The sequence below is a fragment of the Pinus tabuliformis genome, chromosome 3_1 (assembly GCF_031772625.1).
Source record: "Pinus tabuliformis cultivar Carrire ecotype Pingquan chromosome 3_1, CPIR1, whole genome shotgun sequence".
Classification (NCBI taxonomy): Eukaryota; Viridiplantae; Streptophyta; class Pinopsida; order Pinales; family Pinaceae; genus Pinus; species Pinus tabuliformis.
Window position 1 is genome coordinate 727208920 of NC_142301.1, and position 72089 is coordinate 727281008.

The 72089-nt window shown below is 34.4% G+C and overlaps 3 protein-coding genes and 1 pseudogene across 3 annotated transcripts; 2 read left to right on the forward strand and 2 right to left on the reverse strand.

The window, feature by feature from the left end:
* Nucleotides 1–7808: 7808 nt before the first annotated feature.
* LOC149189343 (uncharacterized) lies at nt 7809–8857 on the forward strand (annotated as a pseudogene).
* A 10580-nt stretch (nt 8858–19437) lies between these two features.
* On the forward strand, nt 19438–19960 carry LOC149189344 (UDP-glycosyltransferase 72B1-like). The gene is made up of 2 exons (XM_089410194.1): nt 19438–19489; nt 19614–19960. The coding sequence occupies exons 1-2, from the start codon at nt 19438–19440 to the stop codon at nt 19958–19960; spliced, it is 399 nt and encodes a 132-aa protein (XP_089266320.1).
* A 26052-nt stretch (nt 19961–46012) lies between these two features.
* Nucleotides 46013–48994, reverse strand: LOC149189345 (oligopeptide transporter 7-like). Its single transcript, XM_089410196.1, has 5 exons — nt 48948–48994; nt 47854–48306; nt 47508–47766; nt 46776–46958; nt 46013–46666 (listed from the first exon to the last, which is right to left on the reverse strand). Exons 1-5 carry the CDS (start codon nt 48992–48994, stop codon nt 46049–46051), a joined length of 1560 nt encoding a protein of 519 aa, XP_089266322.1. The 3' UTR covers nt 46013–46048.
* Nucleotides 48995–49014: 20 nt separating this feature from the next.
* Nucleotides 49015–50588, reverse strand: LOC149189346 (oligopeptide transporter 7-like). Its single transcript, XM_089413194.1, has 2 exons — nt 50222–50588; nt 49015–50126 (listed from the first exon to the last, which is right to left on the reverse strand). The coding sequence occupies exons 1-2, from the start codon at nt 50256–50258 to the stop codon at nt 49534–49536; spliced, it is 630 nt and encodes a 209-aa protein (XP_089269320.1). The 5' UTR covers nt 50259–50588; the 3' UTR covers nt 49015–49533.
* Nucleotides 50589–72089: the final 21501 nt, after the last annotated feature.

The following is a 72089-nucleotide window of genomic DNA, read 5'->3' on the forward strand; positions in this document are numbered from 1 at the left end:
GTAGAATCTTTCCAGGGAGGAACGATAAAGCTCCCAGGGATGGGATAGAAATGAGAAGAGAAGAGAGGATTTCGTGTGGTAGTAGACTTATGAGGGGACCTACATAATGGGGGAAGCTCGAATAACTATGCAAAGAAATACAATCCCCTTCAGACCAAAGGGGAATGAGAAAATGGCCACCTAGATCATGTCAGCACCTAAGTAGCCAACAAACACAAGATAATAGTGAAGAGTAAATTTAAGGCTAATAGAAGAGACATGTTGGTTTATTGGGGCCTGACCCAGGTTCAAAAGTGCTTTAGCCAAACAAATCCCACACCACTGGCCCTTTCGGCAGCAATTCGCGGAGCACGGACTGAATTCTCACTCGAGGTAGTATGGGAGGGTGCTAGAACCAGATTTCCACACCTAGGGATGTCTTGATGGGTTCTGGAGGGGTCACGAACCGATCTGCGCACTCGCGTTACTCTACACCGTTGTCTGGCCCTCGTGTAGCTCGGTGATGAGGTACTTCCTAGGTCCCTTATTATTACTGCGGTTATTATAGATCTGATCTGATTCTTAGAGTCTTATTCAAGCATTCAATAGTTATAACCAGCACGTGCAACCATAAATCTTAAAGATATGCATAAAACCATAACATAATAATAAACATACAGATCTGCGACCAGATGCACAATAATTCAAAAACGCTTATCTTTATTAATCTTCTGTTTCAGTACAATCCAATTCCGCCCTGCACACTCAGTTGCAGGGGTCCGCGCACACAGCTGCGGACTCTACCAGGCCTCTGCGCACACAGCTACAGAGCCTTCTCTAACCACTATCAACCCTGACTCGGACTTACAGACTCAGATCAATTATTGCCTTCATAAACCCATAATACTTAGATCAGAACCAAAAAAATGCCTTCTACCTAGTCCGCAGACCAGGGGCAGGCTGACTCGCTTTCTATTATCTTACATTATTTTGGGGGGGACAACCCTTTGACTTGACCCATTACAATTCGCGCTTTGCACACTTCTCGAAACTTTTACCACATCAATACCCAAAATTTTGGGCTTTAAGCTCCAAAACCGTTACGTGGGGGATCCGCTACCCAACAAGACAACATAGTCAAATCTAAGTAGTTAGGAACTAGAACAATTTATATGAGGAGAGCTAGCTCTGACAAATAGAGGTAGTTGGTAGAAAAAACCACTTGGAAACCCTTCCCCAAGGCTTCTCCTGATTACAAAAATCAATCCCTGCCAATAGCTTGAAATGGAAAAGTCCAGTGTCCCAAAGGAAAATGCCATCTCATGTAGGCTTTTCTAGCCTAAAACCCTGAAGTTTGAGCCTGAATAGACAAAGACCTAAAATAGGAAGTCTTCCTCATGCATCTATTTAAATAGTTAATCAATTTATGAAGGGACAAATATAATTCCTTTTCCACAAGTAGAGGGTCATAAATTCTGCCCCATTCTCCGAGTCTATAGAACATCCATGTACTTAACATTGTTGGACCAGAGGTAATTATGTGAAGGATTGAACTACAATTTTATGTGAGTGACTTCCACTAGACCATCAGCTAAAACTTGCGTAATGAGGTGCCAAAATGAACTAGTCACGTAGGGAGGCTAAGTCTACACAGAGGCTAAGAGGATCCATTGACATGCATTGGAGACCATCGAGAATTTACGACCACATGTGAATTGTAGCTTGTACTGGGCGTTAGATGGTGGAGTGGGGATTTCCCTTGCGTCATTTGCAATTTTCATACACCATGCCATTATGGGGATGTGCTGCGATGTCCCTTGGGCATGTGGTATGGTGAGATGGCGACAAAACATGCCCCACCTTTTCTTGTTCCTGACACACCATCTCAAGAATTTGTAATATGTTAAAAATGAAAAACTTATAAAAATATTATTTAAAATTTTTTATTAGTATTTTAAATATATATATATATATTAAATTTTTAAAAATATACAAGAAATCTAACTCAACTTATAAATTAGAAAGTCAAATTTTTCTTTTTCATTATAAGAAGAATCAATTTTAATGATCAAAATTGAACCCTTTGTAGTTCTTCCAAGGAGTTCAAACTTGTTTTAGAAGGGTAATTCAAAAGACACCATTCAAAAGAATGTAAATATTTTAAATCACTTATAAGCTATCAAAAACAACAAATATCATAAAAATGTCAAAAGAAGGGATTTTAAATAACCTATCAGTGTATTCACCTCCAATGTTTGATTGGTGAATTTTCTAAGTTGTACAAGGAATGAAATAAAAGGTAGGAATGGAAATGAAACACACACACACAAAGATATACAACAAAAAAAGTAGTATTATGGTGAAAAACCCAACTTCTATTATTCAATGAAATAAAAAAATAATGTAGAACACAAATTGGCTAGAATGGTGGTAGCTATCCTTGAAGAGAGAGAGATGGTGATTACACACATTCACAAAGGTTATTACAAAATGCCAAAATAATGGCCTTTTAACATAAAGAAAGAACCCTTTAGTTCTAAAAACCCTAACCTAGAAAATAAAGCCCCAAAAGTTTTGCCTACCACAAATTTGATTTATAAATTATCATGGATATTTCACTAGGTAGTTCCTCACAATAGATCTAATAATGTTGTACCTAGAAATTTGAAATTTACACTATGAGGGTTTATTTATCTCTATATTTGTGGATCTGTAAATTGACACTTATTTTGTATGCATGCAAATCATTATTATGTAGAAAATAGAAAACAACGAAATAAAAACTCACAAACCACAATTGACAAAAGATATGACTTGGGAAACCCTTTTGGGGGAAAACCCAATTAGAAGGTGAGGCCAATATGTTCTCTTTCTCTAAATATGAAATGTATTCAAGTATGAAGAAGTAAGCTCTGTGGCCTGTGGGCTACGACAATGCATAAATCCTCTTTATGGTCTCTCCTCCTATCTGTCTCAACTACTTTGTTCGTCTATGGAACAATTGCACTCAAAAAGAATGGAACCCCTTTTCTTCCTAGTGGCCTAGTTATAACATAATCTAATAATGTATACTAGTGGTTAGGTTTGAGTCCTTCAACTCATAACTAGAGATACAATATGGACTCCTCTAGATCATTCTTCATCATGATCATGTGGCTAGTCCCTTTTCCATGAGTAATGGGGTTTGACGTGGCATCCTCTCGAATTATGGTCATCAATTTCAATAGGTCAACTTTCAGGAGGCACAACTTTCTTATAAGAGCTCTGATTGGGAAAATTATTTTACTATTGGAAATGTGTCAATGTTTATATTATGAAAAGTAGGTTGAAAATAATTTTAAGAAAAAAAAGGTGTTAATATAGGGCCTCAAAATGGATCCTGAAGTTTTTAACCCAAATTTTTTCAAATTGGGACCACGGGTAAAATTGGTCTTGTGAGTTGATTCCTCCACTTTTTCCACTCTAAAAGAATCGATATGGATGAAAAATAATAAAATGATCCAATCCATATCACACCTTGAAATTTCAGAAGGCTTTTGGTCTCAAAAATATTTTACTGAATGAGGTCAGGAAAATTTTTCTACACCTTGAACTCTTGTGTGTACCATTTAGATTTTCTTGGAAGCTGTCATTTCAACCCAATATTTCAAAGTTCATGTTGCTCATGTATATTATTTCTAGACATTTTTTGTAAAATTGTATCCTCTATCAACTCTAATTAAGAAGTTGGTGCTAAATCCTCTAGAAAAGGTATGACCTATTCCTCTTTCTGATCTGGCATGGAAGGCTCATAGGGTTTTAGATTCTCCACTTTCACCACTGAGTAAATGCACGTGTATGGGGGTATACTAAGTCTATAGGTGTTATTTATCACCTTTTTTAGTATCTCAAAGGGATCATACAACAAAGCCTCAATTTTCTTACCAGGACCGTGTAACCTCTCCTTGTTCAATTGTAACCATACTTTGTATCCCACCTTGAACACTTAATTTTCTATGTGCTAATCATGCGTAGCCTTATATTTTTCCTATGACTTCTATAGTGTCTCCTTTACCTATATATGGATTTGTCGAATCTTCTCAAAAAGAAAAAATCAACCATCGAGGCGTCCCTTGTAAGATCCTCTCTCACTTCTCCTTGGTGCTCATATGCCATGTCCAAAGGTGAAGGTGGAAAATATCCAAAGCAAGTTTCAGATGGGGACTTACCTATAGATGTGTGGACTACTCTGTTATAAGAGTGTTGTATATATACCATATTTTCATCCCAATTATTCAAATACTTTTGATAGTAACCCCTCAAACTTTGCACCAAAGTCTTGTTAACTACTTATGTTTGCCCATCTGTCTATGCATGGAATTTGTAGACATTTTTAACTTTGTGTCAATCTTCTCCCACAATGTAATCCAAAATGTGCTAAGAAATTTGGTGTCATTTTCTAAAATGATGCTCCTTAGTATCCCAAAGTGCACCCAGATTTGTCCAAAGAGCAAGTTTTCTACTTCTAGCCCACTAGTGGTCTTTTTATAGGGCATCAGAACACACATATTATTGAACCTATCAACTATCACGAACATGTATTCATGTCCAAACAATGTAAACTTTGAAACGGGAACTGTAAACTCAAAACGAGAACTCTGGCCAAAAAATCCTGAAAAAACATCAAAAACAGTGCTAAAAATGAAAAGTGTGTATACTGGAACGATGATTTTATTTTTAAGGGGTCAATTTTGAACATGTTTTAAAAATGGCAGTGACTACGAAATTTATATGAAATTTTCGTGCAAAATATAGCTTCAAAACGAAAAAGTGATGATACTAGAACGATGATTTTTTTTTTTAGGGTCAATTTTCAAACTTTTTAAAAAATGCTAGTAAAACCAAATTTTTATGTGCCAAACAAAGTTGTTTATGAGGAAAAAAACACATTAATGTTTTTGGTAGAATATCATTTTTCTTTCCTAAGTATAAATTCAACATGTTTTCAACCATTACATGCCATGGTTATTACACCTAAACATAGATGGACAAATTTACCATATCACATCAAGCACATTTTTCTGATTATCCTTATTTTAATTTTGAGCATGACAAATTCATAGGAGGCTAGGATTTCGCTAAAAAGAGGAACTGGAGTCAGATTACAGTGAATCTCCTCTAATGACCCTCGCTAAACTGATCACCCTCTCCATAAAACATGTTCACAAAAAGTTCACAAGGAATCCTAGAAGCAAGTTTCATTTGTGCTAAAGCAACTCAGTTACACCTCAAGAACCTTATTACTCCCTCCTAAATGTGTTCCTGAGAAATGAAGGTAGGATAACTTCATTTGCTATCAATAAATCCCAAACCTAGATGCCAGAGGATTTTCTCTCAAGAATGAAATAATTGGAAAAAACAAGCAAGTTCCCAAAAGATAACTCTAGTATCAATCACAATCCTAATAATGTATCATCAGTGAAATCATGCCCCACATGTAGGGAGAATACGATGAGATACCTACGACCACTCGATTTACTTTGATTAGAGTATCTAAGGCCATAATAATAATCTATTTTAATTTATTTCCAAACCTTTAAAGGAAGGTCACTGTCACTGTCATCTTATGAACCACAATAATAACTTTGATGGCGTTTTAAATATAGTTACATGGTATTTTGTGTTTGTCTTATTTTGTTGTAGGTGACTCATGAGGAGCACATGGACGCTAATACCACAATGGGAAACACAACCAAAATGAGCAAACTAAGTTTGGACCTCCGTTAACATAAATTACCATTGAGAAACGATTACATTTATCAAATTCACTACGAATATCTTAACAACAGCGTAAAAACATCTCCCTTGGCAACAATTCTAAAAAGTCAATTAGGTCAAGAATTTACACCCAATATAAGGAGACACCCCTATTAATATGGTTATTGAGTGCATTGCTTCCCCCACTATTATCAATTAGATGTTACCCATCCTCATATCTAAATAAAAGAAAAGGGAGAAATAAAATAAATGAAAAGCACCCCAATGGGGAAAGTAACGAGGGATATAAAAACCTTTTATGGGGCTATGAACATCTAGTTGGTAGTAAATGCTTATTATTTTATTGTGGTGATTACATTGTAGACATAGAAACTCATTAATATTGGAAGAATACTTTTAGAAATCCTTGAGTCATATTTAAGGAGTCAATGATAACCCTAATGACTTCACAACACACCCTATTACCAACTATCTTATATCTGACATTGACTTCACAACACACCCTATTACCAACTATCTTATATCCAACATTTAGTCATTAATTTGATCTTATATCTATCATTTAGTCATTAATTTGATTATTTTCTTATTATTCAGTTATATAGTTATATCATATTATGTTTGATCCTAAATCAAATATTTATGAGAGTGAGGAAAATCGGTAGTAAAAGATATTTTACTTAGTTTTTTAAATTGACGACAGGATTATCCATTAATTCAATGTAAAAGATATATTACTTAGTTTTTTAAATTGACTTCCACTTAATATTCATTCGCAGTTTCCGTAAAGAAAAACTTGGCAGAAGTACCTATAACAAGTGGTGAATTGTGAGAAGAATATGTACAAGATCTGTGGGAGTCTTATCTTGCTGAATGGACACACTGTAAGATGTATCACACCTCATCTCTTTTCTCATTGATCGTCATTGTCAGTGTTAACATGAAAACAACATACAAACAATTATATCCACAAACAATCAAATGGCCGGTCACATACTGCCATGTCATTTCCTGAATATTATTACTGTGATACCATTTCTGCCTCAACTTTATGCTTAAAAATTCCATGGCATTTCCCCAATATTATAGATATGATACCATTTCTGCCTCAATTTTAAAGACACACACTACAAAATATCCATCTCAGTGACCCTTTCTCACAGATCTTTCGCAGTATGAAAAATATGGGATTCATAAAGTGAAGGCACTTGCTACTAAGTACCCACAGGATTATGGGAAATATCTTTTCCTCTGAAAATATCAGAAGATTGAAAGCGAACCTCATGTCAATTCAGAAGTGATAGGTTTTATATTATTTATTTGATAGAGACTAAGGTTATAGGTGATTGGTAAATTATTATTTATGGGATAATTTATCTATTAAATATAAATATTTAAAATTTGGAAGATGGTAAATAATTTTTGTGATAATTTAGTTGGAGGATGTTTTTTAAAATTGTTTTGACTTTGTCATGAGTTTAATATTTTAGTTTGAAAATCAGAAACATGCCATAAAAGTAAAAGCATGTAGGTTACCACCATTGATAAAAATAATTGTAGATAACATATTTTCATTGTGATAAATAATAGTATGTAGAGAAGCTATAAATGGCTCATATTTCACAATTATTCAGAATTATATTGTATGTACAGAAGCTGAATAGAAGCTATATATAATTATATTGTATGTACAGAAGCTGAATAGAAGCTATATATAATTATATTGTATGCACAGAAGCTGAATAGAATCTATATATAGCCCATGGTTATATTTCACAATTATATTGTATGTACGGAAGCTGAATTGAAACCATAGGAGCAGAATTATATTGTATGTACAAAAGCTATAAATGGCTCATATTTCACAATTATTCAGAATTATATTGTATGTACAGAAGCTGAATAGAAGCTATATATAATTATATTGTATGTACAGAAGCTGAATAGAAGCTATATATAGCCCATGGTTATATTTCACAATTATATTGTATGTACATGATTTTCATCGAATATAATAATAATGAGTTAATTATATTAATGAAACTTCAATTAATAATTTCGCTCCAGAGTAGATGGAGGACACCGATTTTTTGGACTTTGAAATGGAGGACTTGACGCCCCCAAGGCTCTGCACAAGGCTCCGGACCGAAAAAAAAGTGCAATTCTCATTGGTTTGGATGAGCTTCTTCATGACCATTATCAAGAGAAGATTAAAATTGTTGAAAGAGAGTCGAAAAAAGCAAGGATTTACTCATCTGATAGCTCAGATGAGGATGATGATAAACGAGGAAAGAAGAAAGAGGAGAAATTGTCTGAGTTTGTTAGTGAGTGTGAAAGGCAGGTGCATAATATTGCTGCAACAGTTGAGGTTGCATCATGGGGTGAAAGAATATTTGGTTCTCAGAAATCCTCTCCAAAACTGGTTGTTCCAACAGTTGATGTGTGTCCCCTATTGCAAAAACTTTCAAAAAACAGCGAGCTCAGATTAATGACAGGCTTGAGTGCTGAAAATGGAGAGTCTTTCATGGTAGAGCTTTTAAGAAGTGGTTGGCTTCTCAACTTGATTTTATCTCGTAGTCACTGTGATGATTTTACTGTATGTTGGGCCTTCAATTTAATGGCACACACGTCAAATGAAAATGTGGAGATGTCTGCTTGTGATTTCTTATGCAGCATCATTCTTTCAGGAACTGAGGGTTCATCAAGCTTTTGTACTCTTGATTGGGTTCCTACCTATGATCAAATTAAAGAAACTGTTCAAATATACGGATATTTGGAAGATTGTATGGGAGATGAGCGGATGCTCTCACAAGATAAAGATGATTTTTCCTACGATGGGCCGCCAGAGAATATTCGGTCTTGGGTCAAATTTGTGGCTGCTTGCTGCCGAGCAAGGAAGTCGAGGTCTATTTTAACAGCCTCTGAAGCAGAGAATTTGGCAGTCATGGTAACACGGTTCTTTTTAGATCGTAAACTTCTTTGTCTTTCTGGCATTTTGCAAGAATGCCTGGCATCCATTGTGAATTTCTTCACAGATGAAGAATGGGTTTCCATCTCAGACATAATTGCTTTCTCTCTTTCATGCAGCCTTCCTGAGATGAACTTTAATTGCTTGAAATGAAACTTCAATTAATAAGGGCTGCAGCTCTGGTATGCATCCATAACTTCAATTCTGAAAATTGAGGGACCCAGAGTGTTCCCCCTCAGAAGCCTTGAAATTGATTTGAAAACCAGTTGGTACTCCAACTCTATTGCTTGTCGAATAACTGCGTGCCAGCATAATTCGTTGCATTGACAAATTTATACTCTCGGCAGTCCTGTTACTCAGCTTTGGGGACGCATTTCCAGGTTACACTGGCTAGGGCATGCAGACACTTGCGTGACCTGGGGGTGGTTTATGAATATGTTGTTCTCCTGATAATGAAAAACGATTTTATTAGTCACTCAGCTGGAAGAACTGTCCACACCACTGATTTGATTTGACCTTGTAAAAAACCATTTTTATATAACTAAAATAACCTAGCAAATTCAGTAAAACCATTTGAAAAGCTTTGGGTTTTGAAATTCTGAGAATCGCCGGGTGGTGGGTCGATTCTCAGAATCGACCTGCCACCACCACTGGTGGCGGGGTGGTGGTGGTGGCGGGGTGGTGGCGGGTCGATTCTCAGAATCGACCCACCACCCGGCGATTCTCAGAATCGCCCCCATCTGCTACGAATTGCCCCATCTGCTATTTTAATTATTTTGTTAACTTTATAAAAACAATGCCGAATTTTGAAACACATGGTATTGAACTCATATGTAATGTTTTAGATTCCCAAGGAAATGGGCTTTCACAAATCTGCGATGTTTTCTTATCACTAAAGAGTGCAGGTATGAAAAGATCCTTGTTGTGCTCACCGCTTTATTAGCTAAAGTATTTTTGTATATGTGGGGGTTTATAGTCATATCTCTAGTAATCGTTTTGGTAGACTAAGTCATCGAAAAATTCCCATGGAACAACAGTCCAACCCTTTGAAGGGGGTGTTCTCCATTTAAATTTATTAAAATGTCAAACTTCCACACAATATCGCAATTTTAAGTCATATTCAATTTTCTAAAATAAATTAAAAAACTATAACATATCATTATAGTTAAATAAAATTTAATAAAAACAAATATAATTACCAAAATTGAAAAGAAAAATCTTCATTTCATTGAAACACCCTGAAATCATCTTATGATATCATGGAATCCATCATATTTTGAATGGTAACCTGAGAGAGGGAAATTGTAATTTGAAAATCATGCTCCTAATATCACTTTGTTTTAAATCTAAAAAAATACCAGTATATATGACACAAATGTGTAATCAATCACATTATCTTCACCATAAATATTTGGCTAAGATGTCAATAAAATTCCTTCTTAATAATGTATTTAATCTTATTTTGTATTGACAAATTCAAAGCTTTTCAAATGGTTTTACTGAATTTGCTAGGTTATTTTAGTTATATAAAAATGATTTTTTACACGGTTAAATCAAATTAGCGATGTGGAAAATTCTCCCCGCTGAGTGACTAATAAAATTGGTATAAAATGTTTTAAAGTGATTTCATGTTTGTGAAAATATTGAATTTTGATAAAAATGAATGTTGAGTAGAATGATAAATACATTTTATTTTATAAAAGTGACATGGGCGTTGAGGAGGTGACATAAGGTTTATAATATGTTTATTGATTTTGGCATCATCATGAATAATAAGGTAGAAGTGCTTGTGGTTTTATAGGACCTTCTTGTGCCCAAACAAAAAGGAGTTTGTAAAGTCACAAGTTTTGACAATTCTATTAAGCTTAGAATTATAACCTATCCAAATCTCTTATTCATGATGCATAGGAGTTTGTAAAGTCACAAGTTTTGACAATTCTATTAAGCTTAGAATTATAACCTATCCAAATCTCTTATTCATGATGCATAGATTAGGCATCTATGCCAGGTTTGCAAGCAGTTATAAAAATCTGCAATATGTTTAGTATTTATGACTTTTCTTTTTCACCCATGGATCTGCCACATCTATTTGTTTTCTTCCCATCCTGTTTTTCATTGGGTATGACGCAATATTTTCCAATCATTGTGTATGACACAATATTTGCCAATCTTCCATTGTCAGATATTTTTTGATGCTAAATAATCTTGGCAAGCTAAAAAGAGTGGTTATTGGTGTGTATTGTGAAAGAAAAAGAGACAATCTAACACGGTTTACCTCTTCTCCATGTTCTAGATGAACACATAGGTTTCTTTCTCTTTTCCAAAATAATGAACTCTGAATAAGATAGAAATGTAGGTGTCTTTTTCTTTTGCTAAAATAATTAACATATGATGAGATAGAAATAAATAAAGAATTATGAATCGGGATCACAAATTTCAAGATTTGAGTATACTCAAATGTTCATTTTTACATTCTCTTGTATGTTTGTTTTGATTAGGTCTATTGAATCAAATTGGTTTTCAATAGGTTTGTTTTGAGTACGTGAGGTTTCTAGTGTCTTATTAATTCAAGTGGAAGAGATCTTTCTTACATATCATTAGATTATGAAGTGACATTGGACATAATTAAGCTTTGGGCCATACTCTTTTAGAAACAACAACCCAAACTAAATGATTAGTTATTACACCTTTTTATTTAGTTGATCTAAACTAGAAGATTACAAAAAAAATTCCTTTCATTGCTCCTCATAAACCAAGATAGATTGATTCATCCCTCCTTTTTAATGTACAAAGAGGAGTGCTTGATTTTTACTCAAAAAGATGGGGTGTTGATGTATCTATATATGGATGCTTAGGTTTTTATATTAAAAATTTTCTCCAGTGCTTGATTTGTAGTCAAAGAGATGTGGTGATAATGTATCTAGATATGGGTGTTGAGTTTTTTATATTGAAATTTTCTCTTTGTTTCAATTAGAATTAGAAGGGTTTTTTCTTTTTGTTTTCCTCATAATAAACTATTGTTCTCAATTGAAATTGGATCATTTGTATTAATGTTTCTTTTCAATGTAAGTTTGAGGTGCAAGTTACTTATTTTATTTTTAGACTATGATATTTAACACATAGTGACCTATGCTTAATAAACTAAAATTAGGAAGGTTTAATAACTTGCTTAGTTTTTTTTTTATGGTTTTGGTGTAGCTTGTTTGTAGAGAGACTAGATATTTGTCCACTAGGCAATAACGTTCTCTTGCTTCTTTGAAATCTTATTTATTGGTTCTATGTGCTTGCATTACCATCTTTTCATAAATGGTATTTGAAATAGTTATTCAAGAAAATTTTTAAACATTTCAGCCTTTCATTCAACAAAGAATTAATGCTTTTCAATTTCTTCCAGATGCAATGCAAGAAATTGGGTTGAAGAAAGGGGACTTTAGTGAATCACGTGTGGCAAAAAAGGTAAAGAAACCCCGCCCACCATTACATGGAATGTTTGGAAAGACATACATTGGGAGATTCGCAGACATCAAAGATCCATTAGAAGAGGAAAGTGAGCAAAAGGAAGCAGAAAATATTGTGGAAGAAGACAATGATGAAACTCTAGAGGACGAAGAGTTTGGATTATGTGACATTGTTGATTAAATTTAAGTTATGCTTGGAAATAAAGCTTTGCAATGTTTTGACTTTGACATTTTATGAAAAGAATAAACACTCAATTAAGGTTGTTATGCATTCAATATTTCTAAGATGTGATTTTCACATTAATTTTTAAGTTAATCATTATTTTTTGAAAAAAAAGTTATTATTATTATTTTTTTCACATGAAATTCATAAAAAAAACTATTATTTAACCATTTTTAGTTAAAATTTTCGTGTAAAAATTGTGATTTTGACATGTCAATTCTACCAAAAAATTATCAAAACGTATAGTTTTTTAGCTATATTTATGTTAAAAATGGTTATTTTTATGTTCATTGTTAAAAAAATATTGTTTTTTAGAAACAATTATTTCATGTGGATTGAAAAATTAATTAAGGATGTATAAATATGTAGAATATCGAAAATTCTAAATATCGACCTCCTAATTTAAAAATGCAAAACAATAAAAACCTCATTAAAAAAAAGTTAAAATTAAAATAAAAAACAAGAAAACGTGAAGAAAACGACCACTTCAAAAATGATCAAATTTACAAAATAATTATTTACATTTTATACATTAGAAAATTTAAAGCCAAAAAACAGGGCTTTTAAAAAAAAGGGGTGATGCAGAATACTCACTTTTTTAAATCAACATGACAATCACTACCATTCTAAAACGTAATGTACATAAAAAAATTAAAGTGCCAAAAACTATGCTCTAAAAAAAACATGTTCGTTCTGCATCACCCCTTTTCAAAATCAGGTCACTTTTTTGCTATTTCTACGAAACGGGTAACAGTATCAGTTCCCGTTTCAAAGTTTACATTGTTTCCATTCCAGGTTGTGTTAAACCTCCCACAATGTCCATGGAAATGCTTTCCCAAGGATTAGTGGGTACAACTAATGGATGATAGGGACCCTGTTTCCTATTACTACACTTGTCGGTACAACAAATAATGCATTCTATTATGATGCTAACTACATGTTCTTGCATCTTGGGCCAATACACATAACTCTACAAGTTGGCCATTATCTTACCTACACCAAAATTCCCTCCAATCTTGGAGGTGTGAGCCTCTCTAATCAACTGTAATCACTCACCTTTAGGAACACGTAACTTATCCAACCTATAGATTAACCTTTCCTAGAGATGTTAGTCAATGATTCTATAACCATATTGCACATGAATCCAACTTTGCAACTATTGAAACACCTCCTTGAAGTCCCCATCCTCTATATATGCCTCTATGTATGCATCATGAGTGAATGGCTCCATGTGCATCATAGTTCCCAAAGTTGAGATCTTTGATGTGGGTGGCCTTGAAAGAATTTCGACCAACTTGTTTATGTTTCCTTTCTTATATTTAATCATTATATGAAACTAGTGTGGACTACCTTATGCAACTCCTAACTCAAAATAACAAGAAACCTCCAAAAATAAGTTTGAAAGTCAAAGGATAAGGTTGGTAGGTAAGCAGATAAGGTAAGAGACATAATGTGAAATAGTGATTAGGGAACATATGGATAAGGTAATGCATAATAAAGGAGAATAAATCACCATGTCACTTCCCAAAAAGTTCCTAGTTGCTACCACATGTTATCTTAGGTGTCACTCCTTGTTAAATTAGACTTACTAAAAAAAGAAAAATTTTAAAAATAGAAGATGGTCCCAAATGGTAGGGAAGGTCTAGTAGTGAGGGAAAATTAATCTTTTGAGGCCCTAATATTGTATGGAATGGGGTCAAATATCCTAAGTGGGATCTTGAGGAGGTATTGAGTGTGCATGTATCCCAACACCAAGTTCGGTGTAGGTGAAAGGAAATATCATTAAGTTGATTTGTTGCAACAAGAAGTGCCATACCTTTGTACCAATAAAACGTGAAGCCCTTTAATCCTTCTTCCATTCACAAATAATAGAGGATATAATTGTTATTATACATTTGGATTTCACAATATTTTTTAAATATATTTTATATTTGAACTTTTTATACTACAACTCAACTTGAATCTAGATTAAGGAATTAAAAGGCCCAACCAAAAAATCAATGATTGATTCTCTGGTTGGCCTTCCAATAAACCCAAATCTACAATTGGATGAACAATAGCCATTTTTTGTCATTTCTTTCAATTTATTTATACTTAACATGTCCATCACCTCTTTAAACACCTAACACATGGCACATAAAAAGTGAAATAAACCTACAAATTTCTACACTCTCACCCTTGAGGATTGTTCTTTCTTCATGAGAGTTATCATGGAATCCCTACTAATTTTATATTTTATTTGTATTCGAAGAGTAAAACTCACTAACTCACTAGCTTTCAAATGTAACGTGATCACTATTAATTCCCAACATACATTTTTCTAGCAATTGTATGTCACTTGCATTAACTCACGTAGGCTTCACTCAATGAACTATGACATATCACGTGCATTCGTGGCATACTAAATAATATCCCTAATTTAACTACATATTGGAAAATACCTCTAAAAGTCACATTTTTTAACCCCCTACTAATATGAACCCAATACACCCTCCTGATTTAAAAAACACCCTACTTTCACTAGATGTTGTAGATATCCATTTTAATATTTTTCATACCCCTTTATATTTTTTCTGTAACAACCCTGGTGAAAATTCCACGTAATAAAAGTTAATAAAGGCAAAAACAATAACCATGATTGATGGGACACTTATTCCAAGTTGAATGTTGGGAAAAAACATCCTAGTGTGGGTGTTCATCAGTTTAGTATGACTAAAGGAAATTAGTAAAGGCAGTGGCTAAGGCTTTGGAAAGGAAAAATGACATTTTTGGCACATTTACTTATGAAAATAATGGAAATTAGGAGAAAATGAAGGTGAAAAGTCATAGGTTGCATGTGAGGAGGAAAATGAAGGAAAATAATGAAAAATGAAGAAAATAGAGGCATAATTGATAAAAAAGGCTTCTAAGGATCAGTTTGTAAACTTTTGTCAGTTCAGTTTTGGAGCTCTCACATCATTCTCTCTCTCTCTCTCTCTCTCTCTCTATCTATCTCTCTTGGACACTTAGAGTTTTATTGAAACATTTTGGCATTGGATCAAGAAAGGCAAAGAAGGCAAGAGGAAGCAGAGATCAAGTAAGGAAGAGTAGGATCAAGCAACTATAGCAGTATTCTTTGCATTTAATTTTTCATGTGTATTTTCCTTGCTAGATTTGGCACGCATGGTATTGCATGTGGTTCTTTTGCTGTTATGGCATGGGTTTTGCTAGGTGTGATAGTGTTTTCAGCCTAGCCTTGCCATTTCTGAATAACCATGGTGTGATGGGGTTCTCATGTTTTGGTATAGTTGGATCATTGGATGGATTTGAATCTGAGTGAGGTGGATCTCATAATGATAGAGCACATGGCCTAGTGGTCTCTAAACTGAACTGTGGATCACAGTAAAGCCACTGGCTTAGTAACCCCTAAGCCAAACTGTGGGTTATGGTAAAGCCAAGATTGTATTGCCTCGGTGGGCCTAGGAATCCTTGCCAGTGAATGGTAGGATATATGATAAAGCCAAGAGGTGGTTTGCTCTCTATTGGGCCTAGTAATCCCGAGTTGGGATATGCGGTAAAGCTTGGAGAGTGGGTCTCGGTTTAGGGCCTAGTGATCTGGTGTGGATTGTGGTAAACCTTGAGAGACTAGGAGACAGGAAAATTCCTCACGGTGTAGGTGGAGAAATCTGGTGGCATCCATGCTTGTTTGGCCTAGTGATCAAGTGGAGATCATGGTAAATCATGTTATTACATGTTCATTGTGTTGACCTAGTGATACAGAATGGATTATGGTAAATTCTAGTTTCTATTGATGAGGGTGAGGTGGTTTAACCTCTGTATTCCCTAGTTGGTTCTTTTGGTTTGAGTCCCACATTCATGCTTGGAATATGGCATGGTGGTGAATGGTTGAAGAAATATTTGGCCTAGCCATTCTATGGTCGGGTGGAACGTGGTAGTCCCATTCTAGGTTTGGATTTTGCATCATCAATATGAGGTCATTTCTCCTTGTATTTCTATGAGTATTATACTGGTTTATATGTGGATCATATGGTTGTGATTTCCTTGGTATTTCTGTTCCTATTATGCTAGTTATGTATGTGTTTTATGGTAGTGGCTATGAATGGCTTTCATCATGTTTTTACTTGTAAATGAATGAAAAATGTATCTACGAGCTAATAGATGATAATGCAACAAATGATATAAGGGAAGAATGCTTCATAGTGATTCTCAGATAAGTATGAGACCCCTATGCTTAAATCTGTTATTTACACTAGTAGATTAGATATTCGTGATATGTTTGACAAAACGTCTGTCATGGCTAGCAAGGGTCCAGTTAAGGGCTTGTTCAATTATTTACATTTGCATCATTGTTTCCTTGTTATCTCTCTGTTCTGAAGGTGTCATTCAACTCTAGGCAGTGACCTGGGATCTGGGCCTGAAAAAGTGGCTTAAATCCTAGGGACGCTGGCACAACACTGGGAAAACTAGTCCCTGGACGTTGGCATGCCTTGGGATGAGAGCTTCCAGAGCCTCCTGGATGCTCTCAAGTCCATATCATGGGAGCGTCTGAGGGTCAAGTGGTCTAAAACCTCAATGGGACCCAGGGGCTAGCTATCTAAGTGGTTGGGATGGTTCCTGGGAGTCCCGTAGCTGATGTGGAAGGTCTGTATGTTGTGTTTTTGTCGATTCCACTTCCTTAAGGTCACCTAGAAGGTTGAATCTAATCATAGTAGTCTCTTGCCACATGTTTACCTCGGTTGGCCAGTTACTTGGGTAGATGTGGGAGGAAGGTGTTACATTTTCATTAACTTTGAGCTCCATTTTTTATACCTGCCAATATAAAAACCATTTACCACCTAATATATGTTCAATATATTAGGTCATTTTTTCCTCAATATATATTCCCAAATATGAATGCACGTGTATGATATTGCTCCCCCGGTGAAGCCCACATGCATTAATTTGAACGTTTAAGACTTAACCAAAAACATGAACACATGGCACGTAAAAAGCACAATGATCCCTAAAAAAAACTTTTGTTATTTTATTATTGTTTCCAGTAACACTAACATGAGTTGATGATACTTTGCAAATATTTTGAGAATACCCCATAGAGTTCTTTCCTCCTACCTCATGTGTAGCCGAAGATCAATGATACTTATCCTTTGTAGCATTAATCCTTGGATTTTTTTTGAAACACGATGAGATTCTTAAGAAAGCTATGGAGAAAGTACATGATTTTATTATCATCAAACTTAAACTTTAGGGATATGCTCTAACACCGCACTCTTTCATGCATTATTGTGTGGTTTGAGAGATAAAGTTTATTTAGTTTTGTAATTTTATGCATGTTGAGAAGCTCTAAATCACACAGTAAGCACACAATCATGCTAGATTTTCATGTTCCTAGAAGTCTATACTGCAAGTAAGGTCTCTTCATTGCTTTTATAATTTGTTGATAGAATTATTATCTTTCAACCTAGGCCTAAAAATCTATTAAATTTCCTTTTTTCAATGAGATCTCAAATGAACATAACTCTTGTGATTAAAAAAAATTAAATATACTCAAAATATGAATATAAGATATATTGCTCATACACCATATAAATATAAATGTTACAACTTCTATATTAGTTCTCTAAAAAAAATTGATTTTGTGATTATATTTAAAATTATAATATTTTTTTTTTTCTAGTTAAGACTAACTTAAGTACCCACGGGGGATTTGAACCGGTGATCTATCACAAAGAATGCATTAACAGCGCACCCATTCACCATCAATCCAAAACCCCATGGGCAAAATTATAATATTTTTAATAAATTAGAATTACTTAAAAATAATATGACTATTATAATTTCAACGTATCTATTTAATTATTTAGTAAATTTTAACATTTAAATAATTAAAAAATTTATATTTCATTTATAATTTATAATATAACTTAGTCAATTAAAACTATTTTTCACTTTTACAACTTTTCTACATTTTTTTCAATGAATACTCTTCGACTTGATATTAAAAATAATCCTTTAAATTGGATCACGGAAAAATTCCATCATTTCCTGTCCTCCCATATCTCCCATGTTTCCACGATCTAGAAGACTGTAGGGTTCAGTTGCGGCCTGCTATATAAAAAAAAATCCAAACATCAATTATCTTACGTGCCTACTATATAAAAAAATCCAAACATTAATTATCTTACCTACTCTATACTTTAATAAAAATTATATGTATGAATGTGAAACGAAACTCCCAAAATACATCGTATCGTTTTGGATAAAGACAAAATGACCTAAAATCAATGCCATTATAAAATTGAAACTTGCCTGTATTATAAATTGCGGGAAAATAAAAACAAAATACCGCAGAAACTTTTAAGTCAACGAAAACCAAGAAAACTTAAAATATAAGGTTTTACATAGAGTAACCAAGTAGAAGTTTACACGTGTCACGTGAAAAGGTAAGCATAAAACAACTTTTAAGTCGAGGAAAACCAAGAAAACTTAAACTAGCATTTGCACCAAATGTTGCAAAAAAAACGCCGTAAGACATAAATTGAGGAGCAATACACATATTAGATATAGGTGCAGAGTCTCTATCATCTCATGTTGGAATTTTGTGATATGCAGAGGGAATGGTTTACAAGGAAAGAATAGAATGCTAAGAAATCTGCAGTGGACTTATTAAAAAAAAAACATTATTTTCCTCTTTCATTAAAAATATTGTATTTGAATTATGATGAAAGAAAAATATTGTATTTGAATTATGATGAAAGAAAGGGAAAATCTTTCTGTCAAGAAATCTTTTTTTTCTAGAAAAGTCAAGGGAGGGTTTGATGTATTCGAAAGAAAATACTAATACACTATAAGACAGAATTAATGAGTTTCCTGTTGACTAATCTGTTATTGTAAGTAGTCTGAACAGTGACACTGATACAGGCTAGTTCAATTATAATAGACCAGAGTCCATCCGTGGAGTAGTCTTCGTTTCTGAAATATACAAATATACCCGGCACCTCAGTCGGAGGATGCAGCCCCTCACATCATGTTTCTTCTTGAAACACTCAAACGCCATGGACCTCAATGCTTCTCTTCGTCCTCCTGGTGCTCCTCTTCGTCCTCCTGGTCTCCTGCAAGTTCGGATTAAACCTCCAAACTTTTGGCCTGAAATGAGATGATAAGTTGTGCTAAAAATGGGTGAATGTCATACATTTGTTTTATAACTATAAATTCTGCTTCATCATTACAGAACCCACCCTTCAAATATTGGCATTTGCTTGTTGGAATATAGAGACATTCATGGAGTCGCAAGAGCAGAGCCAAAAGCCTCATGTCGCAATCTTCCCTGGGTTTGGGTCGGGCCATCACATCCCACTGCTCGAGCTTGCAAAGCGGCTGACTGTGTACCATGGCTTTTCTGTCACCTTCTTCACCGCCGAATGGATGGACGGCTCTCCTCACCACACCCTGCCATCTTCGTCAAGGGACATGATCCGCTTCATAGAGCTCCCTGATGTTCAGATCGAAGGGGATCGAGGCGCCTCACATTGCTGTCCTCTCTCATCCATCCACAGACGCTTGGCCTCTCTTCGCTGACGCTTGGTTTCTAAAAAGGCCGATGATCTAATGGCTGGAGTTTATTCCATCGTCTAACAATCGATCTAAGGCCCATAACGAGACACCGCGGCACGGAGGGGAGTTCCTCTCAGAGGGAACACCTTACGGCGTAAATATTACTGTCATCAGCAGAACTAAAAAGTGTACAGACAATATTAATAAATATTAAACATCATGCAGTAACCCGGATACTAATCCATATTGTTATTACACCGTATTAAAAAAAAAAAAAAAAAAAACCAAAAACCAATTGATCCAATGATTATGGGAATGCGTTGGAGACTAATCCATACTGTTATCACACCGTATTAAAAAAAGTCAAAACCAAAACCAACTGATCCAATGATTATGATGGTACAGAGAAAGATTAAGAACATCCATTGCAACCTGAAGAATTGGCTCATTTAGAAACCGAAACACATTGAATGAGATTATTCAACCCAATAAAATTCTGTGTGTATATGCTAGAGAGGTCAGTAGACTCATCTGCTCTGTTTTTCATTATTATAGATCTATGATCTACAGAATTTTCCTCAAATAAATGATGTAGCAATTACTTTTTCATACATGAAAAGATTATGGAAAAGTTCTGAAGCACAGAAAGTCTGTAGCAGCACTGGTACTGCCTAAGTGTCCTGGAAAAAGGTTTGATCTTTCATCCTGTTCCTGTACATGTTTTTGTGTTTCATAATACCGATGAAGCAAAGACTGAAATCATGTACCCAATTAAAAAGATTCTCTTACAAAGCAACTATAAATCGTTAGCGCAATCTGATATCTTATGCCTGTTCTTGACACGCTATTGCTGCCGCGACAAGACAGGGCTTTAAGAACATCCATTGCAACCTGAAGAATTGGCTCATTTAGAAACCGAAACACATTGAATGAGATTATTCAACCCAATAAAATTCTGTGTGTATATGCTAGAGAGGTCAGTAGACTCATCTGCTCTGTTTTTCATTATTATAGATCTATAATCACAGAATTTTCCTCAAATAAATGATGTAGCAATTACTTTTTCATACATGAAAAGATTATGGAAAAGTTCTGAAGCACAGAAAGTCTGTAGCAGCACTGGTACTGCCTAAGTGTCCTGGAAAAAGGTTTGATCTTTCTTCCTGTTCCTGTACATGTTTTTGTGTTTCATAATACCGATGAAGCAAAGACTGAAATCATGTACCCAATTAAAAAGATTCTCTTACAAAGCAACTATAAATCGTTAGCGCAAGCGACAGGTGGTAGCAAGCATTTTGTAGACACCCATACCTGAGATAAACATGGTACCATATCGATGAGGCCACACACATCCTCTAATTCAATGGCCAACAAACATGCTTTCACAAGGCCACCAAGGAGTACCACCATATAGCATGAATTGGTCGGTAAGCCCCTGATTGGCGTCCGGACTCCCATTTCTAGAATCTTCTCAATGGCGTCAAATGTCAGGAGAAATTTTATTGATTGCTTCTAGTTTCCTCAAAGGATCACCTAGCCAAACTCTCTCTGCCTCTCGATTACTCCTCCAATAATTTTACCAGGGAGTGCATTAGCACCATCACAGTGATTGAAATGACAGCAAATGCTTCTTCCTCCTTTACTTCTACATTTTTACTTAAGAATGCGTAGTTCCTCCTCCTTTTACTCACTGGTATCTTTATTCTTTAGTTTTAAGGAGCAGCATTGGTACTCCTACAATATGTTGTTGCAGTCATACTTTTGAGTCTCATTGACCTATTTTTTGGTTGTTCATGGACATTAATAAAATTATCTATTTTCGTTATTTTTCTATGAAAGTCAGGCTTGAATTTTTGCATTCAAATTTCAGGGCAGGTGGTAGTTTTGAATACCACAATCCACAATTTTACATTACCTTTAAAGGGTTCCTTCATGAAAAAGGCATGTAGCTCAGTCATAGAGCATCCTGCAGGCTGGGATTTGATCTTTGGTTTGTTTCCTAGCCTGTCCAGTTTTCAGGAAGTTTTACTGTGATGAGAAAATTACAAAACAAGGGTACACAAACTGCTAAGAAGTCAATAAGCACAGAAAGGTCTAACAACCATGTAAATATATTTAGCATGATTCATGAAACAAAAAGACAGCAAATGATTTACCCCCTGAGAACCTGCCTGCCTCATTAACTTCTCTATCCAGGACTGCGGCCTCTGTCTGGGTTTCTTCCACACAGAATGTTGATAATTGTTGCAAAGACTGCCTCAACACCATGTACAGGTCTAGTAGAGGATTAATGAGAGCTTCCTTATTATCCTGGAGGAACCTTGTTACATCCCTCTGCAGAACAATTGTCCAATTCAGCTCACGCCAGTCCCTGAAGGGTTGGTGCAGCCCTCTGAAAAATCTGCAAGTATGATCTAGGAAGCAATTCTCTTTGATACATTTGCAGATTTTTATGGGTCTTCTTGCAGAACCCAAAGGGCTTTAAACGCTTGTTCAATTCTGTGGCCAAGGAATCCACTACCATTGCTTCCAATTCCTTCTGCATGGACATAAAGTGTGCCCTTTCTGCCATGTTGCTAAGAACTACTGGATAAAAATGCCAAACCACAACACTGAGGGCCTGCATGCTGGTTAAACTTAAAAGCCTGAGGAAAGGTAGAGATTTGGCTGACAAGACTTCTTTGGAGACAATCAATTGTGAAAATGACCATCCAATTAATGAGAGAGAAATTTTCTACTTGAGTTCAACCCAGATTAATTCCCTTGCAAAGGAATGCTGATCTACAAAGCATCAACAAAATACAAATGAGAGGAGAAGGAAACAATCAAAATCCAGCAGTGCTTGGAATGCAATCCGTCATTTGCAAGGGAAGCAATAATGCTTTTCTTCAGATTGTAGGTTGCTGAAAAGAAGAGAGCAATAATATTTATTTTTGCAGATTCTGCACTTCTTTCATCCTATTAAAGCAGCAAAAAAATTAATTATCGTTTTACATTTTAAGAATAAGATATTTGGAACCCTTTCATATGATAGGTGTAATGTCTTTCAACATGCATTGGGGTTTGTAAGTTTGAGAAATTTCAATGGGCATATGCTAAAATCGGATCCTCTGTTTATTCTGATAACTAGATAAATATGTGTATGATATTTCTAAACAAAGACGGAATTTAATACTTACAATTACCATCGTTCTTTGGTTTTGAACTCTTATCAAAGGAAAATTCAATCAATCCATATTCCTCGATCCCACTAAATCTTGTTTTAGATGTTGAGAATTGCTAATTTATTTGTTTTCACAATTGCAGCTGTAAATGCTGATGGCTTCTTAGCACGGGATATAACATTCGAAAATGCAGCAGGGCCAGGTAGTCAACAAGCGGTAGCCCTAAAAGTAGATAGTGATCACTCTGCCTTCTACAACTGTGCCTTTCTTGATCTTTCATCCTGTTCCTGTACATGTTTTTGCGTTTCATAATACCGATGAAGCAAAGACTGAAATCATGTACCCAATTAAAAAGATTCTCTTACAAAGCAACTATAAATCGTTAGCGCAATCTGATATCTTATGCCTGTTCTTGACACGCTATTGCTGCCGCGACAAGACAGGGCTTTAAGAACATCCATTGCAACCTGAAGAATTGGCTCATTTAGAAACCGAAACACATTGAATGAGATTATTCAACCCAATAAAATTCTGTGTGTATATGCTAGAGAGGTCAGTAGACTCATCTGCTCTGTTTTTCATTATTATAGATCTATGATCTACAGAATTTTCCTCAAATAAATGATGTAGCAATTACTTTTTCATACATGAAAAGATTATGGAAAAGTTCTGAAGCACAGAAAGTCTGTAGCAGCACTGGTACTGCCTAAGTGTCCTGGAAAAAGGTTTGATCTTTCATCCTGTTCCTGTACATGTTTTTGTGTTTCATAATACCGATGAAGCAAAGACTGAAATCATGTACCCAATTAAAAAGATTCTCTTACAAAGCAACTATAAATCGTTAGCGCAATCTGATATCTTATGCCTGTTCTTGACACGCTATTGCTGCCGCGACAAGACAGGGCTTTAAGAACATCCATTGCAACCTGAAGAATTGGCTCATTTAGAAACCGAAACACATTGAATGAGATTATTCAACCCAATAAAATTCTGTGTGTATATGCTAGAGAGGTCAGTAGACTCATCTGCTCTGTTTTTCATTATTATAGATCTATGATCTACAGAATTTTCCTCAAATAAATGATGTAGCAATTACTTTTTCATACATGAAAAGATTATGGAAAAGTTCTGAAGCACAGAAAGTCTGTAGCAGCACTGGTACTGCCTAAGTGTCCTGGAAAAAGGTTTGATCTTTCTTCCTGTTCCTGTACATGTTTTTGTGTTTCATAATACCGATGAAGCAAAGACTGAAATCATGTACCCAATTAAAAAGATTCTCTTACAAAGCAACTATAAATCGTTAGCGCAATCTGATATCTTATGCCTGTTCTTGACACGCTATTGCTGCCGCGACAAGACAGGGCTTCATTGAGCTAAAAATGTCTGTACACAACTCTTTCTATTAAAAGGCCACAAAAAACCAAAATTTCTATGTTCTGATTATCATACTAAAGTCCTGTCTGTAATCTTTGCATCTACAGAAAAATCCACCGCATAATATATACATTATGGCGGAAGAAGTAATTTGATACTGATCTTCTCTGACCACCAATGGATCCCAATACCACAAGCCAAGATTCTAGTTTCACTTGCCTTCTGCATTACGAGGAGGAGAGGAGCTCCCATAACTGATGCAAAATATTACTCCTCAGACTTCAGAACCATCAGCAGTGGAGGCAGAGGACAATTCCTTGGCCAGAAATGTGGGCTTTTCATCACCATGCATAATCACAAGGACTTTCTCCTCTTTATCAATTTCATAGCTTAAATTCTCCTCTTTTCCTTCAATAATTCCAGGGTTCACACGCTCTGGATCATTTGCTTCCACTTGACCACCCCCTATTTTCCACCAAAAGCACAGAAGAACCATGGATGTGAGGCCTATCAGAGCCAGCATGCCTGCAACTCCAACGAATAAATACAGGGCAGGAGAATGCCATCGCAAATGTGTCCCTTCATCATTACAGAACCACCCTCACATCCCACTGCTCGAGCTTGCAAAGCGGCTGACTGTGTACCATGGCTTTTCTGTCACCTTCTTCACCGCCGAATGGATGGATGGCTCTCCTCACCACACCCTGCCATCTTCGACAAGGGACATGATCCGCTTCATAGAGCTCCCTGATGTTCAGATCGAAGGGGATCGAGGCGCCTCACATTGCTGTCCTCTCTCATCCATCCACAGACGCAGCAATTACTTTTTCATACATGAAAAGATTATGGAAAAGTTCTGAAGCACAGAAAGTCTGTAGCAGCACTGGTACTGCCTAAGTGTCCTGGAAAAAGGTTTGATCTTTCATCCTGTTCCTGTACATGTTTTTGTGTTTCATAATACCGATGAAGCAAAGACTGAAATCATGTACCCAATTAAAAAGATTCTCTTACAAAGCAACTATAAATCGTTAGCGCAATCTGATATCTTATGCCTGTTCTTGACACGCTATTGCTGCCGCGACAAGACAGGGCTTCATTGAGCTAAAAATGTCTGTACACAACTCTTTCTATTAAAAGGCCACAAAAAACCAAAATTTCTATGTTCTGATTATCATACTAAAGTCCTGTCTGTAATCTTTGCATCTACAGAAAAATCCACCGCATAATATATACATTATCGCGGAAGAAGTAATTTGATACTGATCTTCTCTGACCACCAATGGATCCCAATACCACAAGCCAAGATTCTAGTTTCACTTGCCTTCTGCATTACGAGGAGGAGAGGAGCTCCCATAACTGATGCAAAATATTACTCCTCAGACTTCAGAACCATCAGCAGTGGAGGCAGAGGACAATTCCTTGGCCAGAAATGTGGGCTTTTCATCACCATGCATAATCACAAGGACTTTCTCCTCTTTATCAATTTCCTAGCTTAAATCCTCCTCTTTTCCTTCAATAATTCCAGGGTTCACACGCTCTGGATCATTTGCTTCCACTTGACCACCCCCTATTTTCCACCAAAAGCACAGAAGAACCATGGATGTGAGGCCTATCAGAGCCAGCATGCCTGCAACTCCAACGAATAAAAACAGGGCAGGAGAATGCCATCGCAAATGTGTCCCTTCATCATTACAGAACCCACCCTCACATCCCACTGCTCGAGCTTGCAAAGCGGCTGACTGTGTACCATGGCTTTTCTGTCACCTTCTTCACGGCCGAATGGATGGATGGCTCTCCTCACCACACCCTGCCATCTTCGACAAGGGACATGATCCGCTTCATAGAGCTCCCTGATGTTCAGATCGAACGGAGGCGCCTCACATTGCTGTCCTCTCTCATCCATCCACAGACGCTTGGCCTCTCTTCGCTGACGCTTGGTTTCTAAAAAGGCCGATGATCTAATGGCTGGAGTTTATTCCATTGTCTAACCATCGATTTAAGGGCCGATAACGAGACACCGCGGCACGGAGGGGAGTTCCTCTCAAAGGGAACGCCTTACGGCGTAAATATAAGGTTTTACATAGAGTAACCAAGTAAAAGTTTACACGTGGCACGTGAAAAGGTAAGCATCAAAAACCTTTGAAAATGACTCAGACTAATGATTTGCATAGTAGTTCAAGGCATTTCTTCTTTGAATTTTTCGAAGAATTGTAATATTTACAGCGCAGGTGTTTATAAGGGGAGGTTGCTTTGGTAATACATAACCATTTTATAGTCTATCAAGGCGGAGGAGTTGTCTGGAAAGTTATGAAAATTCTAGTCATATCTAAGGAAAATCCTGCAAGGATTTTTGTAAATTCAAGTTATAGTTGTTAAATTTCAAAATTTTAGATGTTTTAGATATTTTTGATGGTGCTGAATCCATTTCCACCATCAAAAACACGATTCAAACACTATCTTTACAAAAATTTTTGAATTTTTTTGCTAAAATTCCGGCCACTTTTGGTCATCCCGGAAATTCCTCCTCCTCTTATTAGACGACTTCCATAACCATGATTCATTTAAGAGTCAAAATCTTCTATACACATTTTATTTTAATTTATTTTTGTAATATTTTAAAAAATTAAATTAAAAAGAAAAAAAATACATAATTATTTTTGAAACTAGCTATGGTATAAATTAAACCGTTGTTAAATGTCTATAAGGATTAATTTATAATAAACATAAGAGTTAACTAAATTATAATTTTCATGGTTAATAATGATAATGAATATATTTAAGTTAAATACATATATACATTTTTAAAAAACATGTAACAAGATTTTTATCATGGAGATTTACCCCTACTTTATCATGGAAAATCATTTTATCAAGGAGATTTTTAATTTGTAAATAGGATTTGCTATAATACCATAGCTCAATGCCATAGGTTATCAATACCATATGCCAAAAAAACCATAACATATTTCATATGACACTTGTTTATATAATACTTTTATAATTGACGAATTTAATTAAAAACACAAGAAAATGCATAATTATTTTGAAAATAAATCACGATTTTGTATTTGTGTATATTATTAAATATGTTGTAGAATATTTTATGGAGGTTAAATCCATACCATAAAACTAATAACTAGCAATTGCATTTGATGTTGCAAAAGAAAGGTAGAAATAAATCTGAGAAGAATTGTGACATATAAAAGATCATGTGCAGTTAATACAAGAATTCAATGTCATTGTTTTAAATTTATACTTAAAAAATGTTATTTAGAAGTATAATTCAACAATTGCTACTGTTCAGAGGGTTTCCAATGAGAAGTGCATCAGATTTTAATGCAATTGTTGAAGCATTTGGATGGGAAGAGCATCCATATCTGGGTTTAGTTTCAAGGACGAGGGATGATCTTTCCCTTGTTCTAAAGCCAATGTACCTACTTTTCGGCTCTACTCACATTTTGTTTTCTATGTATGTTGTCAGGTGAAACTTCTGCCGACTGCAATCATGTTTTAAGGTTACAGGATCTTTGATTCAACGACTTATTGTTTCATCTTTTCTAGGTTAGCAGCTTGGTCCTTCACGGCGTGAAATATGTTCAAGACAATGCTACCTCCACCATTGTTTTATGTCTTACAAAAATGGAGAAAAAGAATAGCTAGGGTTAAGGTTTTTGAGTTGGCATTCTCTGTTGTATGTGTTTAGGCCTTTTGCTAAGAACCAGGCTATGACACGTTCCCATTTGAGTTATAATGTGTAATAGTTTCCACTTCATATGGGGCGATCATGTTTTACAAGGCCACAACTTGCTATGGTTGTATATGATATCTCCTCGAGACTGAGGAATTTTCTCGTCAATTTTGTATTTTTTTTAATTGAAGGTTGGAATGAAATACCTGTTAAATATTTTGGTTTCTTCAGATTATTTTTATTACTAAATATCTGTTTACCGTGCACTTTTCTCGTATATATTTATTGGTGTTTATTACTTGAAGTTTCCCAACAAAGACATCCATTGCATGGTCTTTTATTACGACTTTGTACAATAATCAACACAATTTATATAATTTATTGTTGATTTATTCCTGTAGAGTCCCTCAGGAAGACGATCCTCAATCGTTTTTGAAGGGAGGGCAGTTCCGTTATGAAGCCACCAACAAGCAGGAAGCAAAAAGGAAGTAAGAATAAATTAAAGTTATATGCAGCATATATCTATATTAGTTTTTAGTAATATTTATATGCAGCATATATCTATATTAGTTTTTAGTAATATTTATACACCAACAAAGTTTAAACCGTATAGATGTAGATTTCCACAGATTGTATAGTTGGTTCATTGCTTTTGGTAGTAAATTTCCTATGATCTTCTTCTGTCTTTTATAATGGGGAATGTCTACCCAAAATACGCACACTGCTTTCTTTTGTCTTTTATAATGGGGGAGTTTCTGCCCAAAACACCCACAGTGTTTTCCCTCACACAATTTCATTTAAAATTAAGACACATCTATATAAGTTGTCGTTAAAATTAAGACACGTCTATATAAGTTGTCGTTGGGACAAAATGAATTGGTATTTTTAGAGCTATATAGATTTCTAATCAAATTATTTTGAAAAAAAATGAGTTTAGGGAAACAAAATTGATATTTATGTGGTGAGGTTGTTGCCTCGAGGCTTGCAACGTCGTGGGTTTCAATGTCCAAAATAACTTAGGCAGATGATGGCACAATTTTATTTGAAATGGGGCCTATTGTTTCCATAAGAACTGTTGAAGAAGACACATACCAGAGGAGAGAATGGTTCAATCCTTTAGCACTTCAAGAAGCAACCCCAACACTTAGAGACGGTAACTTATTTCCTGAAGAGGCAATTGAACCATGTATCTAGATAACTGAAAAAGAGTGTGTGGACATCACCTTGGAAGTTGGCAATGTTCTAGTGCTGGACAATCACTTTGTATAGCATGCGAGAAGGCCTTCAACCCCACCTAGAAGAATAACCACAATCTTATGCAAATAGTATGAGTGGTGTTGGCTCCACTGTCATGCATTTGCCATGGTATTCTTTCCATTACTATGTAGTGTTGTTGTTGGCAATTAATCTTAGGGGTTAACCTCTTACTTCCTGTCGTGGAAATATGAAAATAGATCTCTCATGGTTTATTCCTGCAAATTTTGTAGTTAGACTCAAAACAAGGGCCCTTTAATAATAGTTGTCTTACAAAAGCTCTGGACGAACCAGTGAGTTCAAGAATAGAATAAAATAACTCCTCTCCTAACTATATTCATCGCAAACAATTGAATCATATCTCCATTATGGACATACAACCTTTTAAAAATAAAAAAATACCTCTACAAATAATCGCTCAACTCCAAACCCTAGTCACTTGCAAGCAAAAGCAGAACTAAGCAACCTTAGTCTCTCGCCGTAATTAAAATTGAAAAAGTAGAAAGAACTCGAGTTTGGAAGGAGTGGTGAACAAATAGATTAATCCCTACAAGAGAAACCCTCTTTTGCAAAACCGAGAGGGGAATAAGCCCCTTAAGCCATCAAGAAACCAAACTTGTTAAGTCATCAAGAAATCGTTCAACAATAACCATTTTTATTTACTTTTTGACCCTACCCATTAGGCGCCCTAACTATTAGTTTTCTCTCAACTATTAAACTGTTAAGCTGACAAGCCTAAAAATCTTGAATCGTCTAACATTCCATCCAATGGTGCAGACGGGTACACAGTGACAGGTAGGTGACCGCTAGGGGAGTTGTTTTCAAAGGTGAACGCCTTACAACATAATTATTGATAATTAAATTAAAATTCTGGAATCTCTATTTGAAAATAGAAAAGCTTACGAACATAAATATTTCGTGGAGATTTTGTAAATGTTAAATACTTTTAAATACCTACCATCTATCTATTACTTATTAATAATTAAATTTGAATTATGGAAATCATATTCCAAAATATACACACTTATCAAGGTAATAATTGATTTAATTTTATAAATTATGGAATACATATTTATAATTAATTTGATTTTACTCTTTTTTATTTAAAAAGTTAAGGTATGATAGTTACAAAGATTTTTTTTCGTTAAAATCTAATGTAAATGAAACAAGAGGAAATAATTAGATTGATCTTGAGTATTATAGTTTATAAGAATCATAGAAGTGTAAAGTACAACCAATTGTCAAATATAAAATAAAAGAAATTCAAAGTTCATCATGATAAACAAATTTCTCTACAATATATTTAATAGGGAAACAAGTTTGGAATACATTTGATATATTATATATATTACCTTAGTAGTGGACGACACATAGTTTGAGTTTCTTCCAAACACACATTGTTATTGGTTTGCATAACTATTTAAACTATTTATCAATGCTTTAAGAAAAAAATTCAGTTAAATCAATTGATTTACCCATTGACCACTATTAGTTTAACATTGACCAATGCAATTTATAATGTTTAACTTTAAAAAATAAATATTTTTTCAATATTATTAATAAACTATTTTTCAAATATTTGAGTGGACGATAAAATGAATATCTCATTTGCGTTTGCACAATATAATGTCATTTGGATAATTGCCTAACATCTTTTATCACGTAATATTTACCATCACTTACTTACCACATAATTTAAGCAATTCTTTGCACCAAAAGAAAAAGATAGTAACAAGGAGTAAAACTGTAAATGTGTATACATCTTAATTTATTAATTCCTGCCAAAGAAAGACTATATGATTTGATCTTCCAAATAACCACTGTTAATTTAAGATTCGCTAGTGCAAGTTTAATGTTTTATGTAATTTTTCTTCTAGCATAATTTCTAACTTGAGTGATAGGCACTAAGCTACCCCTGTACTTGTTTTAAATAAATTGTTAATTTTGCATTCAAAACATTTACATATAATCAAAATTTAACCTCCTTTTCTTATGTTTGTTTTTCAGCCTATTGACAATTGCCACGTTTATCACATCAACTATTTACATAACATTGGTTCAACCTGTCAAATTGACTTCTGCAAAATAATAGTTTTCTTCCTAATGATCGAAAAAAAAAATTCTTTCTTCCAGGAGTCACCTGAGGCGATCATCACCCTACAATAACTATTTATGGTTTGCAAACTAAAAAGCCACATCATTCCGCCCACACCGGAACGATAAACAATGTGCCATTATTGTTTATGGAGGATAAAGTAATTTACCTCTCTAGGGCATGAGGTATCACTAAATTTAACTTAGGAAAATACAGTCGTGTCTCTATAGAGTGATCCAACTCTTCCACTCACAAGTTTAACACTATGTGGACATGTCTCTTTCAGTTTATTAAAATGGAAGATGATTGTCTACAGAATATATAAAATCATGGTAATCTCCTAGAAATTGTTCCCCATTTTTCCAACGATATTGTGTATTGCGTGGTGGCTGCCACTTTATATTTAAGTTCAAACACCCATGGTGCATTATAACGAAATTTTAGCCTCTGAATCCAATACCACTCCGAAACAAATGAAGCAGAAATAACATATCATAGAAACAACTATTCCAATGTAAGTACAAACTTTAAAAACCATTTTTGTTTTTGCATGATATGGCTATTTTCTTCACATTTTTATAAATACTTCCCTATGTCAAAATGATTTTGAGACAATTTTGAAGGGATTTGTCCATGGTTAAAATTGAGTTTTGATATACAGTTCTTTCCCAGACGAAAATTGTTTTTAGTAGTAAGTTTAAGGTGGGTTGGGAAAAAAAAATATCGTTTTTAAAATAGAGCTTTTCTTTAAGGTTTCATCATGCTGGGAGAAAAAAATAATTAGGGTAAAGTTTTCTTTATTTTGGCGTCAATTTTGTTGAGTTTTATTCAATGTTATGTTGTGCTCCCAAACCATAATCATAACATCAGTGATTATTCAACCTGAAGTGTTTGATCTTCTCAAAATTCCTTTTCTCACGCCTTTGGAAGGATAGGAGTATTAATTCCCCCTTTGAAGTGAACGATATAAGGGAAGAAAATCATATATTAGAGGATACCCAAGATTAATCTTCAGGTTTTTTTTGTGTGTAATTAATTCTGTTTGTATGTTGTTTGTTTCTAAAATGATAAAAGGATCACATTTAATTTGTAATTTGAATTTGGTTGTGGTATTAAATGGTATGATCTTGAAGTAGTAATTGAAGTTAGATAGGTTCCATTAATGGAAGGTCCAATAATTGGTTTTAGCCTGCAACTTTTGGCAAGCTGTGTGTTTTTGGGGAGATGGGTACATTTTTTCTATTTAGAAGCTATGAGTATGTATTTATTGTTAGAATTGGTCTTTTCCAATGTTTCATTTCCCTATGAGCTAGCTATAGTGAATTGTAAGTTCACATAGGAATTTGTATCTACTTAGATATCATAGTTATCCTTCACAATCACCTCCTCCATTGCTATGTAATGGAGACATTTTACATACTTTTACAACATTGTGAGTAATATAACACTCTTACATGGTACAATTGTTATGAAACCAGCGCACAAAAAGATAGAAAAGATAGATCAACGCCTTAGAATTCAGCCTCTTCGAGGAGGCAACCTCCTTTATATTACACAAATGAACAATTCTTGGATGATACAAATGACAAGACCTCTTTTCTATATATAGGAGTCTAAGGGGTCATAATATAATCAGAGCTGACATAACAATAATAATGTAAGGGTACAATAATAACAATAGTGGGATTCTATGGGGCACATAATAACAATATGGGGACTACATGGGCACAACAATATAATAAGGGGGTTTTACTAATAACAATAAGGGGTTACACTAGTAGTATAGGGACCTAACATGCCCCTCTCCTTCAAAAAGTGTTGTTCTCAATGCTTGAGTAGTTCTTGATGCTTCTGTATAAAATTCTTGTCCTACCATGTGGAATCTTCAGTGGGTAAGTTCTTCCACTTGATGAGATACTTTGAAATTGATTGATTTCGTAGCTGTTGGGTTCTTGTTTCTGTCACTGCTCCAGGCTCCAATATGATTTTTACTTCCTCGTCAAGTTATGGCAATATTGTTTGAACTGGGATCTTCTGCAACTTTTGAATGAGTGGCCACACTTCTTTGTCCTTCTTCCATTCATCCCTTGCTTTTGTTATCCAATTTGGTTGGATAATAGAAATAACACAAAACAATGCTTCCACATCCTCATCCTTTCTTGAGAGTGCATCTGCAACAACATTTTTCTTCCCTTTTTTGTAGATGATTTCAAAGTCATAACCCAACATATTTGTGACCCATTTTTTCTATTCTTCTAAAGATAATCTTTGTTCTAAAAAGTATTTAAGACTATCATGATCCATTTTTACCTTGAAGTGTCTTCCCATTAGGTAAGGTCGCCATTTCTTAAGTGCATGTAGTATTGCCAACATTTCCTTCTCATAAATAGCTTGCTTGAGATGTAGCCGTAAAAATACCCAATCGCCTACATCAAGCCTTCTTTCACTGCGATGTTGATCTGCCCATTATTTCATTCGATTCTGCACCAAAGTGGTGTTATCCTTTAAAAGTTGGAGAACTTGTTGTTGATGCTCGATGTCATCTTTGACTACTTGAATCTTTTTCTTCTTGATATGTCCTTCTATCTTGAGAGTTTGAGGAGTCGTAATTTTTTCCAATGCATTACAAGATATGGTTGGATTCATTTCTTGATGCTCGATGTGATCTTTCACTTCTTCAACATTTTTCTTCTTGATATGTCCTTCTATCTTGATAGTTTGAGGAGTGGTAATTCCAGCCAATGCATTACAAGATATGGTCGGATTCATTTCTTCTTTCTCAGTGTGATCTTTCACTTCTTGAACCTTTTTCTTCTTGATATGTCCTTCTATCTTGCGAGTTTGAGGAGTGGTAATTCTTGCCAATGCTTTACAAGATATGGTCGGATTCATTTCTTCTTTCTCTGGGGTTGGTTCCTGGTGTATATCCTCTTCTTTTGATGTTTCTTGATCATTTTCTTCCTCCTCTTCATAATCTATGTAAAATAATTTCTTCTCAGCACACTTATGACCTTTAGTGTATTTGCTATCACAATTGTAACAAAGCCCTTTTTCTCTTTTTTCTTCCAATTGTTGTCATGTAAACCTTGTAGGTTGTGGAAGGCTAGGAGAAAAAACACTTCCATAATTATAGTCGTGAGTGGTGGGATTCCTTGTTTCCATAATTTCGCTTTCAATTTTTCTTGCCAACCTGAATGTCTTCTCCAATGAATCAAGTTCCCAAAGATGAACCTCATGTTGAATGTTATCCTTTAAAGTCCCTATGAAGACATCAATCCTTTGCTTCTCTAGAATATCATTTACCCTTATATTCAATTTTTGAAAGTACTCAATGTTCTTTGCCATTGAACCCTTTTGTTCGAGATTGATCAATTGGCTAAAGAAGGTGTTACTCTTTGTATCCTCATAATGTGCTATCATTTCTTCCGTGAAAATTGACCAAGTGACAAGTGCTTTACGAGAACAAATCCCTTTATACCATAAAAATTGATTTGGTTCTAAATATAAAGATGCAATATGTACCTTTTGTAACAGTTGAACCTCATGTAGATCAAAATATTGCTCCATCTTTAGTATCCAATTTATCGAATCCTTGCCATCAAACTTCCTCATATCGCCTTTTCTTGATTTTAGGTGCTTGATCTTGAACGACTGTAACTCTATAATTTCAAATCTCCAAGTTCTGAAATTACATCCTGCAGTAGCCCTCTGAGTCCTCTTTCTAACCCAACAAGTCTGATCAGATTTTGATTCTCCAAGAAAGAGTTATGCCCAATCTCCTAAGATGATCTGATTATATAATGTTTCAGTAAAGCGGACTTGTACGACATGCCATGTGTCATTGTTTCGACCTTCAGATCTGAAAAATATACATAGAAAAATAAAGTTTGTCCTCTTTCTGTAACTTCTTACGAAATTTCAATTTGTTGCTCAGAGAGAAAGTTATGACGATTTACCAAATGTTATGAAACCAGTTCACAAAAATATAGAAAATATAGATAAAAACCTTCAAAATAAGCTTCTTTGAGGGGGCAACCTCCTTTACATTACACAAATGAACAATTATTGGATGATACAAATGACAAGACCTCCTTTCTATATATAGGAGTCTAAGGGGTCATAATATAATCAAAACCGACATAACAATAATAATGTAAGGGCACAATAATAACAATAGTGAGCTTCTATGGGGCACAATAATAACAACACAGGGACTACATGGGCACAACAATATAATAAGGGGGTTGTACTAATAACAATAAGGGGTTACACTAGTAGTATAGGGACCTAACATGCCCCTCTCCTTCAAAAAGTGTTGTCCTCAATGCTTGAGTAGTTCTTGATGCTTTTGTATAAAATTCTTGTCTTCCCATGTGGAATATTTAGCGGGTAAGTTCTTCCACTTAATGAGATACTCCGAAATTGATCGATTTCGTAGCTATCGGGTTCTTGTTTCTGCGACTGCTCTAGGTTCCAATATGATTTTTCCTTCCTCGTCAAGTTCTGGAAATATTGTTTGAATTGGGATCTTTTGCAACTTTTGAATGAATGGTCACACTTCTTCGTCCTTCTTCCATTCATCCCTTGCTTTGTTTATCCAATCTGGTTGGATAATAGAAATAGCACAAAACAATGCTTCCACATCCTCATCCTTTTTTGAAAGTGCATCTGCAACAACATTTTGCTTCCCTTTTTTGTAGATATTTCAAAGTCATGACCCAACATATTTGTGACCCATTTTTTCTGTTATTCTAAAGATAATATTTGTTTTAAAAAGTATTTAAGACTATCATGATCTGTTTTTACCTTGAAGTGTCTTCCCATTAGTTAAGGTCGCCATTTCATAAGTGCATGTAGTATTGCCAACATTTCCTTCTCATAAATAGCTTGCTTGAGGGACATTTGTTTGTATGGATGTAGCCGTAAAAGTACCCAATCACCTACATCAAAACTTATTTCACTGCGATGTTGATCTGCATGTTGTTTCATTCGATTCTGCACCAAAGTGTCGTTATCCTTTAAAAGTTGGAGAACTTATTGTTGTTGCTCGATGTGATATTTCACTACTTGAACCTTTTTCTTATTGATATGTCATTCTATCTTGAGAGTTTGAGGAATGGTAATTACTTCCAATGCATTACAAGATATGGTCGGATTCATTTCTTGATGCTCGATGTGATCTTTCACTTCTTGAACACTTTTCTTCTTGATATATCCTTCTATCTTGAGAGTTTGAGGAGTGGTAGTTCTTGCCAATGCTTTACAAGATATGGTTGGATTCATTTCTTCTTTCTCTGGGGTTGGTTCCTGGTGTATATCCTCTTCTTTTGATGTTTCTTAACCCTTTTCTTCCTCCTCTTCACAATCAATGTAAAATAATTTCTTCTCAGCGCACTTATGACCTTTAATGTATTTGTTATCACAATTGTAACAAATCCCTTTTTCGCTTTTTTCTTCCAATTGTTGTGGTGTCAACCTTGTAGGTTGTGGAAGGCTAAGAGAAACAACACTTCCATCTTTATAGTTGTGAGGGGTAGACTTCCTTGTTGCCATAATTTTGCTTTCCAATTTTCTTGCCAACCTGAATTCCCTCTCCAATGAATCAGGTTCCCAAAGATGAACCTCATGTTGAATGTTATCCTTTAAAGTCCTTATGGAGACATCAATCCTTTGCTTCTCTGGAATATCATTTTCCCTTATATTCAATTTTTGAAAGTCCTCAATGTGCTCTACCATTGAACACTTTTGTTTGAGATTTATCAATTGGCTAAAGAAGGTGTTTCTCTTTGTATCCTCATAATGTGTTATCATTTCCTCTGTGAAAATTGACCACATAATAAGTGGTTTATAACAACAAGGCCCTTTATACCATAAAACTTGATCTGGTTCTAAATATGAAGATGAAATACGTACCTTTTGTAACAGTTGCACCTCATGTATATCAAAATATTGCTCCATCTGTAGTATCCAATTTACCAGATCCTTGCCATCAAACTTCCTCATATCATCTTTTCTTAATTTTAGGATCTCGATCATGAAATGACTGTAACTTTGTAATTTCGGATCTCCCAGTTCTGAAATTGCAACCTATGGTAGCCCTCTGCATCCTCTTTCCAATGCCACTAGTCTGATCAAAATTGGATTCTCCAAGAAAGTGTTATGCACAATCTCCCAAGATGACCTGATTATATACCTTTTCATAAGAGTGAACTTTTACTAAGTGCCACATGTCACTGTTTGGACCTTCGGATCTGAAAACGATACACAGAAAACTTCAGTCCGTGCTCTTTCTGTAACTTCTTACGAAATTTCAACCTGATGCTCAGAGAGACACTTATGACGATTTTCCCTAGGCCACCTGTTTGGGATGTAATTCGGGAGCTTGCAGAAACCCTAAATGTCTTGGACTATATCTCTGAAAAGATAGCGAAACAAGATCTGAAATTCGGGCCTGAGCTTCCCCATGATTTCGGCTCAAATGGGTTTTAATTTCAGAGTCTGAAACTTCGTAGAAAACAAATTAATTCAAAAATTCCACGATGACCTGTTTGGAGCAACGAAACCCTAGAATCCAGAGCTCTGATACCAAATGTTATGAAACCAACTCACAAAAAGATAGAAAAGATATATCAATGCCTTATAATTCAGCCCCTTCAAGGGGAAACCTCCTTTACATCACACAAATTAAAAATTCTTGGAATATACAAATGACAAGACCTACTTTCTATATATAGGAGTCTAAGGGGTCATAATATAATCAGAGTTGACATAACAATAATAATGTAAGGGCACAATAATAACAATAGTGGGATTCTATGGGGCACAATAATAACAATATGGGGACTACATGGGCACAACAATATAATAAGTGGGTTGTACTAATAACAATAAGGGATTACACTAGTAGTATAGGGACCTAACAACAACACTCATGAAGTTCTATGAATGCAGGACTACTATGTGGCCAAGAATATTGATGCCTTGATGTTTTCCTATGGTCCTTATGAGGAGGTTGATATGGTTCAGTTTTTCATTTTCCAGACTCAAAGTAAGGTGGAACGACATTGTCATATGTAATGACATTAGCATCCATGTTATGAATCTATTTATCACAATTAATGGGAGTATGTTCTTCCAACACCTCAATCTGAACTCCACCTACAACAAAAAATACCTTCCCATGTTGGAGAGGATCATTGTGTCGAGAGGCACATTCTACAGCCCAATATGACCCCGATGTGTAAGTATGTTCGCGCTCAAAAATAAATTTTAGCTAATGTCGGCCAATATAAAAATAAAAAATTAGAAATCTAAATAATGTTTATGTTCGTCTCTCCAATAAATAATAATAATGAAAATAGAAAAAAATAATGTTGGCCTGAAACAAAAATGAAAATAACCATATAGATTAAAAAAAAAAATGAAATACAATTATCTCATGCTTTTAAATAAAAAAAATTACAATACAATTATTTGATGTGTTTAATAGTTCTTTATCATATATGTTGAATTTGAATGGATCATAAATTTACCTTCAACAAAAAAAATTACCACATTAAAATTCCAAATTAGGTAAAATTTTAAACATCTTTACTCTTTACTAAAGCCACTACCATTTCTTAAATCAAAGTAAAAAGGTTAATTCAACACAAAGAATCCAAAATCTTGCTGTAAAATCTTTTAATTTTTCTTTTAATTAATTATTTGTAAAATGAATTTTTAAAAGGAAAACCATATCCTATGAATATATTAAAATCTCTATACACATAAATATTTCCATGTCAAAGTTGTAATATTTGAAAATATTCATTTGATGTAGTTTTATTATAAATTTTGTTATCATGCCATGTAAAAAACATCATTAAATCTAATATATATATATATATATATATATATATATATATATATATATATATATATATATATATAAACTCTAAATATATATATGGGAGGGAAGAACATAGACATAGAGTGATAGAGGTGGAGAGATAGAGGGAGTGAGAGAAGGAGAAGAGAGGGATGGATAGAGAGATGGAGTTGGAGGGAGAGAAAGAGAGGGAAGAAGAAAGACATAGAGAGAGAAAAGTGGAGAGAGAGAAAGAGAGTGAAAAAGAAGAGATGGAGAGAGAATTTTTATGCTTAGTGGTGAGATAGAGAGACAAAGGAGAGAGAGAGAGAGAGAGTTGAGGGGGAGAGATAGAGGGAGGTGGGATGGAAAGGGAGAGAGAGGAAGGAAGAGAGCGAGGACATGAGAGAGTGAAGGGGAGAGAGAGAGAGAGAGAGGAAGGTAAGAATAAGGAGACAAAGAGAGAAAGGTGGAGAGAGTGAGAGGGAGTGATAACGGAGATGGAGAGAGAGGGAGAGAGGAGAGCATGAGGGAAGAGAGATAGAAGGGGGGGGAGAGGGAGAGAAGGGGAAGAGAGAGAGTGAGGGAGAGGAAGAGGGAGGGAGAGATAGATAGATATGGAGAAAGAGTGTGTATGTTTTGGGGGTGATATAGAAAGACAAGAGAGACAAAGGGAGATAGAGATATAGATGGAAGATGAAGAGAGGGAAGAAGAGAGAGAGAGGGAGAGATATATAAATATGGAGAGAGAAAGCATGTGTGTTTGGGGGGGTGAGATAGAAATACAAAGAAGGAGAGATGGAGGGAGATATAGATATAGATGGAGGGGGGAGTGAGGGAAGAAGATTTCTTACACTAGATGCATTTATTTTTAAGCATATTTGATTTCTTACGCTAGATGCAATGGTTTCAGTGTAGATGTTGATTTCTAATCCTATTTGATTCCTTGCACTAGATGCATTGATATCAATGTATATGTTTTCTAATTCTATTTGATTGTTTGCACTATATGCATTGATATCAGTGTAGATGGTTATATATAATCCTATTTTATTGCTTCCATTAGATGCATTGATTTCATTGTAGATGGTGATTTATAGTCCTATTTGATTTCTTGCACTAGATGCATTGATTTCAATGTAGATGTTGATTTCTAATGATATTTGATTGCTTGCACTAGATGCATTGATTTCAATGTAAATGTGATTTCTAATCCTATTTGATTGCTTGCACTAGATGCATTGATTTTAGTGTAGATGTTTTATAATTCTATTTGATTGCTTCGATTAGATGCTTTGATTTCAGTGTAGATGCCGGTTTCTAATTATATTTGATTGTTTGCACTAGATGTATTGATTTCAATGTAGATGTTGATTTTTTTATTATATTTGATTGCTTGCATTAGATTCATTGATTTCAATGTAGATGTTGATTTCTAATTTGATATCGCTGGATGTATGATGGTACATTAATTTTAAAGTGATTGGATTAACAATGTGGTTGGGTTTAGTGTGAGCACAAAACAATTATTGACAATTTGCATTGATATTTGTGTTATAGTAATTCAACCTATTAATATTGGAGAGCAAGAGAGAAAAGGTAAGATGTTTACTACAATAACTCAAGTTAAATATTTGAATGGTTTACGATTTCAACTACACTTTTCATATAATCGATATGAAAATATGGCAAAACTAACAAGGGTGACAATAAGAATAGTAGAAAAAAATAGTTGAGATTGATCACAATGAAGACTATTTGTAATTGACTATATTCTTATTATTCACATTTTTTGCCATTCAACACTATTACATTGTCACTTTGCATTCAAAATTTTTATTTCATCATTTTTCATAATTAAAGTTATTAACAATATCTATCATCTCAACAGATTGAGGTAACTTAGCAAATTTAAAATTAAAATTACTCTTCAAGATATATTTAGCAATACTTGGGGGATAGTATTAATAATTAATTAGTTGTCAAAAATTGTGATACCTAAAATTAAATGAAATAGATGTGCAATATCAATCTTCCTGCAAGCTATTGACAAGATTGTCTTCCTTGTTCATCATCAACTAATTACTTATAGACAATCATGTACACATATGGAAATATAACACAAAAATTGTAACATTCACAAACATTACCATCCAAATCCAAACACATAACAACACAAACCATTCATAACATCCAAACACAAACACAAACAAACCACTCAAAACATCCAAACACAGATGTACAAACCATTCAAGGAAAACAACATAGACTAAATTAAAGAACATAATTATATGGTCATTTCAGGCAAATAAAAAATAATGTAAATTTCAAAGTATAAAGTTTATTTCAAACATATACATATTAATGAGAATCTAAAAATATGACATTGTCGCCCTCACTTGGAACTAGTCTATATCCATCTAACTCTAGATCTATCGTGCGCCGAGATGGATCAAATCCCTTGAGGTGCAAACCTTTCCTCAAATTATACACTCCAAAAAGAAGGTTTGCACCTCAAGAGATTCAATCCATCTCGACGCATGATAGATCCGGAGTTAGATGGATCTAGGCTAGTATGTAGGCAACGAGGTAACAGTTGCAACATATCCAAGACCTACTTTAGATGCCTACACTATATGGTTAATAGGAATAACGATACCCTGTCATTCTTTCCAAGTCTTCCTCTATTATATCATATTTTCTCAACATTCGGGAGCCAATACTGGTAGTATGTTTTACAAAACTAGGTGGAACAATTCAAGGTGTTGCTTGCACTCTTGCAAGTTCTGAATGACCACATCCTTCTCAATCAATTGTTATGACAAATCATCATAATCTTGTTTCAAAGTTTGAGATTGATCCAACATGAGGCTTCTAAACAGCTAACCCGCATAACCCATTGATTATTTTGCTCTTCGAGCTTGCAAATTTTCTTCTTTGAAATTTTATTTTTTGAGTCATACAACTTCATGGGTGTTTTTGTATCGTGTTTGAGCTAAGTTTTCCATACTCGCTTCATTGTTTGTTTGTTGGTTGATGTTATTTCTTTTGTTTTAAATCTTTTATTTATTTTAAAATCCATTGAGCTTACTATGTTATAGTATCTAGAAGGATCAATTCTTTTTCAAAATGCAAACTTTTTTCAATATAAATATTTGATACATATTCAAAAATTAGATCATTTTCCTTTCTTGGATCTTCTATTACTAAAATGGATTTAAACTATATATACATATTACTGATATTAATTATATATGACATAACTTCCTAATTAATTAATTTTATAGATCATTATAGAATGTCATTTTTGATGTAATTACTATAAACCAAATTTTCGATAAATTTTATTATGATTTTTAGAATAGAGATATTTTAATAAGGTTATCATTAATCTAAGTCTAGGTTGATTAGAGCCTTAATGTTGAATAAAAAAATGGTATACCTACATGTCACCAAAATAATTTTATTATATAAAACCAATGCAAATTGTTTTTAGAAAAAAGAAAAACTAATTGAATGAAATTTGAACGGAAAATTTGAACTCCTAAATTTAGTTGCATAATATATATATATATATATATATATATATATATATATATATATATATATATATGTATGTATGTATATAAATAGCCCAACCACATGTTTGCATAAAACTAACTCATTGATTAATTGATATTAATATTTCAGATGAATATAAGGTTGGAAAATGTGTTTTCATTGATGTTAATGAGAGGGGGAGTGTAGTTGGATCAACGTAAAACAACTTGGATCTATATATATATCTATATATCTATATATATATATATATATATATATATATAACCCAACCACATGCTTGCATAAAACTAGCTCATTGATTAATTGATATTAATATTTCAAATGAATATAAGGTTGGAAAATGTGTTTTCATTGATGTCAATGAGAAGGGGAGTGTAGTTGGATCTACGTAAAACAACTTGGATCAATCAATGCCAAGGGGAGTGCGAACAATGAGTTGTTATTGGTGTCAATACTAGGAGAAGCATGTTTGGACACACAAGACAAATATTTAGATTATCATGGAACTAAATAGCTTTGGTCAATGGATCAATGGATTAGTATATCATCACAAATTGGATGAAATTGATGATCCTTATTCATTTCCAAGGGGTCCTAACCTGCTTGAGGCTTACTCCAAGGGGGTCCAAAATTACGGCAGATGGTAAAACCATTGAAGGTATGTGACATGCAATGAAAGGACCCCCCTCTCGAAACCACTTGAGGCAATTTGAAACCAATTTAGGGTGATGTATCACTAATGGGGCCATGCACGACTTTGAGTAATTGATGAAATCATCAAATTCCATAATCTTTGGGCCTCCACCGTCAGTAGACAAATATACCCTTTTGCAATAGTTGACAGACTCTAAAAATTAGGTTCCATACAATATCGGCCCCCAGACCACTAGACATATTATATGTTTTTCAATACAATAATTAAAATTTCTCCAATACCCAATATGGTTGACCCCTACTCACAAAACACTAAGATATAGTACCTAATGACTTTAAAAGCCACATCATGCCCCCAAACTATTTTTTTTTTAAAAAAGGTGGAAAAACCTATCAAACTCAGTTGTCAAACCAACAGTGAGGACAGCCATCTCTCGCTGCTATCCGCGAATGTCGGTTGACGCATCACTGTTATCAAGGAAAACCATGCCCCCAAACTATTACATGTATAAAAAAAGTCTTTAATACAAAAGCTCTCTAATAAGTTACACTTCTTAATCAATATATGTATTAATTAATACCTTTCAACTTACATTATTATAAAATTCCTTACTTATAAAAAAACAATTTTTTTTTTTAATTAAACTAAATTAAATAAATAATCATGAATGTGGGATGATCAAGATTAAACAAACACATTTCTCAACAAAATTCAGAACTTTTGATAACAAAAAAAACATCCCGTCCCTACTCTCCCAAAGTATCGACAGTCCTACATTTAACGCTTAAAAGATGGTTTGAAATTGACCGTGTCTTACTATTTGTTGAGTAGAATACCATATACTTTGAGTGAGCGTATATGTTCATGTCCTCCTCTTTGTCGAAGACCTTGAGGTATAGACTATGATTTTACACTGGTTCTAGAGCTTTAGATTGAATTCTTAAGTTCGCAGAGAGTACCTAGTTAGTTTATGGCCATGAACCTGAGGAATTAATACCCTCACTCCATGTGGCCTTAATAAACTTGACGAATTGTGTCACCTAACCAAGATAAAGATAAAGATACGTGGTAAGTATATTTACCTTTTTTCAAATGTGTTTTCGATTTCGGGAAATATGGTTTACTAAAGGGTTAGTCATCATGGGTATTATTCATGTAAATTAATTCTGGATTTATCATGGGTTGAGACGGATCAAATTTTTCGAGGTGCAAATTTTTCCTTAAATTCTACACTAAAAAAAAAAGGTATTTTTCTTATATTTTACACTCCAAAAAAATGAAAGTTTGCAACTCGAGGGATTTGATCTCTTGAGAGGCATCAAATCCCTCTAGGTGCAAATCTTTCCTCAAATTCTACACTCCAAAAAACAGAAGATTTGCAACTCGAGAGATTTGATCCCTCTCGACCCATGATAAATCCGGAGTTAGATGAATCTAAGTTGATTATAAAATCAAATGACTACGGTACAGGTGAAACATTTATGAAAAATAACTACATAAAATTAATAAAATAAATATTTAAATAAATATTTTTAAAATTTTAAATAAATTTTGAAATAAATTTTTAAATAAATATTTAAATTATGTAAATTTTTAAATAAAATTAAAATCTGAGATGAAAAATCAAAATCCTCCCAATCACATCAAATTTGTAAGTACATTAATACATTAAAATATATTTATTGTATTATATTGGATAATATATTAGCACAATTATATTAAGAAATATGATTAATATATATTATTTAATAAATATAATTGATATATATTACTTAATATATTATATTGGATAATATATTAGCACAATTATATTAAGAAATATGGTTTATATATATATATATATATATATTTCTAGTTAAGACTAACCTAAGTATCCATCGGGGATTTGAACCGGTGACCTATCGCAAGGAGTGTTAAGATTTGAACCAGTGACCTATCACAAGGAGTGCGTTAACAGCGCACCCAGTCACCATCAATCCAAAACCGCATGGGCATGGTTAATATATATTGATTTGTATAATTTTTTCTATATTTTAAAATATATAATTGATATATATTATTTAATAAATATATTTCATATATATTACTTAATATATTATATTGAATAATATATTAGCGCAATTCTATTAAGAAATATATTGATTTAATATATATATATATATATATATATATATATATATATATATATATATATTTTAAAATTTCATATAATTATTTGTTATTTCATTATTTAGATGATAATTTTGTAATTATATTAAAAAAATATGAAAAATAAATACAGATTTTAAAATACAATATAATTAATATTTAAAATTCATTAATTGATATAATGAAGATAGCAAAAACACACCAACATCTTTCAACCTTGTGTAGAACTTTAAATTTAAAAAGACCATTAATATCTATCTCAACCTGTCTCGTTTATTTCTTGTGACTTGGTTAGTTCTTGACTCGAGTACGATAAAAATTCATAGTTCAAGTAAAGAGTGGACATCCTTTAACCAAAACATTCTTGGCTGTGGGACAGGAAGCTAATGGACAACCATCTAACTCCTCTCCCCACCAGTTCAACGAGATGTTCTCTAGCCCTAAACAGATGTACAGAAGAACGCCCATGAATGCCAGACCTGCATCCAATCCCGCAGAGAGCACGTAGTTATGACGCTGCCACCAGTCTCTTCGGTATCTGTAGATTACAAAGCTGAAAACGAATCCCATAATCAACCAGCTTGTGAAGTTCACAGCAGTTGCAGGTGGCATTAGTCCCGTGGCTCCAATCAGGACTGGCGCATTAATATATTTTATCCAAGACTTGGCCGGCCATAGCTTATGCAGAAGCCATGCCAAGAGAGGGGCTACAGCTCCGAAGAGAAAAGCCCAGTTAACAGCATAATAGGGGCCAAGGTTTCCGAAAATCCTCCTGGGGCCGATCAATCCCCATACAACAGATGCATCATAGATGACTTGATCCATTGGACAAGTCCATGGACTGCTACTCGGAAGAAGATCTGTGTTACAGATATCAGGGATGCTCTCAATCATCCACCACGCGGTTAACAAATATACCACTGCAGCCACACTTGTCCCTGCCATCTGCGCAACGTCTCAATGTGTTAAAATCAGATATAATTTGACAGAAACTTGCATCACTTCTAGGCACTAGTAATGGACTGAATCAACACCAAACAGAGAGGGAGTTTACTTGAGTTATAAACATGATTCGTGGAGGAATCTTCATGTAATGGCCAAGTTTGAAATCTTGAAGAAAAGTGAGAGCTTGGCTCATTGTAACGTCACTGTAAACCTTGAAGCAGACATTGGCCACCGGTCTGCCCGGTGAAATATACCCGAAAATATATTCGGAAATGATGTTTAGACCAGGTCTCTGCCATATTTGTGAGATAAGAGATCAGTCTGTGGCGAATCTAGAAAGTTTTAATAATGGTGCAGAAAGGCTTATTCTACAGTTCAGTATGATTTTGATGTTTAAGTATGTCGTGTTCTCAAAAAATAATAAAAATAATTTTCACTAATGTTGACCAATCTTAAATTATATACCAAGTTATACTGGGTCTATCATGCGCTCTAAAGATCAAATCCCTCTAAAACTGGATCTATCATGCCTCGAGACATCAAATCCCTCGAAGTGCAAACCTTCACCTTTTTTGGAATGTAGAAGTTGAAGAAAAGTTTAAAGTTAGGAATTTGATCCCTTGACACTGGATCTATCATGCCCCGCGACATCAAATTCCTCAAATCCCTCAAATCCCTCAATGTGCAAACCTTTACCTAAGAAAAGTTTATACCCAGAAGAATTTGATCCCTTAAACACATGATAGATCCGGTGCGCATTTGATCCCTTAAACACATAAAAGATGCACTACGTATGATAAATCTAGTGTTAAATGAATCCAAACTAGTATAAAATCCATACCTGATTGGTGGTGGCCTTGATAATGCCTATAGGAAGAGTGAAGAAAAAGGCAAGACAACAAGAAAGGATGACTCCCCACCAGCGTAACTGAACCTGCTCGTTGAAGCCTTCGCAAACAGCAATAGTAACCATCACTGTCAAGATGAGGATGATGATGAACCACCATTGCGGGACTTCTCTGTATTTTCTCATGAGCCGAGTGTGCACATCTACTTTCTGGTCTTTGTAGGATTGCAATCTAAGAGTACTCCACATGTCTCTGCCATCACAAATAGTTTTATCATTTCATGAAAAATTACTTGAGACAAGTACGAGTGAAGAGGACAAAGAGTCATTTAGTTCTTACTTTCCATGGAAGAGGATAGCATGTGTGACAGTGGCAGCCAAGGCTGCGAAAGCTATGCCATAGGAGAAAACCATAAAAGTACTCAAACGCAAGGGACCATACTCCTTATAGGCTTGTAAATCGAAGTGAAAATCGGAATCCACTATCTTAGAAATATTGTAGATTTCTCCGGTAGAGGTGAAGAGGTCTTTGGAAAATATAGGGAAGGTTTTTGCATCATATACGTTAAACCAATATGCCAGAGGGGTAACCACATACATAAGCAGCATAAAGCCTATTGCTATATTGGCTACAGCAAACCAGGGCGTTGCCAGAGGGCTTCCTAGATATGCAGAGATGGTGGACCAGTCTAATCCCAGAACACCCACTCCTAGTCCCCGAAGGCCTGAACCTATCTGTTGGGCAGCTATGTTACCAGAAACCGGACGGTTGCCACCGTTCCCCGTAAAAAACCTGTAAGAAACGGAAACCAGACGGAAACGCCGTTTTCTAAGGTTATTTTAGCTAACGGGTGCATATATTTTATGGGAAATCTTTTACCGGTGGTAGTTCGCTCTTTTGCATGTTATTCTCAGCCCTGTATTTTCACTTTTTATTGTAGATTTCACTCATGTATTCATTCAATAATCTAGAGGTTTATGCCAAGTATATAGAAAGTTGATCATTTCTGTACTATTGTCTCTTTTTTTTAGTTTTGGTTGATTTGTTTTCCTTTAACATATATATTGTTAAAATTCATAGTTTAAACACTATTCTATATGTGGCTCAAGAAATTCACATTTAATTGCAAATTCTATTTATTGTTTATATATATATATCTAATTATTTGGAATTTTTTTAAGGAAACAATAATTAGTTGATAAAAATGTATACACTTAATTGATTAGGAGGCATAAGAATGTATATATTTAATAGTCAATTTTCTAAGCATCAGTTTCTTATTTAAATTATTTAGGTTTTTAATAAAATTTGAGCTGGAAATTTAGTTGAAACTATATTGAAAATTGAAACTAACGCTGTATTTTTTATTTTTATTTTCATTTTCTCTCTCCTCGTTTCTTGAGTGCGAAACCTCCAAACTCCGTTTCACGTACCGTTTTCGTTTCTCGTTTCGTTTCCAGTTTCTCGTTTCTGGTAACATAGTTGGGCAGTGACAGACTGGGGGAAAATCCAGCACAACCAGGAAATGGAGGTGAGCATGGGGAAAAGATAACCAGGTAGAGTGTAATATGCAAAGCTGCAGATCATAGCACACATAAAAAATTGAATCCGCGTCATTCCTCCTTTGGGTCTCTTGCCCTTCTCGTGGAGCGCTCTGCAACAAATTCTGTGTGTCACACAAAGGGGAGCCTAACAATTACCGAAACAAACTGTAATTTATGAACGTTAGGACTACATGCCTGAATAAGGAAACTTGGACAAGATTTGCAGGCCACCACATAGCAGCTGGCTCTACCAAATACCAGCGGAATATGCCAGCCCATCCAAACCCCAATATCTGCAATGCAGTGTTATTATGGTAAATGCAATGTGCAGAGGGGTATCAAATCTATGGAATTGCCAATTTAAATGTTTTCCCTCTTCTTCATGCAGATAACAATTTGTGCTGCCAATTAAAATGCAAAATAAACATCTGATGAACCTACTTTACCTGAATTTTTGAATGTGGATTGAAGAAGTTCAATCAAGAATTATCACCTGAGATGTGATGACTATCAAGAGGCCCACTGGGAGATCAAGCTTTCTTCTGTAGTAGATCTTGACAATGTTTACAATGTGAATTGCTGTCACCGATGTGGCTCCAGCACCTGCAAAGATAGTAATGAGCACGTGCTCTTTCAGATTGAAGGGTCCCGGATTCAGGCAAAATTCATATCTGGTCCAGGGTAGCCCATACTTTCTCTTGGACAGTGCTGCTGCCATAAAATGCCCAATTGGCAGAACAGCGATTTGCGCTGAGACCGCAGTGACAGTAAGAGGTTCTCTTCTGTATGAGAAGAACTGGTTGAGAAACGACAGAGTAATGCATGAAAGCAATCCGAGCACCCACACCCTGAATGTAAACACTGGAAGAGAACGATCATCGGTTGTGGGTACTGTGAGGGCAACTTGCTCGATTGGCGAATTAACTTCTTCACCATTTTCACCATTTTCAGCTTCCTCGTGATCCTCTTGACCAGTAGAATAATATGATCCTTGATCCTGTTTACAAGTAGATCGATACTCCGAATGCTTTCTGCAACTGAACAATGTACTCTGTTCGGATTCCAGAACTGCATCACAGCCAATAGAAGTTGCATCACATGCCTTAACAAGCGTGTCTAATAATTGAAGTTAAAGGTTTTGTAAATTGAATAAGCAGACTTACGAGGAGTTATCGAATCAGGTGAGTTAGAGGATTCCATGGCAGTTGAACATGAATGTATCAGAATACCAGTCGACCCTCTTCTTGCTCATGAATATATCAGAATACCAGTCGACCCTCTGCTTGCTCATGAATGTATCAGAATACTAGTCGACCCTCTGCTTGCTCGATCCCTAAATCAAAATATCTACCTGTCTGGAAAATTTGGTAAGGGCACATATCCCGACATTGAAATGAGCATTGGTTTCTGTTGGGCTGTCTGATTACCTAATATCCTGTGTCCTCTTCTCCCCTTTTGCAAGGGGAGTATCGAAAATGAAATGAAACAAGAATGATCCCATATTGTTGCTAAAACAGGCACTGTTATAGTGATGGCTATGACTTATTTTTCAAGAGCAAACTTCTGAAGTATTCACAATTTTCACGCAATATATGCATGTCCAGAGCTGATTTCAAAAGCTAAGTATAGGACACATATACATAATTTCAGAATAACCCATACATTTGGTCAACTCGATTTTACACGCAGTGCATTTCTGGAATGAAGTATGCAAATTTCTTTGCCAAGAAAAGATGGTTGTGTACATTTAATAATAAGTTTTTCTCACCTGCCATGCATTCCAGGAATAAAGAAAGATTTGTATTCTTTAATAACGACGAGATGTATCTGCCATTGAATTTAGAAGAGTATATTTTTTTAATGTTATATAGGTTTCAATCTTGTCCTAATTTTTTCAATTTTTTCCTGGGATGTGAGTAGTATTTTTGGAATTGTGTAACGAATTTAGGACGTGGTGGATATTGTTTACCTTTACTTTAATAAACGGAATATATGCCTGGAATGGAAGCCCAAAATCTACATAGCAATAAAATCTATATTTATCATGGACCTCACAGTTACCTCTATAGTTGTATAAGCACAACATACTTGGATGCTCTTCGCTTCCATAAAGAAGATCCAAAAAAGCACAATATCTTTACCCAAAAATAGCATCGTTGTAGCACAGTATCATTATAATATGACAAGTTATCTTTATTATTATACATAGCAAAGAATTTCTGAGTCAAAGAAAGCTTAATAAATAAATAAGGGCCTACATAGAGGGGCCAACCAAAGGCTTACATTAGGGTGTGACCATGGTACATGAGCAATTACGTACCATCTTAAGGAATTCTTGCAAGTGGACAAAGGGTAGATGCTTTGTACTTTGTAATAATGTTTGGAAATAGATAATAAGTTGATGTTTCTATAATAGAATAGTTAGTTAGGTTATTTATAAATTTTATTATAATAATAATAATTTAATTTTAAGGTTGTAGTTAGGTCAAAAGATTTTTTTGGCTTTTTTGAAGGGAAGGTTAGGTTATGTACAATGAGGTGGTTTATATAAATATTTATCTTATAAAAAGAATATTTGATTAAAAATATATTTTTATTAAAGATTCTCTTGACTTTTTTTTGAATGGAAGGTTATGTATAGTGAGGTGGTTTATATAAATATTATGTTATAAAAATAATATTTAATAAAAATATAATTTTTTATTGGAAAGATATAATGTGAGAGGATATAACAAAAGGATTTTGAGAAATATTTATGAATATTTACTTAAATTATGGGTATTTTTTAGTATTTTATGAATACACTTATTGTGTTATAAGTTCACCAAATGAAGACCATGTGATTTTAGAATAACATAGAAAAAATGTTGTTTATTGATAACATACGTAATTTTTTTGTGTGGGTAGTTCATGATTAATTGATAGAAGATTTGTTCAACATGCTTTAAATTTACTATATATCATATATGTATTTAGAATGCCCAATAAAATCAAACAAATCTAAGAAATGTAGTATATACTTTCAAGAATATTGAATAGCTTCTTGTTAAAATAAATTTAGGTTCTCATTAGATGGACACCCACAACACAAGTTAATGTTACTTCAATATATTTGAAGCAAGTGCTAATTCAAAATATTTAATCTCATTTGAATTATTTATGAAATCTCACCCGTAACCACCAATGGCTACCCCAAACTCAATTGTGCAATGCTCTCACCACATTGTAACACTATCAAATAAGGTGAGACTCACTCTATTTAGAAAGAAGTGAGTAGCAAAAATTGAAATTATGAGAAAATGGAATGCATTCATGAACCAAAAAAAATATATCAAAGATTATAACCTTAAGAGTGATATTGTCTAGGTTTTATATGTTATTTTGTTGATTTTATTTATGACAAACTCTTACATTATAAACCAACATAGATCCATCTTAAGCATGGATCTAACTGGAGCCTAGAGGGATCAAATTTCTTCAAGTGGAAACATCAAATTTCTATAGGTGCAAACTTATTTTAGAGTGCAAAAAACAACATGTAATTTTTTATTCTTTAAATAGTATTTTTGAATGTTATAGAGATCACAAAACATGTGCATTGAGTTATTTTATTAGCACACGTTAAAATGATTTATTCATAACCCACATTTGATATTTTATTCTATACAACATTAACAATTTTTTTAACATTTTTTCTATATATAGATATATGATCTAAGATCTTTGCTTACAGATGCATCGGAATTACATATAACAGAGCTAATTAACCATGGAACTTAAAAGTAGATAAACAATGCGGAAAATAATCAGAAGGACATGAAAACCATAACACAATGATTTGATTACAGAGTTCGTCCAATTTGGACTACATCTCAGGGCCCTGCTCAACAGTGGGGAGGCCTTCATTCATTAAGTGGCATAAAAAGAGATAAAAGTACAAGCAACATTCTTTACAATCCTTATACCTCCAAGCTGGAATTTGGACAAAGAAAGGAGATCCCAACTTTAGAAACAGACAGTACCACTGAACTCCTGGCGAAAAATCATGCAAAAATGACTATCCAAACACCCAATTTGGATAATCGGGCCTTTTGCAACTTCTCAGAACCTTCATGTTTGCTCAAGGCGAGGCCCCGACCTGCTGCCAGGGTCAGGGTCTGATGTACAATAAAAGAAACTTCTGAACTATTTTGCTGATCCTCCCCCCTTTCTCTGACACAAACAATCATATATATAGCATGGTGGCAACCCCTCAAAACCTGGACAGTTTTAACGTAAGAACCCAAGTTAGCAGGCGGAATCAGGCTAGAAGGATACACGGAAACAACCTTACCATAATAATGAAGCCCCGTTCTAACAAGGCAAACCCATTTCAGCTGCACATAAGGCTCGGCGACATGTTTATCAGTATTTCCAACTTATCAGTGGATAGTCCAAAGCCAAGACACAAGCACTCTGTGATAACCATGGACCGGACAGGTTTATAGAACACAATATATAATATATCACACATGTCGGTCCCCATTGCAATCAACGTTGAACCATCGGTGTGCTGGTCTGGCTCATACAACGCTCTGTGATGTCTGCGGATCCACTGGGTTTATTAAGCACAGAACATAAAATATCGCATCTAGCCATCTATCGTGAAATCACAATCAGCGCTTACCGTCAGGGCCTTTTGTAACACCATCCCCATTTTTGTGATTGCGATATGCAATAAATCGCATCACAACCGGGACTTTGTTGGGGGTTGATTCTTTACTATTCGTTCCTCCTTTAACCTACGATATGTGATATCATAATCGCAGCCGACAGTGCCAGGGGTCGATTCTCCTTTTCGTCGTTATGCGATATGCGGGACCCAATGGCAGCCTACCACTTGGCACCTCCCCATTCGCTGGAACTTTTGCCATGTCACCTTCTCCTGCCAACTAGACAAGTCAAACTTGAACTTTGACTTCCGCTAACTTCTTCATCTGGACTCAGATTTGAGTTTCGTTCACACCATTGGAGTCAGGATGATGAGAACTTTGATCTAATTCTAAGTTTATCCAAATTCTTCCACTTTGAATTTTGAGCCTTTTACCATCCCACTATTACTTTTCTGAAGATCCACCTGGATCAATCCTCCAGGATCCTCCTAGATCAATCCTCTAGGATCCTCCTGGATCAATCCTCCCCAATAAGATCTTTTGGACCACCAAAATACTTTTCAGTCAATTAGCAAGTGAGGAAATTGCTTCCTCACCTTTTTTTCATCCACCGAGCTTTACTTCGATGCATTCCTTTGAAGCCAACACAAATGAAAGAACATTAACACATCCATTGCACTAGTTGCGTCCTCACCAATCCACACTTTCAACCACCTGCACGTACAAATGGTACATCCTTTGCAATCAGATACAAACCATACATGACTCAAACAACCCCTCACTTGCCAAGAGTTTATAGCACACACTCTTTGATCAAGGATTACATAATAAAACTCAATACATCAACTATTCATAAGAAAATCCACAAACATCATCATTGCGTTTTGAAGTGATGGAAAACACATCATCACTTTTACATTTAATTGCAACACATGATTTACAAAATGTGGCCATAACATGCTACTATCTAAAAAAACCATCTTTTACTTAATAAAGTAAATGGGTCATCTTCCTATGGTGGATTGGTTTGTGGAATATCCTTAATGACTGGACCCTTCATGGGGGGTTTTTGGGCCTAAAGTGTATGACATGCAGGTTTCTAATGTTCATCCTTGTTGCAATGATTCCTCCTTTTCCATAATTTCATGATCGTCTTGGAACGCTTTCCCCTTATGTGCCTCTGATAAGTGTTCATGGATCCCACACTGTCACTGGAATTGGATGAGGTGCCCTCATCATTTGTCGTCGGTAGGTAATTAGCTATTTTGGAGCATTCCCCAACTTCCTTCCTAACATACCTGAGTCCCGCATGACAAGGCAATTCCTCCACTTTGATGGGGTTTATGATGCTCTAGCCATTAATGCCGAGGCCCTTCCCCCGATACCCCATTTTCTTCAACATACCTGTAGTATGTTTTTCAAAAACAGTGAAATCATCATCAGGAAAGGTACATGAAGTCGAAGAGTCACTTTTTACTTCGAGGCAATTACGCTGCAAATTTTCCAAGGCTTCGTCCTTGGCTTGCAACTGTCATAGCAACCTTTGCTTCTCCTTTTAGGCTTCCTGCAGGAGTCTCCTTAACTCAGTATTCTCTACTTGAATGCTTTGGTTGATCTCCTCAAGTTCTTGGAGCCATGTTGCATTGGGTGTCATTTTCACCTTTGTTACAATATCTATTGAGACCTTTGTTTCATCGTCCGAATCGGAACCTAGATCGACGGGTCCATCCGCTGCAATCCCAAGAGATGTGATCTTCCTTTCGTCACCAGAATCTGACCCCGGGTCAATTGGTCTTCCTTAGGTAAATCCCGCAGCTATGGCTTTCTTGTCTTCCTCTGATTCACACTCGTGATCCTATTGCAGGATGGTAGTTGTCTTTTGCCTCTCCTTTCTATCATTCCTCTTAGGCCTTAGCTCAAGGTGCAGTTTCCAACAATTCTCTTTGTCGTGTCCCTCTTTCTCACAATGTGTACAAGAGGGCATTGCTCCTCTTCTCTTGGTTTTTGTGGCTCTTTTTGGGTGGTCATTTTTTTCATGCGTCCCCCTTTTCTCAAGATTCATGGCCTTCACACTGGCCTCATTGATAGTAGCATGCTTGAACAATAATAATGAATATCATATGTAACTATGTAAGGAACTGATATACATAGTTACAATCTCTGGGGAATCTAATGGAATTATCAAATTCAATGTTTGTTTCCTAAATTTTTCGGTGAAGTTTTGCACATTTTGACCCTTGATTTTCCTTAGGTGTTGCCACTCCATTAATGTTTTTTGTTTATATCCCAGAGGGTAAAACTGATTCTTCAATGCAGAAACAAAATTTGACCATGAGGAAAAAAGGTTACCCATTTTTTTTTGCCTTGCAATCTGCTATCCCACCAAACGAGAACATTGCCACTCAGTCGAAGTGATGCCAACTAGACCTTTGCCTCATCTTCTTCACTGTGTTGGATCCAACAGTAGACCTCAATCTGCCTAATCCAATTGTTGAGCTTTTCTGCATTACACTCTCGAGCATACATAGGCAAGTCAAACTTTACATCTAGTTTAAGGAAAGGTTTATTAGGCATGTGTCTAGAATCACGATTGGAGTGATGAGAACTATCACTTGAAGAAGGAGAGGGAAGGGGATATTCTCCATGATCTCCTTGATGTGTCGATCCGCGATCATCTACATCTTTCTTCTCGTGCTGGAGGGCCTTCTCATACTCTGAAAACAGTTTGTCCAGTTTATCTACCATGTTGTAAAATACCATACGGAAATTTTGTTCCTCTTCCCAACGAGCTTCTTCATTGGCCATGTTTCTTCTTTGTTGTGCACATCTTGCTTCAGGATCAAAGGAATTAAGTGTTCCTTCTCCTTTTCGCAGCTTTTTCCGAGTTATCATATACTCATGCAATTCACATCAACAAAGACCTGCTTTGATATCAAACTTGATCCAAGATCTTTACTTACAGATGCATCAGAATTACATATAAAAAATCTAATTAACCATGGAACTTAAAGGCACATAAAAATGTGGAAAATAATCAGAAGAACATGAAAACCATAACACAATGATTTGATTATGGATTTCATCCAATTTGGATTACATCTCTGGGCCCTGCTCAATAGTGGGGAGGCCTTCATTCATTAAGTGGCATAAAAAGAGATAAAAGTACAAGCAACATTTTTTACAATCCTTATATCTCCAAGGTGGAAGATGGACAAATAATGGGGAGCCCAACTTCAGAAGCAAATAGTACCACTGAACTCTTGGTGAAAAATCATGCAAAAACGCCTATCCAAACACCCAATTTGGATAATTGGGACTACTGCAACTTCTCGGAACCTCCCTGTTTGCTCAAGGCGAGATCTCGGCCTGCTACCAAGGTAAGGGTCTGATGTACAATAAAATAAAATTATGAACTATTTCGCTGATCCTCACCCCTTGCTTCAACACAAGAAATCATATATATAGTATGGTGGCGACCCCTCAAAACCCACGCAGTTTTAAAGTAAGAATCCAAGTTGGCAGGCAGAATAGGGCAAGAAGGATACACGGCAACAACCTTACTGTAATAGTGAAGCCCCATTCCAACAAATCAAACCCATTTCAACTACGCATAAGGCTCGATGGCATGTTTATCGACATTTCCAACTTATCGAGACAGTGCAAAGCCAAGGCACAGGAACTCTGCAATAACCATGGACCTGGTAGGTTTATAGAACATAATATATAATATATCGCATCCGATGGTCCCCATCACAATTAGCGTGGAATCATCGACGTATTGGCCTAGCTCATACTTCAGCGCTTTGTGATGTCTGTGGACCCACTGGGTTTATTAAGCACATAACATAAAATATCGCATCTGACTGTCTATTGCGAAATCACAATCAGCACTTACCATCGGGGCCTTTTGTAATACCATCCCCGTTTCTGCGATTGCGATTGCGATATGCGATAAATTGCATCGCAACCGGGCCTTCGTTGGGGGCCAATTCTTTACTATTTGTTCCTCCTCTGACCTATGATATGTGATATCACAATTGTAGCCGACAGTGCCAAGGGCTAATTCTCCTTAAGTCGCTTCTCCTTTTCTCTGATATGCGATATGCAGGACCCAATGGCAACCTGCCACTTGGCGTCTCCCCATTTGCTAGAACTTTTTCCATGTCATCTTACCCTACCACCTGGACAAGTCAAACTCGAACTTTGACTTGCTCTAACTTCTTCATCTGGACTCGGATATGAGTGTAGTTCGCACCGTTGGAGTCAGGATGATGATAACTTTGATCTGATGCTAAGTTTATCTAGATTTTGTCACTTTGAGTTTTGAGCCTTTTATCATGCCACTGGTACTTTTTTGAAGATCCACCTAGATCAATCCTCCAAGATCCTCTTGGATCAATATATATGAAGTTGATAGCACATGTTAAAATGTTTTTGAAAATTACACGGTTTAAATATCTTACTCATATTTTTTTTACTCCTAATTACTTTACATTAAATTATATTAGGTTATATTAACAACTAATTAAACATATATAGCATTTTTTTCTTTTTTATTATAGTCGAAAATGTTTTTTTATTTAGAGAATATTTTATTTCTATTTTATGAGGGACATGTATGAACTCCAAGTTCAGCATGGACATACTTAAACATCACATTCACATTGGGCTCTAGAATAAGATTTTGGGCTCAATGAATATTCAATCCATGATGACGTGTCTTATGTTTTACTGGAATGATTAAAATTTCATATTTTATATATCCTTTAAATAAAACTACCAAAAATCAAATGTTATGTAAATTTTGAAGTGTATAAAAAAATCATTTGTAAGGAGCTTTGTTATCTTTATAACTATATTTAAAAAAGAAAAGAAAAGAAAAAGTAATGTCATTTAATGTGTCAAATTAACGTTTAATGCTATCTGTATCCTCACAAATTTATGGAAAAGTTAACAAGCCAACAATTAGTTTAGTGTTCAATGTATAAATTTCAAAAAAACATATGAGCATGACCTACACAAAACATAGTATAAGACCTTTTTTTTGAAGTGAAATAATTAATAATTAAATTGAATTTTTTTTCTCTTCTTTACATAAACTAAAAAATTATAATTTTCCCTTTTGATGAGGAGACATCCCAAAAAAACCCAAAAATAGTTAATAGTTTTTTGTTCTAGAGTTTTTAAGCTCCTAATGTTTCTTTGAGTTCCTTCATAATTTTAGAAAAAGAAATTAAAGTATAAGCTTTTAGAAGAAAATAAATTAAAATTCCATATGAAACAAAAACTTTGAAGATACACATTATATAAAGGATTAAATGATGTATCCACTAGCATTAAGTCTAAGATGGAAGAGATGAAGTGATTTCACCCCTTGGAAATTGTTGTTCTAAAAAATCTTGCAAGAAGGGGACAAGACTTTTGGTTTTTTGAACTTGTGATTGAGAAATACAACTCAATTGAGGGTTTATGCTAGGATTGTAAAAAACATCAATCAAGGTCTTCCTATGTTAATGAAATAGCTTTATCAAGGTATGATCTTGACTGAATTATATAGCTCTATCAAGGTATTAACCTTAATCAAGGTGTTACTGTAACAAGAAAATATAAACGAAAATGTGTGTTTGCATAAGACAAAATGGAAAAAGAAAACATGTGTGAGTGTACTCAGAAGTAGTTATACTCTTGTCACTATGAAATGACAAAATAATGATAATTATGTGAAATCAATGTTAACCTACATTAGCTAGTAATCAACAAGGGAAAATATGCAAAGTACAAAAGGAAATATGATTGTTGCACTACATATTCATGAACTTAAATATGTAAAACCTTTAAAAGCATCAAACCATGCATCATGCAAATTGTGGGCCATGTTTTATAATCCAATATTATCTAGTATGTTTGTGCATTCAAACAAATTTATATTAAAAATTAACTATCAACCAACATCCACAGTAGTCTTTCTATACATGAATGCAAAATGTACATGTACCATATTTTATAATGCAGGGTAGCAGTTGTCTTTTGCCTCTCCTTTCTGCCATTACTCTTAGGCCTCAGCTCAAGGTGTAGTTTCCAGCAATTCTCTTCGTTGTGTCCCTCTTTCTCACTATGTGTTCAAGAGGGCTTTGATCCTCTTCTCTTGGTTGTTGCAACTCTTTTTTGGTGGTCATTTTTTTCATGCGATCCCCTACTCTCAAGATGCATCGCCTTCACACTGGCCTCATCGATAGTAGGAGGCTCGAACAATAATAATGAATGTCATATGTAACTATGTAAGGAACCGATATACTTAGTTACAATCTCTGGTGAATCTAATGGAATGCTCAAATTCAATGCTTGTTTCCTAAATTCTTCAGTGAAGTTTTGCACATTTTGACCCTTTCTTTGCCTTAGGTGTTGCCATTCCATTAATGTTTTTTGTTTATATCCCAGAGGGTAAAACTGATTCTTCAATGCAGAAACAAAATTTGACCATGAGGAAAAAAGGTTACCCATTTTTTTTTGGCCTTGCAATCTGCTATCCCACCAAACAAGAGCGTTGTCACTCAATCGAAGTGATGCCAACTAGACCTTTGCCTCATCTTCTTCGTTGTGTTGGATCCGACAGTAGACCTCAATCTGCCTAATCCAATTGTTGAGCTTTTTTGCATTTCACTCTCGAGCATACATAGGCAAGTCAAACTTTACATCTAGTTTAAGGAAAGTCTTCTTAGGCATGTGTCTGGAATCACGATTGGAGTGATGATAACTATCACTTGAAGAAGGAGAGGTAGGGGGATATTCTCCATGATCTCCTTGATGTGCCGATTCGTGATCATCTACATCTCTCTTCTCATGCTGGAGGGCCTTCTCGTACTCTAAAAACAGTTTGTCCACTTTCTCTACCATGTTGTAGAATACCTTGCGGAAATTATGTTCCTCTTCCCAACGAGCTTCTTCATAAGCCATGTTTCTTCTTCGATATGCACATCCTGCTTCACAACCAAAGGACTTAAGTGTTCCTTCTCCTTTTCACAGCTTGTTCTGAGTTAGCATATACTCATGCAATTCACATCAACAAAGACCTGCTCCTATACCAAACTTGATCCAAGATCTTTATTTATAGATGCATCAGAATTACTTATAAAAAATCTAATTAACCATGGAACTTAAAAGCACATAAAAAATGTGGAAAATAATCAGAAGAACATGAAAAACATAACAAAATTATTTGACTACGAATTTTGTCCAATTTGGATTATGTCTCCTGGTCCTGCTCAATGGTGGGGAGGCCTTGATTCATTAAATGGCATAAAAAGAGATAAAATTACACACAACATTCTTTACAATCCTTATACCTCCAAGCTAGAAGATGGTCAAATAATGGATAGCCCAGCTTTAGAAACGAATAACACCACTTAACTCTTGGCGAAAAATCATGCAAAAACGCCTATCCAAACACCTAATTTGGATAAGCGGACCTTCTACAACTTCTCGGAACCTCCCTGTTTGCTCAAGATGAGGTCCTGACCTACTACCGGGGTTAGGGTTTGTTGTACAATAAAATAAACTTTTGAACTATTCCGTTGATCCTCCCCCCCTCGCTCTGACACAAACAATCATATATATAGCATGGTGGCGACCCTCAAAACCCGGGCAATTTTAATGTAAGAACCTAAGTTAGCAGGTGGAATCAAGCTAGAAGGATACACGGCAACAACCTTAATGTAATAGTGAAGCCCCGTTCCAACAAATCAAACCCATTTCAACTATGCATAAGGCTTGACGGTATGTTTATCGGAATTTCCAACTTATTGATGGACAGTCCAAAGCCAAGACACAGGCACTCTGTAATAACCATGGACCCGACAGGTTTATAGAACACAATATATAATATATCACATCCGGTGGTCCCCATCACAATTAGCGTGGAACCATCAGTGTACTGGCCTAGCTCATACTTTAGCGCTTTGTGATGTTTGTGGACCCACTAGGTTTATTAAGCACATAACATAAAATATCGCATCCAACCGTCTATCACGAAATCGCAATCAGTGCTTACCGTTGAGGCCTTTTGTAACACCATCCCCATTTTTGCGATTACGATTGCGATATGCGATAAATCGCATCGTAATCGGGCCTTTGCTGGGGGCCGATTCTTTACTATTCGTTCCTCCTCCAGCCTGCAATATGTGATATCGCAATCCCAACTGGCATTGCCAAGGGATGATTCTCCTTAAGTCGCTTCTCCTTTTCGTCGATATGCAATATGTGGGACCCAATGGCAGCCTACCACTTGGCGTCTCCCCATTCGCTGGAACTTTTTCCATGTCATCTTCTCCTGCCACCTGGACAAGTCAAACTCAAACTTTGACTTGCTCTAACTTCTTCATCTGGACTCGGATTTGAGTGCAGTTCACACCGTTGGAGTCAGGATGATGAGAACTTCGATCCGATGCTAAGTTTATCCAAATTCTGTCACTTTGAGTTGAGCCTTTTACCATGCCACTGGTACTTTTCTGAAGATCCACCTGGATCAATCCTCGAGGATCCTCCTGGATCAATATATATGAAGTTGATAGCACATATTAAAATATTTTTGAAAATTACACAGTTTAAATATCTTACTCACATATTTTTTTTACTTCTAATTACTTTACATTAAATTATATTAGGTTATATTGACAAATAATTAAACATATATAGCATTTTTTTTCTTTTTTTTATTATAGCTGACAATGTTTTTTTATTTAGAGAATATTTTATTTCTATTTTATGAGGGACATGTATGAACTCCAAGTTCAGCATGGACATACTTACACATCACATTCACATTGGGTTGTAGAATAATATTTTGGGCTCAATGAATATTCAATCCATGATGACATGTCTTATGTTTTACTGAAATGATTAAAATTTCATATTTTATATATCCTTTAAATAAAACTACCAAAAATCAAATGTTATGTAAAATTTTGAAGTGTATAAAAAAATAAATTGTAAGGAGCTTTGTTATCTTTATAACTATACTTAAAAAAGAAAAAAAAAAAGAAAAATTAATGTCATTTAATGTGTCAAATTAACATTTAATGCTAGTTGTATCCTCACAAATTTATGGAAAAGTTAACAAGCCAACCATTAGTTTAGAGTTCAATGTATAATTTTCAAACAAACATATTAGCATGACCCACACAAAACATAGTGTAAGACCTTTTTTTGAAGTGAAATAATTAATAATTAAATTGCATTTTTTCTCTTCTTTACATAAACTAAAAAATTATAATTTTCCCTTTTGATGAGGAGACATCCAAAAAAACCCACAAATAGTTTATAGTTTTTTGTTCTAGGGTTTTTATGCTCCTAATGTTTCTTTGAGTTCCTTCATAATTATAGAAAAAGAAATTAAAGTATAAGTTTTAGAAGAAAATAAATTAAAATGCCATATGAAATAAAAACTTTGAAGATACACCATTATATAAAGGATTCAATGATGTATCCACTAGCATTAAGTCTAAGATGGAATAGATGAAGGGATTTCACCCCTTGGAAATTTTTATTCTAAAAAATCTTGCAAGAAGGGGACAAGACTTTTGGTTTTTTGAACTTGTGATTGAGAAATACAACTCAATTGAGGGCTTATGCTAGGATTGTTAAAAACATCAATCAAGGTCTTCCTCGGTTAATGAATAGCTTTATCAATGTATGATCTTGATTGAATTATATAGCTTTATCAAGGTATTAACCTTAATCAAGGTGTTGTTGTAACAAGAAAATAGAAAAGAAAATGTGTGTTCACATAAGACAAAATGGAAAAAAGAAAACATGTGCGAGTGTACTCATAAGTAGTTGTACTCTTGTCACTATGAAATGACAAAATAATGATAATTATGTGAAATCAATGTTAACCTACATTAGCTAGTAATCAACAAGGGAAAATATGCAAAGTACAAAAGGAAATATGATTGTTGCACTACATATTCATGAACTTAAATATGTAAAACCTTTAAAAGCATCATACCTTGCATCATGCAAATTGTGGGCCATGTTTTATAATGCAATATTATCTAGTATGTTTGTGCATTCAAACAGATTTATATTACAAAATAACTATCAACCAACATCCATAGTAGTCTTTCTATACATGAATGCAAAATGTACATGTACCATATTTTATAATGCAATTTTAATTTATGATTGTTTAAGACATCTACACCTTATTATAAGATTCATTCAAATGCAAAATGTACCATGTTTTGTAATTCGCAATTTTAATAGATTCATTTTAAATAACTTGACATTGAAGTAACTTTAAACAAAACCTAAGAATCATCTAGACAAACATTATAAGAATGATTGAATGTAAAATGTACCAACTAAATGCAAATTGTACCATGTTTTATAATGCAATTTTATAGTATGTTTGTGTATTCAAACAACTTTATATTAAAATTTAACTATCAACCGACATTAATATTAGCCTTTCTATACGTGAATGCAAAACATACATGTCTCATATTTTATAACACAATTTTAAGTTATGATTGTTTTAGACATCTACACCAAATTATAAGATTCATTCAAATGTAAAATGTACCGTGTTTTGTAATTTGCAATTTTACTAGATTCATTTTAAATAACTTGACATTGAAACAACTTCAAACAAAACCTAAGAATCATCTACTAACACTATAAGAATGATTGAATGCAAAATGTACCAACTAAATGCAAATTTACTTTCATTGCTACATATTCATGGACTTAAATATGTAAAACCTTTAAACATCAAACCATGCATCATGCAAATTCTACCATGATTTATAATGCAATATTATAGTATATTTGTGCATGAACAAATTTATATATTAAAAGTTAACTATCAACCGACATCCATAGTAGCATTTTTAGATACATGAATGCAAAATGTACATATCATATTTTATAATGCAACTTTTTATGATTGTTTTAGACATCTACACCTAATTATAAGATTCATTCAAATGCAAAATGTACCATGTTTTGTAATTTGCATTTTAATAGATTCATTTTAGATAACAAGTGACAAAACAACTTTAAACAAAACTTAAAAATCATGTACTAACATTATAACAATGATCATGGAAAATGTACCAACTAAAGGAAAATATACTTTTATTGAGCTACATATTCATGAACTTAAATATGTAAAACCAAGTTTTAAGCATCAAACCATGCATCATGCAAAATGTACATAAACTCCAAAATTAACATGTATTAAATCATAATAAAGAGTTTTAGATTTAAAATATGTCCAAAATTTATATCATTATAAAATTAAATATATAATAAAAAATTGTCAAATAAAAATATACATCAATTCATAATAAAGGCTTTTACTTTAAATGTGTCCAAAATTTATATGATGATAAAAGTAAATATAACATAAAACATTGCCAGATAAAAAACTGCATCAATCTAGAGAATCTCGCTGAAATATATGATCTATCAACTTCCTCATGCTCTCATCTGAATATTGGGTGCCCTGCACAACATGTGTAATTGCATATATATACATAAAATTGTGTACTTTAAAATTAAATTTTAATGTTTTAAAATTAAATTAGAATGTAATCATAAAAAAAAAATTATAAAAAGTTTCAAATTCCATGCAATACCTCATGGTGTCCCCCCTCCATTGTGCCCTTGTGGTATTCGCCATGCATTGCACCCTCATGGATAAACTGTACAATACATGTGCATGTATATATATATTAAAATTTTAAAATTGCAAATGAAAATGCATAAACTAGATCAATATTATTAAAATCAAGTATCAACTTTTTCAAATTGTCTAGATGATTGAATCCCTGTAACCAACTAGAATTCGAATTCCATGCAATACCTCATGGTGTTCCCCCTACATTTCTCCCACCTAGATGCCCTGTACAATACATGTACATGTATATATTAAAAATTTAAAATTGCACATGAAAATGCATAAACTTGCAATTTATTAAAAAGATTGTTACATGGATTTTTGAAATTATTTAGATGATCCTATCCCCATTGTCGACTCCATCACTAAAGTCCCTGGAGAATGAAAATCGTCTCCACAAACCTAAAATTCGAAAATTTTAAAACTGTAAGATAAATCTATCGAGCATTTTTTAATGAAACTTGCACTTCTATTTATAACAAAACATAAGCGAAATATTTAATACGTGTGGCAATGGAATATTTGATACATTTCCTGATAGGGAGGAAGAGTGTGGCTCCATATCTAAAATGTTAGGCAGAATAATAACCTGTTAACATTTAATAATATATGCATAATTATTTATTTTAAAAATATGTCTCCATGATACTGATATTATAAAAGTAGAATAAAATTGTATCAACATGAACTCTTAAAAAAAAAACTAACATCTCTCAAAATATCTTTATTGGAACCTGAACCTTGGACCATGATATTGTCAAAATTTTCGTTCAACAAACGAGTTAACTGCAAATGATGAACATATGATACATTTGTGTTAGATTATATTTGAAAAAATTCACAAAATGTATGTGAATTGACATTAAAACATAAAAATTACAAATTACATTAAAATATCCACCCTCACCATTAACACATACCGATCCCATGCCCCCTTCCTTATGAACAATTAGATATTTCCAACCATTACGACAACCCTTTGCATATGCTTTAAGCTCCTCAATATTCATATAATCTATATCCTCATCTATTTTGTATACAAAATTAGCACGTGCATTATCTCATGCTCTTTGTCGATTTAGACCAATATCAATTCCAGTCAATTCACTCTAGATGTTGTCTATAATGGCATCCCTTCTTTCTTGACCAATTTGAGACATGGCATCCATCTTTGATCGCAAAGTTACCGAACGAGGAGGTTTACGTACCAAATGTGGCAAAGGGTGAGGCAATTCAGTATCACGTAATGCGCCCTTACGATCACATAACCAACCTCTCCTAGTACCACAATATTTAGATGGAAGGTAATTATAATTAGGTTTCATACCCAAAAAGAATTATTCATAAAATAAATTGGAACCTCATCATTCCATGTTTGTTTTCCATACGCTGCAAGGAACCTATCATACAAATGGTTGGCTATATCAAGGTGCTTGAAATATTGCACCTTGAGCATCTTTATTTTCGACCCTTCTTTGAAATTAAACATAGATTTTTCATTTTCTTTTGTAACCCTTTTACTAACCTTGACCCATTTATCAGGACACATTACTGCTTCCTTTCTACACCTTATCATATCTATAAATTAATCCATGGTTGGCCCAATCTTATTGTAAATATCAACAAATGAGCTTAGAAAGCGCACAACTATTTCTAAGCTTTCTCGACTCTTTGCAGGGAGCTCCAAACTCCCAAGATCTTTCCTCAATTTTGAATAATGACTTTTGTACATTGTTGGAGGTTTGTTTCCCAAGGAATCTCATTAGGAATATCAGATTGATAAGTGGTAGTTGGTGTACGAACTTCTTCTTGAATTTCCCAGCTTCGCTTATGTCTACTTTGAGCAACATTTTCACCCTCTGCATCAATATATAAAATTACATAAATATAAAAACATGTGAATAAATGTATTCATATGCATGCAAGATAGACAGGTATACACATATGTACATATAATTCATTTACATGTACAAATTTGTTTAACATAACTTTTTTTTATATAATTTACCAGAATTATGAGGATCATGATGATCCGATTGAGATTGATGACCACCTAGAGATGGTTGAGCACCATCATGCCTGCCCATAGATGGTTGAGCACTAGTGTGACCACTGGGAGAATGTTGACCACACTCACACGACGACATAGTGAGCGAAAATTCTAAAACAAATAGAAAATCAATTCTATATATATGTATACATACATATGATTCTACCTATTTATCATTTAAGTAAATTCACACATATACCATACCACAATGGTGTGAACAATGGCCCTCCATTGATTGAGTAGATACTATTTTCAACCTAGTTTGAGATGCTCCTAAAATATTGAAATTTATTATAAATGAATTTAAAGCTAAATTGATAAAAACTCAATTCCATATGTATACACAACATTACATATGATTATATTCAAATATCATTTAAAAACTTGCACATAAACATATATATACCACGATCATGATAGACCTCCCCCAATTCATTTGATATTCTCTTTGATCCATGACCTCCCCCTCTAGTAGATGCATGAGACTTGATTGATGCTCGCCTCGAAGAATCATGTGGAAAATTATCATCCATGATATGGATATCTATAGATATATAGATACATGATCTTTAAAAAGTTACCTCGTGCATTTACAATTCTTTTTAAAATTGATATTTAAAAAGATCAAGAATTCAAAAAATTGTTGTAACTCTTGAAGTTACCTCATGCATTTAAAAATATTGAAATTTCTATTTAAAAAGATCAAGAATTCATAAAATTGATGTAACCCTTGAAGTTACATCATGCATTTAATTGATGTAACCCTTGAAATTACATCATGCATTTTAAGATCTTAAAATTGCTAGATTTAAAAACATTGAAAGAGTTCAGAGAATTAATGTAATTAACGTAATTAGATTTAAAAATATATTCAAAACTAAAAACACAAACGTTGAAGCACGCACATTTTGAAAATTAAATACAAAATTTTCTAAAACATGGAGTTCACCAAGTTGTGCTTACATAGTGGGGGCACACTTGGTATAAAATTGAAAAATACACATGGTCATTAAAAACAACACATCTATAACTAAAAAACACACACATATCAAAGATATCTTACAATGTCCATCAATAAATTTTTACAGAGAGCTTCTTAACACTAATTAATCTTTCACACACAAATCTTGAGTTGGCCCCATAAAATAGATCACTAGACATACTATTAACATTTTCACAATTTCTTATGCTAAATCATTGAAATTGTCTAACAATATTTTTTACTTCTCCATGTAGTTGTTTTAACCTCGCCTTTTAACTCGGTACATGCCTTTCATCCGGTTTCACACAAGTTTGGAATTGGTGAAAACTACAATTCCATTGACTCCATACTCCCTAGTTGTTCCTAATCCTTGTATCAATATAATATAATATGTTTCATTGTTTGTTGTTCTTCCAGGTTCATTCATTTTCCTTTGGAGGAATTTGTTCATCGCAATATTGCATAGCACATAAGTAATAATTGCTTCCCCTAGATTGGGATAACAAGAAACATCTATGCAGAATGTCCTTTTTTCAACGATGTTTAATGGGTTTTCTAATCCCTGTAAAAAACAAATTCAATACAATAATTCATTTATTGCAAATGCCTTAGTTTATGGGAGAATGATAATAAATAAATATCTATTGTGATTGAATAGTGGAATACTACAAGGATTTATGAATAATATATTTATTTATTGCAAATGCCTTAGTTTATGGGAGAATGATAATAAATAAATATCTATTGTGATTGAATAGTGGAATACTACAAGGATTTAGCTTTTTTCAGGATCATCTTCTATGTTCTCCTTCGTAGTTTATACAATGTTTGCATATGACAATGGAATTTATACAACGTTGGCATATGTTGTTAGTTTACTATTATTTTTCACTAGGGAGGCTTGCTGGAGGAATTTTTTGCGATGTTAGTTCACTGTTATTGTTCATTCGAGAGGCTCGCTGGAGGAACTTTTTGCGTTGTTGATGCACTAGAGTAATCATTGGTAGAGTAAAACCCTTATGTTGGACACTCATGTGTACCTTAGTCTACTCATTCAAACCAAAAAGTTTGTTGTTTGTGGTTGAATTTGTTTAATTTGGACATTCTCTGAGAGATTTATGAATCCAAAATTGATATCATATTCTATAAGAGGTTTGCACTGCTCCCACCTTTTAAATGTGATATTTATAGTAGTTACTTCTAGGGAGAACTAGATATACTAATTGTTTTATTTATCCATTTTATTGAAACAATGGTGAAAACAAAACAAAAGATGAAGGTTCTCCAACTAGGGTGATGAATTATTGTTGGTGGGAAACGAGACCAAAAAAAACTGCAATTAATTAATAAAAAATATGGTTGGGTTTGACCGTAGCATGATCTTGGTTGGGTAAAAGGCCAAATCATAATCATATTTCCAAGTGGAGGCCCATTAGGTTGTGTTTCAATTGTGAATTTATTGATAGTTTGGGGGTTATAGGAGATGAATATTGTTAAAAGATAATATAGGCTCATTAAAGAGGTTGTTTGGTAAGAGAGAGGCTGGGGTAGAAGAGCATAGGATACAAGAATATGGATATAGGAGGTTACAAAGAGTTCACTAAGTATACACTAATATTGACAAGATTGAATGCATAGTATATGAACCTTTTAAAAATTAAAAGACTAAACTTATGGACATTGTGTATATCTTAACATCATTTTATAATATTATGTTATGATTTCCTGCGTCATTACTACATTCAGATAGAGAAAGCACTCATAAGTATTAAATATGGTAAAAACATGCTATGATCAAATCCTTCCTTTCATTTATCACAAACAATTAGTATATATATATATAAACAAAACTAATGTGTATTAAAGTAACATTGCATACAATTATTAAAAAAAACGTACTCTAATAAGATTCCATTGTTTATCTATTTAATTTATGTTTTAGACGAAGAATTTCATTAAAAATTAAAAAAATAATCTTCTACCAAATATATTGCATTAATGAACAAACACTCCCACAAAATTCAAATATCAAGTATAAACATTCATTTTGAAACAAAATTTAGATAACGCTTGAGGCCATCAGCAATAACACCAACACAAAGGCCCCTTGGCCATGGCAGCTAGGAATTTATCTCCACCACAAGCTTTCATTCTTGTCCATTCACATAGTTTAAAAAATGGAAGAAACAAGTTGATTAAAAATCCATCCAAAAGGAAATGGATTATTCAAATTGTCGGTAATCATGAACGAAGTTTAAAAAATGGAAATTAACAAACCATCTAAAAGGAAATGGATTATTCAAAGTGTGGGTAATTGTGAATAGGTGGAAGCATTGAAATAAAGTTAGAATGAAAGTATAGGTACACATTAGAAATAGAAACTTCTGGGAGTGTACATCATTATCCTGCATAAAGTACATCTACGGAACTGAAAAATCACTGTAGCATTTTCATCACTTTTTTCCCAAAATTTTCAATGTCAATGTGTCTGAAAAGTTGCATGGTTAGAGACCGAAAACTTACATCATGCATATTAATTTCTTTAGGTCAAAAATTTATAGTTAGTTCATTGGATTTCCTGAAGGGTGATTAATGACGTTTTCCGAAGAAAGTAAACCGTCAAAAATATGTTCTGAGCAATTCCAAACACGTCGATAGAAATGGGCATTAAAAAATCTTAAACACCAAAATGCCCGTTAAATTCCATCCCTGGTCAGAACGCTTTGGAGGGGACTGGTATGGAAAACAAAGAAGCTCCTGGAAAAAGCGAATGGATTAATTCCATTTCCATGACTCTTACTGTTACACAACCTGAGCAGAAACAACGATCTGCTAAGTGCACCCACACTCTCATTAATGGTCAGAACACTTTGGAGGGGACTGGTATGGAAAACACAGAAGCTCTAGGAAAAAGTGAATGGATTAATTCCATTTCCATGACTCTTACTGCTACACAACCTGAGCAGAAAAAACCATCTTCTAAGCGCACCCACTCCCGCATTAATGGTATGACACAGGGAAAAATCGATTCTGACATGAAAAAATCGATGGCCCAGGATCAGGCTTTTGTGGAATCTGAACTAATGGTGACAGTGGATGGGAGCAGTGATGAATTGAGGCAGAGATGCGATGATTTTATTGCTCAATTCCGTAACCAAATACATTTTCAGAATAGCTGAACAATGGGATAGGTGTATCTTGTTAGCATGACTGTAATTCGATTCTAGGTTTGGGTTTTCTCGTCCATGCACAAAATCAACCGTTGAAATTGTATGTAGGGCCTTCGAATCTACAATCCAATGGATGAAATATTGCAATTACAATAATGGGCTACTTTGAGTTTTGAACTTTGTGTTGGGAATCCTGGAATCTTGTAATTATGCTTATATAAAAGAGTGAACCAGTTGCGAAATTTTACAATACTGCTAATTCTCATTCTATAGGTTACATCACAAATTAGGTTCAATTTATTGAGGTTAGATATTTAACTTATTGTTTAGTTCTATTTAAACGGGTATTTCCCATGGTAATCTGCATAGAAATACTATTTCTTTGAAGCTAGATGATGAATAAAACAAGATTCAATTATTTTTTGCGTACCTGGTCCAAACGTCGAGGAGGCTGACACGGGGAAGACGAGGAGGAGGCTGTCAGGAGGAAGAGTAGGTTG

What these genes read in the sequence shown, in the direction of transcription:
- LOC149189344 (XM_089410194.1), top strand. Translation starts at nt 19,438, where the DNA reads ATGGACCTCAATGCTTCTCTTCGTCCTCCTGGTGCTCCTCTTCGTCCT. An exon ending in TGCTCCTCTTCGTCCTCCTG is followed by an intron (nt 19,490 to 19,613) that starts GTCTCCTGCAAG and finishes TCATCATTACAG; the next exon opens with AACCCACCCTTCAAATATTG.
- LOC149189345 (XM_089410196.1), bottom strand. Translation starts at nt 48,994, where the DNA reads ATGTTACCAGAAACGAGAAACTGGAAACGAAACGAGAAACGAAAACG. An exon ending in CGAAACGAGAAACGAAAACG is followed by an intron (nt 48,307 to 48,947) that starts GTACGTGAAACG and finishes CGTTTCTTACAG; the next exon opens with GTTTTTTACGGGGAACGGTG. An exon ending in GCTATCCTCTTCCATGGAAA is followed by an intron (nt 47,767 to 47,853) that starts GTAAGAACTAAA and finishes TTGTGATGGCAG; the next exon opens with AGACATGTGGAGTACTCTTA.
- LOC149189346 (XM_089413194.1), bottom strand. Translation starts at nt 50,258, where the DNA reads ATGGAATCCTCTAACTCACCTGATTCGATAACTCCTC. An exon ending in ACCTGATTCGATAACTCCTC is followed by an intron (nt 50,127 to 50,221) that starts GTAAGTCTGCTT and finishes GCTGTGATGCAG; the next exon opens with TTCTGGAATCCGAACAGAGT.